Genomic DNA, 59703 nt, shown 5'->3' on the forward strand with positions numbered 1-59703 from the left:
TGCGACATGTATTGGTAGCAAAGGGGTTATGGAACATTGTGCAGGGTATTGATGCACGTCCTATTGTGGCTGGGAATGCTGCAAACACATCAGAAACAGGTACTGTTGATGATGGTGCAGGCACAAGTGCTGTAGCAGCTGTTCGAGAACCACCACTTTCAGCAGAGCAGATTCGTTGGGATGGTAGAGATGCGCAGGCTCATGCCTTGATTGCGCTGTCTGTCAAACGTACCATTATCCCACATATTCGCTCCTGCAGGACTTCTAAGGATGCTTGGGATGTACTTGCCACATTGTATCAGGCAAGAAATGAGGCTCGTGTTGCTTATCTCCGAAAACAGTTGGAGAGTGAGCATATGAACGAAGGTGATTCTATGGATAGCTTTTTGACAAAGATCAAGGATTTCAAAGAGCAGCTCATTTCTGCAGATGAAATCCTGTCTGACAGTTCACTTGTGCAGACTGTTTTGAATGGTCTACCAGATTCTTATCAGGGTTTTGCTTCCACTCTTCGCTTGATGATGAAAGGCAATCCCAATGCCTTATCATTTGAGGAGTTAGTTTCTGTTTTGCTGCAAGAAGACCAGTCAAGGCAAAACAGGAATATTATGCGTGTCGCAGATCAAGCTTTCGTTGCTAGTCAGAGAAGCGGGAAAGGTAAAGCTGGCTTTTCTTCTAGTAAGCAGAAATCTGCAAATGCTGCGCAACCAAAGAAGGAAGACAAAGATGAGAAGAAGGGTGACAAACAGAAGACATTTTGCAAGTACTGTAAGGGAAATGATCATGTCATCAAAGCGTGTCCTAAGCTGGCTGCAAAAGAGGCTAAGAAGAAAGAGGCTGGTATGGCTGTTGCAGATGCCTCTCCTTCTAACAATGAATCTGCTAATGTTGTGCTAGATACAGAATGGGCATTCAATGCGCAGTGCAGTTATGACCCATCTTTGCATGACACATGTATGTCTGCAGTAGATTCAGATGTATGGTACTTTGACAGTGGTGCCACTAAGCATATCACCTCGCAGCGCAGTTTATTCACTTTCCTTGAGTCTGCTCCCACAGGGAATACTGTCACTTGTGCCAATAACTCCTCTTATCCCGTTAAAGGAGTTGGACAGATTGTGCTGAATGTTGCAAATGGCAACACCTTTACACTTTTTGATGCATTGTATGTGCCAGGGATCAAAAAGAATCTGCTGTCAGTCTCCGCATTTGCCAAAACAGGTTTGGTTGTAAAATTTGTGGATGACAGATGTACTGTTCATGATCTCTCTTGTGGTGACATCATTGTAGCATCTGGTTCACTATGTCGAGGGCTGTATAAGCTCAATATGGATGGCAAATGTGTAGAGGATTCAGCATGTGCTATTATGGATACGCAGGCTATTTCAAATGCAAAACTGTGGCATGCACGTTTTGGTCATCTGAATTTTGCAAGTTTGCTGCGCTTGCAGAAATCTGAAATGGTGTCTTCTTTGCCTAAGCTTGAAGCACCTGTCAAGCATGTTTGTGAGGGCTGCATATTGGGTAAAATGCAGCGTGCTTCCTTTCCCAAAGATGGATCAGTGAGAGCTGAACGCAGATTGCAGCTTGTTCACAGTGATGTTTGTGGTCCCATGCAAACTCCATCCTTTGGAAACTACCTTTACTTCGTGACTTTCATTGATGATTTTACCAGGCATGCATGGGTATATCCTTTGAAGGCAAAGTCCGAAGTGTTTTTGTGCTTCAAGCAGTTTTTGGTTATGGCTGAAAATGTGTCAGAAAGTAAGATGGGCACCCTCCGTTCAGATCGAGGGGGGGAGTATATGTCTTCAGAATTTAATGCATTTCTGGCTGAGCGTGGGATAAAACACCAATGTACAGTGCCGTATACACCACAGCAAAATGGTGTGGCTGAGAGAAAAAACAGGTCTCTCATGGAAATGGCAAGATGTATGGTTAAGAGTCAAAGTCTACCACATGGTTTTTGGCTTGAGGCTGTCATGTGTGCCACTTATGTACTAAACAGGTGTCCCACCAAAGCATTACAGGTTGTCACTCCATATGAGGCTTGGCATAGCCGCAAGCCATCTGTTGGCCATTTACGTGTTTTTGGTTGCCTGGCATATGCATTAGTGCCTGTGCAACATCGCAGAAAATTGGATGACAAAGCTGTCAAATGTATTTTTGTTGGATATAGTGCTGAGAGCAAAGGCTATCGTTTGTATCATCCACAGACAAAGCGCATTTTGGTTAGCCGTGATGTTGTATTTGTGGAAGATGCAGTTCAGCCCTTGGTTTCATGTACTAAGGAGACAGATATCAGCTCACGTGATGTCTATGATACATTGTTGCCTCTTTTCAGTGGTGCACAGTCAAGTGCAATACCTCATGAGGCAGTTTTTCAGCCTATGCAGGTTTTAAATGATGGCACAGATCAGCCTATATCTGATGCAGATGTGCATGATGCACTTGAGGATGAGAGACAAGAGATTGAGGGCTCTAGGAATATGCCTAGATGGCTGGTGCAGACTTTGCGTGACAGCAAGTTGGATGCCCCTTTGTCTAGTCGCACTCGTTCTGGCTCTCATGGTGCCTCTTATGCGTCAGATTGTTATGCATTGGCTGTTTCTAGTATGTGCGATGAAAGTGAGCCTGTTTCATTTGATGAAGCACAAAGTTCAGAAAATTGGATGGCTGCTATGCAAGCAGAATACGATGCTATTATGAAGAATGGTACATGGTCTTTATGTGACTTGCCCCCTGGCAAGAAGGCCATTGGCACTAAGTGGGTATACAAATTGAAGCGTAAGCCTGATGGCACAGTGGATCGCCATAAGGCTAGGCTTGTTGCAAAAGGTTATGCTCAAGAGAAGGGCATTGATTTTGATGAGACTTTTGCTCCCACATGTCGTATGACCACTGTTCGTAGCATCTGTGCATTAGCAGCTCATAATGGTTGGCATGTACATCAGTTGGACATAAAGACTGCGTTCTTAAATGGAGATTTGCATGAGGAGGTGTATGTATCGCAGCCTCGTGGTTTTGTTCAAAGAGGGCAGGAAAACAAAGTGTGCAGGTTAAAAAAGGCTTTATATGGTTTAAAGCAAGCTCCACGAGCTTGGTATGAAAAAATACATGCATATTTGACTGCACATGGGTTTCAGAATAGTCCAACAGAAAGCACTTTGTATGTTAAACGTGTGGATGGTGTACATCTAATCATTGCTCTCTATGTCGATGACATGCTGCTCACAGGACCAAATGAGAGTCATATTGCTGATTTTAAGGCTGATTTGAATGCCTCTTTTGAGATGTCAGATTTGGGGCATTTGCATCATTATTTGGGAATACAATTTAAGCAGTGTGATGGAGGTATTGCTTTGTGTCAGACAAAGTATATTGAAACATTGTTGCGGAGATTTGGCCTTGAAGACTGCAAGCCTATTGCTACTCCAATGGAGACAGGTTTGAAGTTGAGTCTTCATGATGCTGGAGATCACTTTGATGTCACACTCTATCAGACAGATGTTGGTTGCCTCATTTATGTATGCATTACGAGGCCAGACATTCAGTTTGCAGTCTCACAGGTGAGCAGATTTATGCATAGCCCAGGCATTAAGCATTGGCAGGCAGTGAAGCGTATCTTTCGCTATTTGAGTGGTACTCGGCATCTTGGGTTGTTTTATCCCAAGGGGGGATCATTGCCGCCAGATTTACATGTTTTTTCAGATTCTGACTGGGCTGGTTGTTATGACACACGCGTGTCCACGAGTGGTTTTTGCTTCATGCTTGGAAGCTCATGCATATCATGGTTGAGCAAGAAGCAGCCTACTGTGGCCACTTCTAGTTGTGAAGCTGAGTACAGGGCAGCTTTCACAGCTACGGTTGAGTGTGTGTGGCTCAGACGCCTTATGGCTGATTTGGGTGTTGGGCAGCCATCTGCCACCACCATCTTCACTGACAGTCAGAGCGCATTGGCAGTTGCGCGGAACCCAGTGTTCCATGCTCGTACGAAGCACATTGAGGTGCACTACCATTATGTCAGGGAGAGACTCTCTGCAGGAGAGATCAGTTTGGCTTATGTGCCAACACAGGATAACCTTGCAGACCTTTTCACAAAGGCTCTGCCTCGTGAGAAGTTCGAAGCTTTTCGCAAAGCTTTGGGCTTACTCCCTTTTGTGGATTCGTCCACATAGCTAGACACTTCCCTATACATGAGTGCTAGCTCTTGTTCACCGCATCACTCCAGGGGGGATTTGTTACCATATTATAGTAGTGATGTGTGTGAACACACTTAGGACCGCCGGGGCACTTTTTCCCTCACTAGGAGGTTTTTTCCCCCGTGCATTGTATATACGCCCATTATCTTCTAGGGCTTGTTATCTTTCATTTTTGGCACTCATAATACACTACTGTGTTGTGCTCAAGCTTCCTCATCTTCTTGAAGTTGTGTGTGCATTCCTGCAACCCTAATTCCAACAAGGAAGTCCTCTTTTTATGCTTTGAATGAAATTATTTTATGCATAATTTCTATAAAAATTTTGCCATAGCTCCGCTACTATGACTGATAAATCTCAATTTTTTTTTCTAAGGGATAAGGCTCATTATTAAAGAAATAATTAGAATGGTCTCTAATTGGATCATCAATCCATAATGGTCTCTAATTGGATCATTAAGAAAATAATTAGAATGGTCTCTAATTGGATCATCAATCCATAATGGTCTCTAATTGGATCATTAAGAAAATAATTAGAATGGTCTCTAATTGGATCATCAATCCATAATGGATTGAATCATCAATATACATAAACTAAAAGCATAGAAAAAAGCCATTAATTTGGCCTCAAGCATAGCTTAATCTTGGATTAAGGAAAAGCCTTATGAAAAGCTTCATTTGGATTGAAAAGGTCATGAGTATGACCATTTCTTAAGTGAGAAAGAGAGAAAAACCATTAGAATTAAATATAAATAGAATTTTATGTAATTCTTTACTATCATTAATTAATTAACTTCAATAGCATTTCAAAAACCATACCAATTAAGCTTCTCAAGCTTGAGAGGGTTGAGAAGAGAGAATCATTGAGAAATTATAGAAAAGATCATAATTCACTATACTTATCTTATAATTTGCTTGATTCTTTGTTCACGGTAGAGGCCCCCAACCAATCAATTGGTTTAGTATGTTGATGGAGCCACCAATGGGGATTGAAGAAAGAGAGAAGTATCAAAAACTAGTGAATTATTAAAGAATTCACAGTTCTTGGCTTAGGTAGAGTAGAGTAACAATGCATAAGACATTGTATTTTTTTCAACAAGGGGAGGCTTCTATTTATAGGAAAATTTGAGCTCCTAACCAAACAAACTGATTCTAGAATTTTCCAAGTCAGTTAGGTCACTTTTTTGACCATTTTTAGGTCAGTTAAGCTAACTTTTTGGAACTAGACTTGAATGAGGAGAGAGGAGAGATGAAATATCTCAATTTTTATGAGTTTAAAACTCATTCAAGCATGTGAAATATGCACCTCCTTTAAAGAACTCTCCTTCCTTACATATGTGTCATAGTTTTTTTTACTAATAAACCTTGTACATTTTCAACTCTTCATCTTATGTGAAATATGCACCTCCTTTAAAGAACTCCCCTTCCTTACATATGTGTTTTTTTACTAATAAACCTTGTACATTTTCAACTCTTCATCTTATGTGAGCATTTACTCATTTTTGGATACCCAAAATATCTCATATTTTTAATATTGCTCATAGTTTTTTACTAATAAACCTTGTACATTTTCAACTCTTCGTCTTATGTGAAATATGCACCTCCTTTAAAGAACTCCTCTTCCTTACATATGTGTCATAGTTTTTTTTTTTACTAATAAACCTTGTACATTTTCAACTCTTCATCTTATGTGAAATATGCACCTCCTTTAAAGAACTCCCCTTCCTTACATATGTGTTTTTTTTCTAATAAACCTTGTACATTTTCAACTCTTCATCTTATGTGAGCATTTACTCATTTTTGGATACCCAAAATATCTCATATTTTTAATATTGCTCATAGTTTTTTACTAATAAACCTTGTACATTTTCAACTCTTCACCTTATGTGAGCATTTACTCATTTTTGGGTATCTTCTTTTTACAAATTGGATTTATCTCCTCCCTACACATGTATTGATGCTATTGGCCCATAGGAACCTTAATTGGACCATAGTCTAAAGATTTCTGAAAATCTAGACCCTTAGACTAAGGTTCTTTATACCTATTTCCAATTAATTCCAATTGCACATTTGAAAATTCTTTTTGAATTTCTGTTTCAGGGGAATTCATCTTAATTATATGAGATATTTTTCTATCCAAAAATATTCAAAATCTGAATATTCTCTCTCTAGAATATTTTCTCTCACTAGGTTAAAACAGTTAGAAACAAGGTCTTTATATTTCTGAAGAGGGATTGATTACAGGGGAAGATACTAGACATCAAAAAGGGGGTTGGGGGAGGAATCTTACACATATACCCACACTTAAGCTTGAGTCTATTCACATGCCTCGTGCCTAGTGTAGTGTGTTTCACACATGAGTGTAGTTGTTGGGTTGTTCATGCGCCTTATTTTGTGAGGTGTGATTCACAAGCTTAGTGTTTTGAGGAGTGTCTTCACATGCATTATGCGTCACATACCTTGTGCATCGTGTTTTGGGGTGTACACTTTAGGTAGTGTTCACACGTGACCATGGGTTATTCCTCCTATTTTTACCCTTTATTTGATCACTATGGTGCGAGTTCACATCATCATTGACATCACTTTGATAGCATTTTTTACTGTGATCGTAGGAGCGCCACTTATGTACTATCATTGTGACTATATGATTGTTATTTTGATTTGTCATCTCGTGTCATGTATCACATATCTTTTGCCGCAATTCACACATGCCTTTGACACTTCAAGGCTTAGATCCCTACATCCTCACTCGCCAACATGGTTTCAGACAATTATGATAATGTATTACACCCATATACACACGATGATGTATCGCACACACATCATCGACATACTTATAATGTATCGCACACACATCATTGACATACTTATAATGATAGTGATGTGCGTGCACGATTATACACATGCATATGATATTGACACCCATGCACGTGATGATGACAGATACACACATGATGAAGATGTATGTGATAGTGATACGTGTGATAGTTAGATCATGTGGACATGATCTCGAGGGTAGGCATGGCATCGAGCACATCGTTGAGCATTACAAGTGATATGTCTGCCTTCCTTCCTAGGGATCATGGTGATGCATTAGTTGATCACACGAGGGTCTTTTAGATTATCATAGTGGGCATTTGACTAAATGATCATAGTAGGCATTCGACTAGTGATACGTCTATTGTTGCATTAGTTGATCATGAGGGTCTTTTTGATGATCATAGGCATTCGACTAGTGATACATATATTGTTGCGCATGAGCTTGATCATATTTCACATGTTCTTGAGTACATGATAGACCATGAGGAGTATAGGCTTGAGTTCTTCTACTTTGGATCATCATACACACATAGGGAATTTTATGCACGAGGATATGGGTGCATGGCTCATACACATATTATGCAGTGGATCATGCCTTTGATTTTTTGAGCGATGCTACATGGGACAATACTACATGGTTTGGATCATGCTCATACACATATTGATGAAGTGGATCATGCCTTCAATTTTTTGAGCGATGCTACATGGAACGATGGCATGGATTCATATTTGATCTTGCATGATCCTATATAATGAAGTAATAACTTTATAGGTTAGGTCTATGACCATGGTCATTGGATAAAGCATATAAGGGGCTCATGGGCCGTCATTTGTACCTAGGCCTATGGAAGGTTTATTCCATCCTCTTGGTGTGAGGTTAAACCATTTAGGCATCATGGTTTTAGCAAACTTGATTGCAAGCTTCCATGGTGATTTGTCCCATATCTCAGCTTAAGTCTCACTCCATTACATTTGGTAACAGAGCTCTTGGCTTAGATCTTGATGTTTTGATTAGGGAATGATTAGTGTTTAATTTATTTTTGAATTAGTGCTTTTACACAGCTTTCAAAATTTCTTTTGATTTTTGTTTTGAGTGGATAAAAAATGGGATTAATGAAAGCAATATTATTGAATCTTAATGACAACAATACAAGTTTATACCAATAGTTTGTTTGTTTAGGTGTCATTAAGATAATTTCTTGATTAAGAAAATCTCTAAGAAAGCAAGATTATTGAATCTTAATGACAACAATACAAGTTTATACCAATAGTTTTGTTTTGATCATTAATCGCATTCTCTAAGAAAGCAAGATTATTGAATCTTAATGACAACAATACAAGTTTATACCAATAGTTTGTTTGTTTAAGTGTCATTAAGATAATTTCTTGATTAAGAAAATGACTAACAACAAAGATAAGTGCTAATCATGTGATTAGTGAGACTAATCTTGATGGATATTGACAACTCAAAGAAGCAAAGCATGAACAATAGATTAAGTGGATTGATTAATCTCTACCAAATTGGTTAACAATTGCAACAACTTGACCAGAGATCCTTAAGATTGATTGAGGCTTATTTAGCCAAGTCTTAGTGCAAAAGAAAGTTCAAGAAGGTTTCCTTTGTGATTTGGAAAATTTCTTGAAAATTTTTGAGGTTTACAGTCTCCGATCAAGCTTACACAATTTAACAATGCTTCTAACACCTACACTTTGAGTAGATTGTTGGTTTAAGCCATTGTGTAAGCACTGTTGAGGATTGATCCATCACTTTAAGCATATTGCTCTAGTTTAAGGCTTCACAGTAGGAAGTAAAGGCAAGATAGAGGAGAGTTTCAAGAGCATTAACATTGCCACCAGCAAGATGGTCAAGAAGGCTACATTTCTCTCTTGTATCTAGTTGAGTACATCCCGGTGTGTGGATTTGTCAAAGGCGTATTCTATTTTTAAAAGGAGAAGGGCAACCTATACAATAACATCCTTTAGGACCTTGGCTTTATATAGCCTGCATTTTTTAGAATGAGTACCATGCTACAAAGAAGCCTCTAACCTTGCGCTTGGCAAACCAAGGGGGAAATCATTGATGCAAAAGACTTCCTCTTCAACAGCAATGCTATTAGTGATGCTAAGATAATGAGGACAAGATGCGTAGTGAGAACACCATCATCGAGAAGGGAAAAAGGCTCAATCTATGATAGAATCTAACAGGATGCTTGTGCATAAAATTGAGGCAGACGCTAGCACCAAAGCTGCTTTTACTTCTCTCTTAAAGCAAGTGATGGGGGCTATGTGACAAAATAAGTTTTGCTGAGCCTGCACAAGCTTTCTTTCGGTTAGCCTCCTTTGGTTTTGGTCAGGTGGGAATGGCTAAGTGGTGGGAACTACATAAGGATAAGCACAACCAGCTTCATGCAACACAATTTATCATGGCCAAACTGCACAAATCAACGATGCTTATCCATTTATGAGAGCTATTAAAAAGGATGAACAAAATGCCTTTGAAATCTGAGCTCTCACTCAAGGCCATCATTAAGCTCAAAGAGCTCTAAGCCTACTAGAACATAGCTAGCGCAAATCATTCACATGAGGTGCTCAGCAAATAGGTGAGAAGCTCAAGGCCATCATCACTCAAGTTGAGTTAGGCAAGAATCAGCCGAGAGAGCCACCATGAGAAGTAGGACGCCATCATCGCTCAAGTTGAGCTAGGCAAGAGTTGCAGGCTGGTAGCGTGAGAAGAAGGAGACTATCATCACTCAAGTTGAGGTTGACAGCCAAGATGAGGGGAAGGAAGGAGGCCAAGAAGTTTAAAAAAATTTGAGAAAAAAAAGGGCACCTCATTGTCCACACTTTGTTCCCTTCTACACTTTTCTAGCCATTCTCTCCTTGCCCACACTCTAAAATTACTTGGCCAGGCCATTAGCTTCACCATTAACCCATCCCATTTTCTTGCATTCACACGTTCTCTACATTAGACTTATAAGAGGTGGCTTTCACGCAAATTGTGCATACGCATATATATTTAGACAGGATTGAGGGTTGATTGCACATATTTTAGTGGTGTTTACATGCGGGTGAGTGGAAAACAAAATTTTAAGTAATTTGGGAGCTTGTTCACATGCTGAGCATTGTTGGGTAGTGTTCATATGTGTTGTGCATTTTGTTTTGGGGCGTACAATTTAAGTAATGTTCACATGCGACCATGGGATATTATTACTACTTTTACCCTTCATTTAATCACCATGGTGCGAGTTCACGTCATCATGGACATCATTCTGATAGCATTTCTGATTGTGATCGTAGGAGAGCCACTCATGCACTATCATCATGCCTCCACGATTGCTATTTTGATTTGCCATCTCGTGTCATGTATTGCATATCTTTTGCCACATTCGCACATGCCTTTGGCACTTTAAGGTTTACATCCTCACTTTCTGAATTCTTGCTATCATGAGGAGATATATTCATGCTAGTATTGGATGTTCAATCTTCAGAGTTTGATGCCTAGCCATTTGATGAGGAGGAGATACGTGGCGGATGGTCCACGTGGTCCACACATGATAATTTTATCGCTTCATTGCTTCAGAGTTTGATGCCTAGCCATTTGATGAGGAGGAGATACGTGGCGGATGGTCCACGTGGTCCACACATGATAATTTTATCGCTTCATTGCTTGGGTACATCGACATGGATGGTTCGGCATTGTTTGCATGGGATAATTTTTCTTGTAGTAGTGACTTGATTGAGTATACCACATTGTTGTCGTGCTTATGTTCTTGAGGCTACCAACTACACCGACACGGTTTCAAATGTTCCTAAGAATGCTAACTACACCGACACGGTTTCAGATGATCATGATGATGTATCTGACACGCATACACATGATGATGTATAACACACACACACATGATGATATTGATGTATCACACACACGTGTACATGATGATACACATGATGGTAGTGATATATTTGCACATGATGACATGGACACCTATGCACATGTTGTTGATATATTTGACAGTGAAGTGTGTGAGTGCTAGATCATGTGGGCATGATCTCGAGGGCAAGGATGGCTGGCATCAACAAGCATTATGAGTGAACCTACCTACATCCAGGCCTACCTACCTTCATTGGGATCATTGCTTAGCATTAGATGATCTCGTGGGTTAGCATTCGATTAATGATGCATCTATTAGCACACACGAGGTTAGTGACACTTCGCATGTAGGGTCACTGGATACACTCGAGCATAGGCAGTTTCTTGTGCTAGATCTATCAAGCTATTCTTCTAGGGCTTTTGCATGTGGAGATGTTCACGATACCACTCCTCCTAGCCTTCATAGTGTACCTGGCAGTGTTCATTTGGGTATAGTTTATGTGCATGAGTACTCAGGTACAGTGTATGACGATAGTGATGATTTCATTGAGGTGAGACCTCGTAGGCGAGGCATGGGTATGCACACAAATCACATGGATTTTGAGAACTTTGCATTTGATTTAGGCATTTCCATAGATCAAGTGATTATGGAGACACCATTGATGGAGGCATACCATACCTATGATGATATATAAGTTTTTGGTCCAAGTCTTGACTTGGATTATGAGGCATTTTGTTGTGATGCTCGCGGATGTTTATGCATTGATGTGAATTCAGTTTATTGGGCATTCGCTTTTGGTCATACCAGAGATCATCTTGAGAGCCTTGTTCTTATTAACGCAGCACACCATCATGACACATTCATCTTTAACCTTGATGGATAACTAGACCATGATCTTGGTTACATTATCTTGTGGATTTTTATTCGATTCAAGGTGGCCACCTTTCGACAATGGGGTAGTGTCACTTTGTATTCGATCTAGGTGGCCGTCATATGCTAGTAACTTGGGGTGATACGACTTACCCTTTTGACGACATTGACATTCAGTTTTGGATGTGATTTTTGGCTTGTGTATATAGCCTTCTGTATGTGTCTTTTGTGCACGACCACCCTTTGATTTTGAGGACGAAATCATTATAGGAGGGGATGGTTTGTAACGAAGCAACAACTTTATAGATTAGGTCTAGGACCATGGTCATGGACTGAAGTATATAGGGGGCTCATGGGCCATTGTTTGTACCCTTTTATGACGTTTTATGACCATTATGATCTTTTGACTATTATGTCATTTCTTGGAGCCTTTAGCTACCATAGGCCTATGGAAGGTTTATTCCATCCTCTTGGTGCGAGGTTAAAACCACTTAGGCATCATGATTAGCAAGCTTTATTGTAAACTTCCATGGTGATTTGTCCCATATCTTATCTTAAGTCTCACTCCATTATATTTCATGACTTTAGTCATGTTCCTATGGCTTCCATGATTGTCTACACAATCCTATTTTCTTTGGAGGCGGGACATTCATCTTTGGGTGCATCATACGTAATTTGAGATGTATGATAGATGATAATGTGGCATATCACTTAGATGCACCCGTGTGACATATCTTGGGGCTTGGCTTACACGATGGTTCTTTTATACTAGGATCATTCAAGTTTCCAAGCCATGAGATATGATTTCATTGGTTGAGCTTTCTCTTCGATCCAGGAACTATTGCTACAATAGTTTCAAGGATCTGCAATGCACACCATGGCTATCCATTTGATCTTGGTGGATACACGGCTAGCTTCGACACCAACATTGGTTCTTTATGTCTTATATTTGATCCAAGTGGATGGAGAGTGATTGCTTTGGAGCTTGCATGGATCAGATTTCCCTTTGATCTAGGCGGTGGCTTGGTTAGCTTCATCATCAATGGGACTCCATCATCCTTTCCATTTGAACCCGTGGGCTTTATGACTTTCACTATTCATATTCGGCATCTACCTGCCCTCTGTCCTCGGCATCTACATGTTCTCTGTCCTCAGGCATTGACATTATGATTGTGGGAGATTTTTGGCTTTTGTATATAGCCTTTTATATATGTTTGATTTTTGCACGACCACCTTTGATTTTGAGGACAAAATCATTATACGAGGGGATGGTTTGTAATGAAGCAACAAGATTAGGTCGCCATGGTTATGGGCTCAAGTATAAAAGGGGCTCATGGGCCATCATTTGAATCTTTGGACACTCTTTTTGGTACCTTTGATACCTTTTGATTATTGACATGCTCGGGGAGCCTTTGGCTACTATAGGCCTATGGAAGGTTTATTCCATCCTCTTGGTGTGAGGTTAAACCACTTAGGCATCATGGTCAACAAGCTTGATTGTAAGTTTCCATAGTGATTGTCCCTTATCTCATCTTAAGTCCCACTCCATTACAGTGTGCCATCGCCACCATTGTGGTGTGCCTTCAACCAACTCTTTCTTGTAATGCAATCTTGCGCTTCAATTAAAGGCCAATTTCACAAGTAGCGGGGACGGACAACCCAAGGCTTGCTGGCGCATTATGATTCACAATCCAACCACGTTTATGGACACCACCTTGAGGAAATTTGACCAGATGAAGACCCTCGACTTGTCATACACCACCTTTCTAGTTTCCCAAAAAGACGGTTCAAGTCTGCAGGTGTGCTGGCTGGGTTAAATCCATCTGGTGTGTCATGTTTAACTAAACATGACCGCTGCATTGTCTGAACGTAGTCATAGATGTCCATGCCCATAATTTTTGTGAACCGGGTGGCCAAACATGACCGCTGCATTGTCTGAACGTAGTCATAGATGTCCATGCCCATAATTTTTGTGAACCGGGTGGCCGCCCAAATACGTAAGTGTGTACGCTTCATAGGCGGGCTTCAAGGCAGGAGGATTAGGGCTGAGGCAGGTCCCCTGTGTAAAGCAAACAGGCGGGAAAAAGAGGGTGGCCCTCGCTGGGTGTCTGGGAGCGGCGAGATCGGACGGAGGAGGTGAGACAGCCGAACGCCTCATTTTTTTCTCTACCCTCCATCGACCCACTTCTCTCCTAATGTTCAAAATAGACTCTACCGACTGCGTAATCCCTTATTCCTTTCGTTGCACCTGATTTTCCATTTTCCTTGTTGGGCTGTTCGATTTTGCAGGACTTCGCGTCTGGTTATCCAGCTTTGCCCGATATCTGCTGCAGACAAATTCGATGTCTCTGCTGTTTAGCTCAATTTCTGTATTGGGTCCTGCCGATAAGCTCGATTTCTGTGCTGGGTCTTCTTTGGGTCCTGCACGTGCCGCCATGGCTGCATAGTCTTCTTTCCTACCGATTTGCAGCTTGCATAACATGTTTCCGACCCATCATAGCCCATTCTCCTGAAGATGAACCTGCTCTCCTTCAGACGGTGGCGGAGCTGGGCTTTTGGTCTCGTTGCTTGGGCTGCAAGTTTGCGAGGTCGTACATGTACGGACCAAAGATGCGTGTTTCACATTCATTGACCTCGATGGCAAGACCCTCGGCCGACTCACAACAGCAAGGTATGTCGCAACACCCTATTTTAGACAGCACATCTCCTGCCAGCTCCGGAAAGATCAAAGCAAAGAAGAAGGCTCGGAAGAGAAAGAGTGTGCTAAGCCGCTATGGTCTTGGATCATCAAAGAGGAGAAGGCTGGCTTCTGCATCAAGCAGGAAAGAAAGGGTTTCCAATATAGGTGTAACACTCCATGATCTGAGCTCATCTGCCGTGGAGCTACAGTCTCTTACGAGTCAAACCCATGTAGCTGGAGCAGAAGCTGGCATAGGAGCCCCTCAAAAAGCCCTGGAACCCACAGCACAAGATGAGAAATGGAAATCCTGCAGGGAAGATGGCCTCAGAAAGTGCAAGGGCCTTAAGCTTCATGTTGATTTGGAAGTTGAGGACAGGACCACGTCAAGTTCCCAAGCTACCCACCTTGACAATGCAGATTTAGTGGGTAGTCCTTCCTCCCTGTTGCGGGTGGCCAACGTTTTGGATTCAGTCCCACAGTTGGCAAATGATAACAAGCAGAACACTCCTGACGGAAGAGTCTTGCGACCTCGGCGACAATCCAGCAAAGAATCCAAAGAGAATGTCCTTCTTTCAGCAGATTCTATGCAAATGGTTGGGAGGAGAATAGAAGTTTTTTGGCCTCTAGATTCTGCATGGTACCATGGATTAGTTAGGTCATATGATGCCACTCGAAAGAAGCACAAAGTTTCGTATGATGATGGTGAGGAGGAGTGGTTGCATCTATTAAGTGAGAAGATTAGATTTGAGGCGTCCCCTGAACCAGGATCAGCACAATCAGGTGGGACTGTCCAGGAAAGTGAGGAAAGAAAGAATGGCTGTGCACATGGGGATGATTTGTTACTGTCAGCTGTACCCTCCACGAATCTTTTTGGAGATGTTCACCACAAGAGATTAAGCAATGGAGCAATCATGTCTGCTGTTTCACCCCAAAAAAAGGTTGCCAGTGGGTCCTTAAAAGACACCCCAGCTTCAGTAGGTCCGAGTGCAGTCAAGGCTTTTTCTGCCAGAGTGAAGCTGGAGACAACTCCTAGGAATGAAGTCGCAGCATTGAAAGCTCATAAGGATGCTAAGTTAACTCTCCGGAAACACGAGGATACGCTCTCTACTAGGGAAGGAATTCTCATCCAAGGTGAGGGTGGAACTGATGGGGATGAAGCTGATAGGGCCAAAACAGCATGTGTGTATGTAAGGAGGCAGAAAAATCGAGATGCTAGAATTGAAGGTACTGTTCAAAGCGTGAGTGCCACAGGACAACCGTGGCAGGAAAGATCAAGGAAAAGGAGAAAGCACAAACAGGCTAGTTCAACCTTTTTTCAGCACAAGAGACAAGCAGCTCAGCTAGATTCACAGGGTCATGGGGTCATTGGAACTGTGGGTCGCGCACTTGAAGATGGTGCCATTATTGCTGCGACACACCCTAAAAAAAGGAATCGACAGTCTCTGAAAAAACTAGGTAGCTGTGCCCTGGTATCTCAGGAAGGAGCTGTATCTTTGTTGGATTCACTAAATGCTGGGACGGATGGGGATGTGGAAATTTCAGCCCACCATGCCAATAGGCAGCGCACCAAAGGAGCAGGAAGAAAACACAAGCTAATAAGCTTGGCTCACACTACTCTTGTGGCAGACGCAGCAAGTGACAAGATAGGAGCAGTAGGCGGATCCTATGAAGAGGATCACAGGCAAAATGTTAGGAAAGATTTATCTATACAAATGACGGCTGAACCAGCCGGACTACCTCAGCAAGGAGATGCAGTGCTTTTGCCCCACAGGAAAATAGATGTCATAAATAATCACACTTGCAAGTTAGCCAGCAAAGCTTTAGGCAGAATGCCTACTGCAGTCAAAGTGGAACTTCAGGCTGCTGGGCTCAGCAAAAAAGTGGATGTAAGAGAATCGGTGGGGGGTGGGGAGTCCACTCCTGCCGGGAAGAAGGTTGCAGATGGTACCAGAGGACAGCATCAGCGAGAACAGTCACAGAAGGTGAGTAAAAGGTTGCAGGGATTTCTATCATCAGACAAACTGCTCAGCCAGCCTTTTGCAACTGAAGGGGTTAGTGGGATTGTGAATGTTTCAGGTGACCAAGTCCCCAATTTAGCTTCAGAAACGAAGCAGCCTGGTGAAGAGATTTTCTCTGAGTACTTGAAGGCTCTGAATTTGGCTGGTAAGATTCATCAGATTATTTGCCCTCACACTCCAAGTGAGGAAGCTTCAGTAAGTTGCAAGATTAACGCGGGTTGCAAAATCAGGAAGTTATCTTCTGATATGAGGTCTCTGAAAAGCTTTAGTTGCACATTGAATAAGTCAAGTTCAGGGATACCTTCAACAGTGGAAGCCATCTCCATCAAATGTCAGGGTGCCCATGATTTGGCTGTACAACAATCTAGTAGTTCTGATCCGAAACTCACCAGCAAAGTATTTCTACAAAACCTTTTGGGAGCTTTTCACTCTACTATTTATCTCCTGAGACCAGATATGGTTCTTGATCTGTTCACTTGGCAGCTTTTTAACATCTTGCAAGCTGTAGGGCTGTGTAATGGTGATTGTTTTGAAGGAAGGTTTTCTTTGAAGGGCTCAACCCAGGACTTAGCAAGTATTGTCCTGCTACTCATGACAATCATCAAAGCATTGCCATTGTTGTGCCAGAGGTGTCATCGACATTGGCAAGGTAGAGTCTTGCATGAACTTTGGATTGTTCTGTCGAGGAGGGAGCAATGGGTTGGGGATCTACCTGCTATTTTGCCTGCTCAAGCTGATGATTTACTCATACAGCATCTAAGGCAGCTGATATCAGAAGGACATTGCGTAGGCCAAATGACATTCAGACAAGTGCTCAATATATTTGTTTGTTATTTTATCAAACCTTACGTTATTGCCATTCTTTGTGAAAGAGGTGCACAGCTCACAGTGGTTGTTCAGCAATTCCAGCTGCTTGCTTGTCCCCAGAAAGGGGGCATCTCATGTGAAAGGAAGTCTGTAAAGTGGGTCAAGTTGAGGTCATGTGCTGGTGCCGAAGCAGATTTTTCTTCTTATCTTGCTCTTTTTCCCATGTCTAAATATTGGCGCACAGGAAATGGCATTTTTCAAAAGCTGATGAAAGAGTGGAGTGCTTTTGTGGCATGTGTTGGTTATGCGGAGCAATCTGCTCCAGTTCCTTCAGTAAAGTTCTCCAATCACCTGGTAACACATACTACTACAAGCCATTACACTGTTACATGATCTTTCACTTTTTCTTAATCCATGTAGCCAGTGTTAAACAATTCTTTGTCAACTGTTTGACAAGTTAGGCACTTTAGCTACATTCATGAACTAGCAAAACTCGGGGAAACAGAAGAAGATTAAAAAGCCCAAAAAAAGGGTAGCTTATTTATGGGAATTGTGAATAGGAATCCTGTACTGTTTGCAAGTAGCTGATTGAGGCTGCCTTACCCTCTGGTTTGTTCAGATGTTGTACCTTTTATCGAGTGTAGACGTTTTGCGTCTGCTCACCAGAATGAGTCACTTTCCTGGCTGACTCAATCATACGTTGACCCCATAAAGCTTACAAAGTTTGTTTAGTAGCTAGTTGAGGCAAGTCTATGCTTTCACTGTCAAGTTGGGCAGAGCACTTTGCTTAAATCCCCCCAAATCTGTCTGCAAGTAATAGGCTCTTTCTAAGCGAAGCTCAAGCAGGATGTGATATTCTCCCCTGTAGCAAACCATAATCATAATTAGTGAAGGATTAGCCAACTAATGAAGTGTGAGCTTGATTTATCACTAAGAAAGAACAAAATGATCTAGCATGCATAATGATTACGATCCTCTCCTCCTTATATACCAATGAGTTGCAGGTTCCCTAGTCTGGAACTCATTTGTTTAGGCCTTTATCTTGCATTCAGATCTCTTCTGGTCCCCACCCGACATACCATGGAGCCTTGTATCCGAGTTTGGTTGTGTTATGTGATAGGTCATGGAGAATGGAAGGTGGCCATGACTGTAGAAAGGAGAGAGAGAGAGAGAGAGTATTGTATGCATACTCCCTCTCGCATAAGCAGGAGCTGCATCTTGGCTTGTCAGGTAGGAAACCTGGCGCCAGAAAATCTGTCAATTGTTTCCAGTGATAGAGCCATGATGTTGAAGTAGAGACAGCTCAAAGGCTAGTGTTGATGGCATGCAGGGAAGGCTACTGTAGGTACCTCTGAGACAGGGCGCGGGCAAAGAGGCTGTGTGAAGAGCAGGTGGGAACAAAGCGCAGTGGGCAAAGAACGAAGAGGCTGTGCAGGCGAACATGTGGGTGCAGAGGACATACTGCTATGCGGGCGGCCAGCTGCCACCGCCCCTTTGTGCCACCACTTCTAGCAGAGCTCATGATAGCCCCACCGTCGGGGCTGAGCTGAGCCGCTTACTTGGTTGGCTGGGCGAACTGTGCGCCAGGCGTGGGGGGGGGTGGGGGGTGGGGGGGGCAAAGACCTTGACTAAGCCACCCAAGTGCCGGGTTTAGCTTGCTTCCTTAGGTCTTACTGGCAACCATGGTTTTTTTTAAAAGCCTGCACCTCTTCACCTCCGCGCCTTCTTCGCCGGTTGGGAGGGCTCAGCTCAGCACAGCTCCGTGAGCAGTTAGATTCGCATGGCACAAGGAAATGAGGAACCTAGGAGTGATACCAATGATGGGTCATGGAGAATGGAAGGTGGCCATGAGAGAGAGAGAGAGAGAGAGAGAGAGAGAGAGAGAATTGTGCAGACAGAGAGGGTGGGAGAGTACAAAGTCAATGATTTTGCATGACTCCATGATAGATGGATTAGATGTGTTGAAGTTCATCAAGTACAATGCCTTTTGTAGGCTTTAGAGTAGCCTTATCTTTTGACACATACACATGACATGTCAACACAAACACACTAGTGACATGTGGCACTCTTATCCTTTCCACTCATAAGAGTGGATTCACACACACATGGACACAAACACATACAAGGGCTAGTTCACACATACGAAGCTCCAAATACCCAACATTACGCACCTAGTGCTAATTCTCGAGATTAGTGGCCTAATCTAGCAAGGTTAGGGAAACCTTTGGATTAGGAGAAAGTGGGCTGATACGAGCGGCTAAGGTTATTAATAAAACCATGTGTATTGGCTATTTATATAATAGGATGGTTATTTACAATAGCAATGTGGCACTATATTAGCAATGTGTGCACTATATAAGTGAAACATGGGTTAATGTTGTCATAACCTCACTTTTGGTTAGAGTTCGACCAAGACTCCGGCCACCCACAACCATCCATAGCCTCTCACACTATGAACAGCATCACACCCTGACACATCCAGTGCTCCTACATCACAACACAGACTCCCAAACTGTCTCTCAAAAGAGAACTCGCATCACAGCATAGCATAGCATACAGTTGACACACCTGTACAAACCCTTTCTACCTTCCAAGGGTACTATCCATCTCTGTCATGGATTCCCTGTCCCCTGTCATATCAGTAACAAGGCTGTACCAAACATGTGTCTACTCCTGTACCTTCTGCCTGCATGTGACCTATCTCCTGGAGAAACCCAAACACATGTCTCGTCGAGAAAACCTACGACCTGTTTCCACATGAAACCCTTAGGCCTGTTTCCCTTTAAAACTTCTGTCCTGTTTCCATACATCTAGTTACCTGTTCCCTCATGAAACATCTGGCAACATAGAGATGCCCATAACTGTAGGTCCCACTGCTCCTTTCTAGCAAGAGAAAACAATCTGCTCCATGAGCACGCAGCCATGCGAGCTTGCATCACTCCCATGCCAAGAAACATAACCAAATGACCTGTACTTGCAGTCAAAAACCCAAGCACATAGCTGAATTTGCGACCAAACAAAAACAGCCCATAAACTGTCCCAAAACAGTCCCGAATCCAAAGCAAATAGAAGCTGAAAGTTCCATCAGATGAACGCCATCGACATGATGTCTATGTTCATGGAAAAACAGCCCTTGCTTTCTGTAGAAACACAGTGTCCTCCAAAAAGCACACGCCTGCAGCCACCTTTCCGAACAGGTCAACATCAGCAGCCACCCGTACCCAATAGTGTGCAACTGCCACCTGTATTAGCTGTCGTACAGCAGCCGCCTGTACCAACTGTACCTATCCGTACACCTGTGCATGCAGTCGTACAGCTGTACCTGCAATCGTACAGCTGTACTTGCAGTCGTACACCTGCCTGCGCCGCCTGAATGTGCAACTGCAGCTGCCTGACCTGCGCCGCCTGTACCAGCAGCAGCTTGATATGCGCTGCCTGTACCTGTAGCAACCATGCACTGTACGTGCAGCAACAGCCGTACACTGTACCTGTAGAGTAGTCGTACAGATCTGCACGAGCTCTTATGTGCGCAGCCCACAACCAGCAGCCAACATGCAGTCGACCCACTTCTCCTCCCTTCCACGCTATGAGAAGTTGCACGCCTCCCAAAAAGCAAGAGAGAGAAGCAAGAGAGAGACCAGAGCCTCCAAAAGTGGAGTAGTCTCTAAAAATTGCCTTGGGGTCTCTCAAGGCTTTGAAACCTTCATAACTTTAATTTTGCCCCACCAAAGGTTATAAAACCTTTTTAATTAATGTCTCTTTGTCCCCTTTCACACATGGGGTTATCCACACATGGGCTTCCATCTTTAACTCCAACCTGATGCCATTCACACTGTCCACCATGTCCCCGTGCACACCTGCATATTGTCCAGAGAAAAACACAGGGTCGTGACAGACGATCTCCCGCCCAGTCTCCCACCCTCTCGCCTTGAGGACCATCACATTGATTTGGTCCCTGGATCAGACCCTCCTAGCAGGTTTCCCTATCGTCTTTCCAAGACTTTAGAGGGCGAGTTGGAAAAGCAGTTATCTGAGCTTCTCCGAGCCGGATTCATTCAGCCTTCTTCCTCCCCATTTGCTGCACCTATCCTATTTGTCCAAAAGAAGGACAAGTCTGCACGCCTTTGTGTAGACTACAGGGCATTAAACAAACTCACTATCAAGAATAAGTTTCCTATGCCCAGGATAGAGTACATTTTGGAGCGTTTAGACGGTGCTAAGTTTTTCACTAAGATCGACCTCAAGAGTGGTTACCATCAGGTCCGCATTTTTGAAGCTGACATTCCAAAAACAGCTTTCAGGACAGAGCGTGGTCACTACGAGTTCGTAGTCATGCCTTTTGGGCTTACAAATGCACCCGCAACGTTCAATAAGATGATGTCTAGGATTTTTGCAGTCCATATTGGGAAGTGTGTTTTCATATTCCTTGATGACATACTAGTCTTCTCAGCCACTGCGGAGCAGCATGAGAAAGATGTGGAGAAAGTCTTGCAACTTTTGCGAGATAACCAGCTCTACATAAATGCCAAAAAGTCTATCTTTGGTGTTAAGGAAGTGCAGTATTTGGGCTACATCATCGGTTCCGATGGGATTAGACTGGACCCCTCAAAGATTCAAGAGATCTTAGATTGGGATATTCCTAAGACAGTCCAAGAAATCCGTTCATTCGTAGGTCTTTGTCAGGCCTATAGCACACATGTCCATCAGTTTTCCAACCTTGCAGCACCTCTTACCGACTTGCTCAAGGGGGTGAAGACTCGCAAGCAGAAAGTCTCAGTTACAGGTAAGGCACTTGATGCATTCCGTGCACTCCAGAAAGCTGCCTCAGAAGCACCTGTATTAAAGTTAGCATCATGGGACGAACCTTTCGAGGTCATCACCGATGCCAGCAATGTAGCCATAGGTGCAGTCCTCTAGCAGGACAATAGACCCGTGGCTTATTACAGCAGAAAGTTGGATGTCGCCGAAAAGAATTATTCGGTATATGACAAAGAGCTTTTGGGTGTGATCACAGCGCTTAAACATTGGAAGCCTTTTCTTTATGGACAGGCTTTCACAGTGAAAACAGACCACCAAGCACTTAAGTGGCTTCAGACTATGCCAAGTGCCCAGTGGAGTGATCGACAGGCCAGGTGGAGTCAAATCTTCCAACAGTTTGGAGGTATGATTGAATACATCCCTGGTAAGCATAACCCAGTAGCAGATGCTCTCAGTCGAAAGTCTAGCATCCAGGCAGTCCAAGAAGCTACCATTCTCGAAATCACGGGGAAGGACTTGGATAGTATGAAAGACCAATATGTCGACTCCCCTGAGTTTGGTACTCAGTATAGTTTGGCCCTCACTTCTGAGCCTGGCCACTATTCAGTACAGAACGGTTGGTTGTTCTACAAGAACCGTCTCTGTGTTACTCGGGAAAAGCGTTCCGCTCTTCTCCACGATGCCCATGACTCCTTAGTTGGAGGACATAGGGGTATCAACAGTACCCTCGAGAAATTAGAACGGTCCTTTTATTGGCCAAAGATGAGGTGTGATGTCTATGCACATGTACAAGCCTGTAAGATTTGTCAAAAAGTCAAGGTTCCCCATACAAAGAAGGCAGGTTTACTTCAACCTTTGCCTATCTCCGACGGACCTTTCATCGACATATCTATGGACTTTGTAGGGCCTCTACCAGCATCCACTGGATCCCGTAACACTCAGTGTTTTACCATTGTGGATCGCTTTAGTAAGTTCTGCATGCTCATCCCATGCAAGCATACGGCCACAGCCGAGGACGTAGCCCGTCTGTTTCTCAAGCATTGGTATCCAATATGTGGTTTGCCTAGCACCATAACATCAGATAGAGATTCCAAGTTTACCTCGCATTTCTGGAGGGCATTATTTGAAAACTTTGGAACTAAGTTGCAGTTGTCTAGTGCATTCCATCCCCAGACAGATGGCCAGATAGAAATTTATAATCAGTTGGCCTTTGATGTCCTCAAGTCATATTGTCATGACCAGCAGTCCAAATGGGAGCACTATCTTCCGTTGGTCCAAGCTATCTTGAACGACATGCATTCATCCAGTGTCGGACGGACTCCATATGAAGCAGCCTTTGGTCGCCGTTTTTCTTCTCTTTTGACGAGAATGGTGTCTCCATCTTTAGAGGCTAATAAAACCACGGAAGCATTTTCCGAGATCATTGAGTCACTCAAAGACCGCTTGACCAAAGCTCAGGAAGCATATAGCAGACAGGCAAATAAATCTAGACGAGATGTCCACTTCAAGGAAGGGGATTGGGTCTATTTGCGTATCATGAAGCAGAGATTGAAACAAGTGGGCAAACGTTGTCCCAAGCTTTCATTCCGTAGTTTTGGCCCTTTTCCAATAGTTAAGAAGATAAGTGATGTCTCAATGAAGTTAAAGTTGCCTGCCAGTTGGACAATGCATGATGTTTTCCATGTTTCTTGGCTAAAACCATATGTTGGTCCAGAAGTGTTTGATGTTTCAGATGAACAGCAGCCAGACGTGGTAGACGAGGCAGAAGTTATTGAGCCTGAGCAGATCCTTCTTCATCGATGGAAGCATGGTTCCGGTCGACGGATTCGTCAGTTCTATACGAAGTTCCGAGATCGAGGCACCCACGAAGCCGTATGGCTCGACGAGGAGTTCTTCCAGGAGTACCCCCAGTTATTGGCGGACTACTTGGAAGCCATGAACCTGCCGCCAAGCTAATCAGGAGGGAATGTCACATGCACTCTGCACTAAGTGCATGGTGACAAGATGGCTCATCATCAGAAGTGCAGCATTTGTACAGTTTTAGAACCCAATAGGATGATAATTGTCGTACGCCGTGACCCCATTGTACATCCTCAGTCCAGGATAAGTCAGGCACGAGCTACGTAGGTCATTCCTCAGCCTTAGTGGGTCAGTCAGTCAGTCAAGTTCCTTAACCCACTTGGAGAGAATCATTCATGCATGTAGAGTCAGTAGAAGCCTTAGGGTTTGCATCAGAAAGCACTCTGCATCTTGCATAATATGCATACATATGCCTGTGCATCATTTAGAACATCCCCAAAGCCTTAGGGAATTTACTGGGATTTATCTGGTATTTTTTCCATATTTATTAGTATTTATTTATCATTATTTGCATTATTGGGCATTTATAAATATTAACTTTATTAAATGACCAACCTCCAGTTAGTATAAATAGGCTTGCCTAGAGCCTCTTTTGCTCATTCAGTCTTCATTGTGCTAAGAGCTCTCCTCTCTCTCTTGCTCTCAGCATAAGACTAATCCATGCCCTAGTGCCCATAAGCTTTCTTCTCCAGCCCTTGAGAACCATAGCTTCAGTCCAGCCCTAGGTGTTTGTCCTCAGCCTCTAATCAGCCCAGATTCAGCATCAGTTCATGCCCATAGTTCAGCCCACAGTACAGTAGAGTTCTACGCCAGATTTCAGCCTGTTTTCTCCTGCGTTTTCTGATTCAGCAGGGCAGCAGTGCTGCGTTTCTGTCCAGCAGCTCCAGATACCTGTGTTTTGCAGTCCAGCAGCCCTACAGGTCTGCGTTTCAGCTCCTCAGCACCCCTACTCTTCATCGTTTCTGTCCACAGCAGTTTCCAGCCCTGAAGATTCAGTCCACAGCAGTTTCCAGCCCTGAATCTGCTGTTTGCATCAGTATCCAGCATTCTCTGCATCATCAACACATTCAGCAGTCATCTGGTGAAGGTAACTCAGCATTCATATGTGTTTTCAGCATTCTAACAGTGTGTAGAACAGTCCACCTTCTTCTTCTTTGAGCCTCAGGTGTGCAGCCCTTCCTCATGCCCTTGGGAGGAGTGCATAGGCTCAAGATCAAGTCATTGAGGTGTTTCTACAGCAGTGTATAGATTAGCCATACTCCGATCCTCCGAGATCTTGCGTTTGGCTTATCTACAGTCCAAAGTCATTCTCTCTAAAGTAATAAAGCAAATACTATCTCGTTATCGGGATAGGGGGCCCTTCAGTGGGTAATTCGGGACCCAATCTGGTGTACAATGTTCATATCTCTCTCTCAACTCTTTAAAGTTTGAAGTAATTGAAATGGATTGCTAAACTCACGAAACTCAGGATACAGAAGACGGTGTGAGCATATTGTGTGACAGGATCAACCCATACAAAGACTTCCGCTGCATATCACAAACTTTGTACAGTTCACACAAATTGAGTGAGGAACAAGTCCCGCCCCCTTTTAGGAATTTATTCAGGAACAATCCACGGGCTCGCAAGTCAAGATCAATACATCAATGAATACAAAAGCAAACAAATATGCCGATGTAGAATTCCAAGTCCAAGATGTCGAGGCATGAGATCCACACCATGGGGATGACCCACAAGAATCTCTCATCGGGCTAGTATCAGATTCAATTTCCAAATCCAACGAATATAACTGCTTTCTACAAGAGGCCTACAAATCGGAAGATAAAATATACATTTTTAGATCACTTAACTAATACAAACAATGGACAATACTTGCAACATTAAGATGGAAATTGACAAAGAACACTTGATACCATCACTGGGGCCGGAAAGGGCAGACTCTCCCCCTCAATAGAGTTTGTATTTCTTGGAGTATTTATATGTACAAGTGTTCACGGGCCCCAAGGCCAGATTTCTCCATAACATGGAGTGAATACAACTGAAAAACAATAAGATTTTTGTCGATGAAGAATCGATTGTCAGAGTAGACCAAATCACAGGCAGTCTTCCACCTTCACTGGGTGAACACTTGTCCCTCACAGGTCTCCTGGGACCGTGCAACAACAGGCACGCTCGTACTAACACTTGGCAGGGCGAAACACCGTGAAGGCAGTGATACCTGGTGCTTCCAAGTCAGCTTTACTCCCAGTTTTTCTTATATCCCAATGACCTTCACTGGCTCCTGTGAGAAGCAACTTCCATAATACAAAGATAGAAGATAGACGCCTCACGGACTCCAAGAAACCATAATGTTCACTTCCCATTATGCCTCATACTACAATGTATAATCCTACCAATGGCCATAGTATGCACCTTAATAAGATCGTTCTTACATAAGAATGAGAGAAACCCTTATGCTCTAATACCAATGAAACTCGTGTGGAAAGCGCGGGAGTGCATGTGCATCGCTTGACCATGAGCATAATTAAACATTTCGGCATTTAATCACAGCCATTAAACAATCCACAAAGCTGAAAATAAAAATTGCTCATATAATACCGCATAGAGGCCGGAATGGGCCGACCCCCCCCCCCCCCCCCCGCCTCCTCGGAGTATTTCATTATCCCAGGAGAAAAATAACATGTACAAGCTTTGAGGGTCTTACTCTTCCCATGGGAGATGCCGGATTATCCATATACAACTATAAACCTGTCCTTCATCCAATATGGGTCCTTCCATAGGTGCACAAACATGTATAACAGCCTAGATGGCTCTTCCATATGCGCATAAACCTGTAAACCAGCCCATATGGCTCAATCATGAGCTCATAAACCTGTAAACCAGCCCATATGGCTCATTCATGAGCTCATAAACCTGTAAACCAGCACGTGGCTCATCCATGAGCACATAAACTAGTATAACAGCTTGTATGTCGCATCCATGAGCGCCAAAACTTGTAAAACAGCTGTATAATGCATAAAACCAGATATTTCAGCAAGCTTTAGGACTGTTTTGGTGAAAAACAGCCATCCGAGGTGTGCAAGATGGTGTAAAGTAGTGAAAATCATCTTCCTCAAGCTAGGCATAGAAGTGAAGAGAAATGGTGAAAAATCAAAGTTTTCAGCCTCCAAAAACTTGCTTGAAGCTCAAACTCGCCCAAGAGGTAACTCTCTCATATTTAAATAAGCAAGAAAATGCTGCAATGCCATGTAGAGCTGAATTAACAAGTGTGAGGACACTTGTCTCACTTTTATCCTCTTATCTTCCACATGCCCTAAATCCAAATCCAAAAAATTCTACAATCTTTAGCTCTAAAAATATTCGAGATGATAGCTAATTTCACAATGGTGCTCTGGCAATCCTCAATCTTTGCCGAATTCCAGAGGTAATGACGCGAACGGAAATTCCATCGGAGATTGCCAAAAATAGCAACTTCTCCTAAAATTTAAGAGCTGATCTCTTTGTGTTTCACCACATGAGAAATACATGTAAGCACCATGTAGAAACCTGTTTCATTGCTCGATCCCTTCCAAATCCTCAAGTGTTTGCTATACATACTTGACACTTGAGCTCCAAAGTCCATTTCTGTGTCCAAGAAACCGTCTCGAGTGTTTGGACCATGCTATGAACACTTGGTCCTTTGTACCAGATAATCTCCCATTCCCAAAGCTTGTACATTCTTGATCTTTTGGACATCTAGAGTCCATCCACACACATGAATTTTGGAGATGCCCAAAATGGTGACACATTTGCGAGGCTCAGATAGGCTCAAGAAGAAGCTTAATGTGGACACAGATGGAGTCGGCGAGATGCCTTAGGTCGGTGGAGGATCTAATGAGTTTTATGTCCGCTAGACCTAGCCCTGACAATAGTCGGCCAGATGGATTGATCGGTAGTTGAAGGATTAGCATGGATATGTGGGAATCTGACCTTCGCCCCTTGGTTTGGACATAGAATGTAACGAAGGGGCAAGTGAAAGTGACAAAAAATGAAGAACTACTTGTATCAAACCCACTTAATCAACAATCACAAATAATGAAAGAAAGTAGGATTCAGAGAAAAGAGAAGACCTCATTGAGAGGGGAACAAGCCCCTCCCCCTTTGCACGAATTTATTGAATCAAACCATGGGCACAAAGTGCTTGAATCTTTACAATAGATGTGTATCCAAATGAGGAGGGAGTGCTCCAATTTATAGGTTTGAGGCTTCAATGCTGTAGAATGGAAAGAGTAAGCGCCAAATGACAAGTGGCTACTTTAATTGACAAGTGTGAAGCTAAATTGACAAGTGTAGGGACACTTGTCTCATTCTAGATGCCACATGTCTTAAATTAAGAGGTGATTCTTCCATAACCTTCTATGCTAAAAATATTCCAACTCAAAGAATTTGACCAAGGTGCTTTAGTAACCCTTGATCCTTGCAAAAATATGGAGGTTATGACTCGAACGAAATTTCCATCATAGTCTGCCAAAAATAGCAACTCTCCTAGATTCTAGGAGTTGCATGCTTTAGGTCCAAGAAGGCTTCGTTGTGAAGATTCACTTGTTCATGGCTTGTTCAAATGATTTGAGCATTTGGTTCCCCCTTCGAAACCACTCATCACTCATTTGGGCGTTTTGGTCAATTTGACCACTGGAGTGCTAAACTAGTCATCCGGTCACCACCCAACTAAAAACTTTGGGTGTTATGGCCAATGGTCACCTGTAAATAGAAATGAGCATTCTAGTTTAATTAGCTACTCAAAAGATATACAAATTACAATTCATGCTCCATGAGTTATTGATAATTACCAACTCACATATGTAACAGTTTTAAGGAAGACAATGATCAATTTGAAGAACAAAGTAGGAGGTTGGTTACATAGAACCTATGGTTGCGAGGTGAGCTAGCCTGCACCCCTCTTAGGGGGTTTGTACTAATCACTTGTGTTTCGTGTTTAGGAGATTCGTGGGGTTGTAACACTTGGTATTAGAGTGGCCTATGCTAGCATATTCATCCCCATATTCTGCGCATGTATTCGCCCATATTTGATCCCTTTTTTGGCCCTTGGTTGTGGGTTGGCCACTCGTATTTTTCTCCCATTTTTCCCCTGAGTCTGCTCCAGTCGGCCAGCTCTTATGGTCCAATCGGCCAGCCCCATCTTACCTATTTATAGGCGGGCTGGCCTCTTTCCTTTCATTCATTGATGCGTGGTTCATGTGTTGACACACTCTCAACTTTTGTATCCTTCACTTATGAGACTAGTTTGTCTCTTGCTTGGGATTGTTGTCATTGCAGTATATTCAGCTTATTAGCTTCATCTCTCTCTCTCTCTCTCTCTCTCTCTCTCTCTCTCTCTCTCTCTCCCCCCCCCCCCCCAGTATGGTACAGGATGGAGCTAGCTAGGTTGCATATCATGATTGTATACTCCATGCATATAGCTTTGCATTCTCCTAGTAGTAGAGTTCCATCCCCTTCACCACTCATTGTACTTATTGCACACCCAGATTCAGCTTTTTTAGTTCAGTACTTTTTCATTTTGTTGGGATGACAGAGGATACCCCATACAGGTACACCGATTTGTCTCATAGGCCGAGTTCGGTCTTTTGGAAGACGTTAATAAAATCTTTCTTTCTTTCTCTCTCTCTCTCTCTCTCTCGCTCTCTCAGTTCAACATACTCTAGTGCTCATCTTGCTTCCACTCTGTGCACTCTTTCATGCTATCATCGCTCTAGGTTCAGCATTCTGCCGCTGCCCCATATTCTACCTCGTCTACAGCCTCTTCACCTCTGCGTTTTTTCAGATTCACAGCCCTCTCTCTGGTTACTGCATTTTTTGGACGGTTGCTGCTGGTGGTTGCTCTATCTTCACCTAGGCTTCATCGCTTTCAGTGTGCAGGTATCTTCTCATTAGCGTTTTTCCTCTATAGAGGTGTGGAAGCTGGTCGGCCTGTATTTTCAGGTTTGTAGCCCCTTGGTTGGCTGTGTTTTCTTCTCTAGTGGACACCATCTCTTGCAAAGGGGGTCTTGTGTGGATTCTGGCTTTGGTGGCAGCTGAGTACCTATGGTGGACACTTCTTTCTTCTGAGGTGTGCGTTTTTCTTTTAAGATTGAGCTCGAGTTTTAGTGATGGCTGCCTCGACGGCTCTTCATATGTTCTTTGAGTTTGCCAAGTTGGATGGATTCAACTATACTTTATGGAAGGCGAAGGTGAAACCGGCCCTGTGTGGAGTGGATCTCTGGGACTGGCTCGTTATAGCGGCCAATGCCACCCCTCCCACCCTTTCTACTGACAGAGATTGATGTTTGGGTGGTGAATGATCGTCCTGTTTTCTCCTTTTTGATGTTGAATTGTCAAGATTCTATTCTCTCATGTGTGTACAACAGATGCTGCACATGAAGTTTGGAAGGCACTTGTAGATCTTTACGAGATTGTCTCCGGGTCGGATTTTGGCTTGGGAAAAGTAGCTTATGGATCTTTCAGTTTCTACCTTTCCATCTTTATTTGCTTTCATCACGAAGATGAAAGATCTTCGGGACGAGCTTTCTGTATGTGGCAAGGATATCTCTACATAAGATATGGCTATTCGGCTTCTCTCCAAGCTTCTAGAGAGGTTTGATGCTTTCTTTCAGTCTCTTGTTTCTTCTTCTCATCTTGTTCTAGTAGTCACGTTCTCCCCTCCATTATGCAGATTGAGTCTCGCTTTGAGGAGCGGACTGGAACCTATGGTGGTTTTGATGGAGTTTGGTTGCTCAAGATAAAGGGAAGAATCGATAGAAGAAAGGGAAAGGGAGTTTTGACAAGAACTTCAAGGATAACGACAAAGGTAAAGACAAAGACCAAGGTAAAGACAAAGACAAAGACAAAGACAAATCTTCTAAAAACAAGGATGTGGAGTGTCACTACTGTGGCAAGAAGGGTCATAAACAGCCCCAATGTTACAAGAAGAAGCGGGATGAAGAAGCTAAGGACTCTATCTCTATAGCGGTGTCCCAAACCAAGAAGGATAATGGTATTCTTTTATTAGCGGGTGCTCTTGGTATACTGGCCCTTGTGACTTCTCAGTCTCAGTAAATGTCATCAATTCGCGGAATTGGGAATCTGTTCTTGATGGTTAGCTTGTTTAAAGCTCTATAGTCCACACACATGCAGAATGAGCCGTCTTTCTTTGGAACAAGAAGCACAAGAGAGCAATAAGGTGAGGAACTGGGCTGAACCAAACCTTTCTCTAAAAGCTCATTTGCCTGCTTCATGATCTCTTCTTGTTGTGTAGCACTCACTCGGTATGCGGGTTTGTTAGGTGGAGAACTACCTGGCACAAGATCTATGCGATGATCTTCAGGCCTTTGGGGAGGTAATTCACCTGGCAGTGCATCAGCAAAAGTCGTTGAATGCATGAAGAAAATTCAGCCTATCATTAGTCATAGCATCCACATTTTGATGACTTGGTACAATGCTATCACGAACAAAAACCAAGTACGCAGAAAGACTCTTTTTCATTGCTTTATTAATTTGGATGTGAGATACAAGTGGGATGGAATCCCCTTCTTTGCCAGCATCAATGAAATGCATGCGGCCTTTATGCATAAAAGAAATCATGTTGGTCTTGTACTCTTTGCGGGGCTCAAGCCTATGATGCCATGGCTTGCCCAACAATACATCACATCCATTTAATGGTGCAACTAAGAAATGTTCATTATCAAGGTAGCCCTGGATATGGATGCGCAACTTCCCTATCAGTGGGGTAACCTGCACCTCTTTTCCAATAGAAGCAGCTTCGGCTTCAATTTGAGGTCCCATGTTCTCAACCTCAATACCCAAGGCAGCTTCCGTTTGTATAGAGATGAAGTTATCGGTTGCACAATCATCAAACATGAATAAGGCGGGCTGATCCTTGATTTGACCCCAAGCCTTGCATACCATCCGCTCTTTTGCATCATGATTTGTGTTTCCCTGCACATCGGGAACTGCATGTACATTAGCCTTGGTCTGCTTGTCCTCGTGCTTAGGTTTGGTGTGCGCTCCATCTCCAGCAGGCTTCGCATCACCTCTTGCAGGCGGTTGTGTGTTCTCTCCAGCAGGCTGTGCTCTACAGCCAGGCGGCTCTTGTCGAAACATGTGCTCTTTGCTGCCACAAGAAAAACATTTTTCCTCCTTGGCATATTGCTCTCTTTGCTTCGAGGTCAAGCCGAATTTGTTCTTCTTTGGGCCCTGATCTTTAGATGAGGTATTTTCAGCTCTACCTCCCTTGTGGGTCTCCCGGAAGTTCTTTTTAGGTGGCTGTCCACTTTTTTGCAGATTTGGGATAGCCTTGTCTTTCCCCTTTGACCGCCTTGATCCTGCTTAATTTTGAGCACCAATTGCTCTGTAGCAAGAGCAGAGGTTGTGAGCTGTTGCAAAGTATGTTTCGGGTGCAATTCAATGCCCGAACGATAAGGTGGTTGCAATCCGGAGCGAAACTTCCTCTTTCTTTCATCCTCAGTGATTTGCATAAAAGGAGTTACCTCCAGCAACACTTTCCAAAACTTGTTGACATACTGGTGCACGCTTTCATTATCTCTTTGCTGAAGTCTATCCCACTTTTGGGTGAGAGTTTGCTCCGCATTTGGTGGCAAAAACTGAGCATAGAATCTGTCCTTAAATTCCTTCCAGGTGCAAATGGGGTCTTTGGTGATCTTTTCAGTGATCCACCAATGAGCAGCGGTCCCCTTCAAAAACATGCTAGCATGGCGTACTTTAGACTTCTCAGTGAAGTCCTCATCGCTAAAGGCAATGTCAAGTTGTGCCACAAATGCTAACACTTTGGAAGCATCATGCTCTCCATGAAAAACATCAAACTTAACAGACTTGTCACTTGCTTTAAATTCCTTGAGCTTTCTGGCATGAGGCTCATGGTCCTCTCTTTTTCTTTTCCCCTTATCCAACGGGGCAGCCCTATCTGCATGGGCTTCATGGGCCATCTCATGGAAGTTTCATGAAGCACGGTGGCATGTGCTCCACGAACTTGAGAATCAGATGCATGTGACTTTCCTGCATAAGGCAATGTCTCTCCATGAGACAACTCAGAAGGCAAAGCTCTTCTAGTGGCAGACCTGTCATCCCTACCATGGGATACATGTCTTGAATGCATGTGACCTTCATGCCCTCCATGAGCACTAGCATACATATACCTGTTAGGCTTTGTGCCTTGTGGAGAAGATGCATGACGAGAGGTGACTGTCACCTCTTCCTTTTGCATAAATGACCTCAACCTTTGAGATGCAGGATCTCCATGCTTCAAGCGAGGTGGATTTCTGAATTTCAGCTCTCCATCTTCCCCCTCTTTGATGTCACCTTTGCGGAGGACGTAGGAAAGTGCCAACTCCCTTGGCTTCTTGCTCACTTCCCGTGCCATGGACTCAAAAGTCACATCTACCATTGCATCGGCTTTCCTTTCTTCAATGGCACTTTGCACATCACTTCGCAATCCTTGCCCTACATCAGCTTCGTCTTCTTGTGAACAACAAAAGATGGGATTGTACATAATTTGTTATTTCAAACATAGATGATTTGAATGCCCTAAATGACCCAATGCTACTCAAAACCATAATGTGGAACCTTCAACTTTATCAATTCTTTCAACTAGGTGCATCTGATCGTGGAGGACAAGACTTTGGATGTGATGAACCTCGCAATCCTCGCCCTACAACAGCTTCGTCTTCTTGTGAACAACAAAAGACGGGATTGTGTCTTGGCAAACATAGATGGTTTGAATACTCTAAATGACCCAATGCTACTCAAGACCATTTAAGTGGAAACCTTCAACAAGACTATTGAGATAATTCAAAAGGAAAACATGCAAAAGCTCATGCAATTCATGGTAGTACAAGCCTAGCTCCATAATCTTCACAAACTGACATGGAACATATTTGTGGAACTAAGTTGACTCTCTTGACACATCTATGGCAAACTTTATTGAGTCATTTGATGACAACATTGAGGATTCTTCCAGCATGACTTTAGAAGAACAACAGGATGATATCGAAAAAGTCCTTGGATTCTTTATCTCAAAATGATGCGTCACCAATGGTGGACTTCTTTGAAGATGCCCAGACTAACAAAGCGGATATAACACTTGTTTCAACCTTATCCACATGAGATGACACAGTTGACACCAAGCAAGAGGACAATATTTTCAACTTTAGAGAGAATTTCACACTTTTTTATTACTTCTTAGATGAGTTCTTCACTACTTTCAAGCTCGAACACTCGAGCATATACTATTCAGGTATCATTGGGAGAATTCTTGCTTGAACCTCGAGATTCTTCTACACCACAACATAATCAACTCAACTTCAAGCCCAACATTTGGAAGCTGACAAAGATGAAGACATTAAAGAATAATGCCACAAAGTTGGGATTTAGCATTTAAAGCATGGCAACAAGACAAAAGAAGAATTTTTTTCAGTATTTCTTTGTGTGAGCTTCACCACAAGCATAAATGGCCTAATGACAAAGAACGCGACTATGACATGGTGAAATGACGAAGAGCTTGAACAACATTTATCAATATTTCTAGAACTCTTTCAACATCAAAAGTCCCTTAATTAGCCGGAATCTTATTTTAAGTGGGAGGGAATGGCATGATTGTGATTAACTCTCTTAATCTCTCAATAATTACTCATTAAGTGTAAGGACACCAGTGAAGGGTCATACCCTGTCACATGGGTCACCTATGAAGAGACATGTCTCATTCAAAAGACATAACTAATCATTCAAGATTCACACCCTTCGTAAGGGATGTGCCTTTTCATTTGTAACTATTAAGACCCTATTTAAGAAGGCCTTGTGTCTCAATGCAATCAGCCTAGCTTTCCACTGTTTGCCTCATGTTTACCCAAGTATTTAAATTGTTAAGATTTTTAATTATGTTTAACAATGTTTCATTAAGCTAAAAGCTTAACAAATCTGTCTTTTTAGTGTAAGAAAGGTTGGTCTGCAATGTGCATATGTAGACCTAGTCCAGTTTATTCATATGCTTTATTATGGCATAGGCAGTGATAGATGTGTGATGTCTCTTGTTTAGGACACTCATTTGGAACCCTCATGAGCCTGGGAGAGCTATACACGTACCATCTTGGAAAAAGCAGGGGGAGGGGTAGGTAGATGGGGGAGGAGTAGGACGGGAAGGTTGCTAATTTTACGTCCAGCTCCAACATAACATAAAAACTACCTTCAAGGGATTATTTCCAATGTAATAAGAAGCATTTGAATACCCATGCAGCACTCTTTTACTTCCAAGTTTGTTTATATTAAAGTACTATTTTGAACAGGGTTTGCAGTTTACAACTGCTCTGGTCTTCAGCAAAAAGTTCACTCCTCAAAGTGGTAGCAGGGTTCTTCATTTGCATCAAAATGGTGGCGATTTTGATGGATCCCTGAAGAAGTTCATTACAGACAGCTTGAGACTCACTGGAGATGCAAGAGATCGGATTTTAAATGGGGGGTTCGCTTTCCTTACTGATTCTTGGGAGTCTCCGGACTTCTTTACAGGTTTATGTTTCACCTCCATGCTTCAGAAGTGTCTTCATCTAGCAGGTGACAAGAGCTTGTTCGCAGCTGAGGTGGCATGTGACGAGGGGACCAACTTGTTTCATGTTGTAAATGATTCATTTCCAGAATGTGCGACTTCAAGTTTGTTGTTTAGCAATGTCCTACAAAAGGTTTCATACCTAGGGGAGAGTATGGGTGGAAGGGAGTTGTGTCAGGGGCGAGAAGTGTCAGGAGATGATTCTCTCATGAAGAGGGCAGACATAATATCTAATGCAAATAATGTTTTCGGAAGTTCACCTTTCATGGCTGATGCAGTCAAGGAGGAAGGCATGGTAAAGAGCTCTGCTCGGCAGCTGGAAAATGGTCTCAGTGATGCTCCATATCGCGTAATGAATGGTGATTCTTGTTTGAAGAGGGAGGAGGCAGTTGTGGAAGGCAGACTCTCTATGCAAACTTCATCTGCATACATTAGCACTGATGCTATCAAGAAGGAGAGTTTGTTAGAAAGCTGTGGACGGCAGTTTGAGAGTCCAAACATATTGGTAGGTTCTCCATTTTATTCAGTGAATGATATGGTGTATAATGCCTCAGGTTCTTCAAGCAACTCGAGCTTTGAGTCTAACACAAGGTGGAGAAGTACAGGGCAGGCAGAAGTTGGATTCAGGACACTCGATATGGGAGATCGGTATGCAGGAAAATACGGGCAGGCTACATATGGAGATGGTTCGCTCCTGTGTGTTGAGAAGAGAGCTGGCCCAAGAGTCCGCCCTCGTCAAAGTGAGCAGGAAAGGGCTGATGTTGAGCAATCTGATCCATGTTGCAGTGCCAATGTTTTGATAACCAAAGGTGACAGAAGCTGGAGGGAGCTTGGAGCCACGGTTGGGCTTCAACCCAAGGGGAGTGAATGGTTGATTGCTGTGCAGCTTGGCGGGATCATGCGCAGTCAGAAAGTACTGGAGAGTACAGTTACTAGTAAGGTCAATCGCCATACTCATGCGATGATGTGGAAAGGTGGGGATGGCTGGACTTTAGAGTTTTGTGATAGGAAACAATGGAACCGGTTCAAGCGAATGCATGAGGAGTGTGGCCACCGGAATGCACGGGCGGCATCCATTAAGCAAATCCCGATTCCTAATGTGAAGCGAATTGAAGAAAGCATTGAGGGCATGCCTCCTGTTAGCTTATGGCACGGGTCTCCTCGTGGCTTGATTCGCCAGACACAAGGGGAAGTTGAAGCTGCCCTGAATAGTGCTCACAGTGTGTATGACACTGACTGTGAAGATGAAGCTTGGCTGGAAGAAGTGAATGGAGAAGCCAACTGCCCTGAGGAGACAATAAGCATAGAGGTATTTGAAAGAATTGTGGACAAGCTTGAAAGAGTGGCCTATCTGAGGCCAGGCAAAATGGTGGCCGCTGATGAGGCTGCTGAACTGTGTCAGAACATAGCATCTAAAGATGCTGTGCTGGCCATACTTGCGTATTGGTCCAAGAAGCGGCTTATCAAAGATAGTGCTCTGATACGATACTTCCAGGTAGAGGCTTTTGTTAATGTTTGTGCGCTTTTTTTTCGGCCTGCCTTGTAAAAGGCTTGCTCTCCTCTCTCTCTCTCTCTCTCTCTCTCTTCCCCCCCCCCTCCCCTCTTTTATCTATTTTCTCTCTTTCTTGACCTTCTCTCTCTATATTCTCTCTCTCTCTCTCTCTCTCTCTCTTACTACATTGGGTGCCATGTTGCAGCGTCCTATGTGGGATATTTTAGGGTGATATGAGAGCTGCACACTGACATTTCAGCTGTTATTACTTTCTTTGATTTTTATTTTTAGTACCCATGATGATTTATTTCATGGACATGATGTAACCTTTTGGTCTCATAGGTAATTTTGGCCTTTTGTAGACTTTAGTACAACTTTCTTTCTTGCTCTAACGAACAAAGGCAGGCCCCTTATAGAGAAGTTCTTCTCTTGTTTTTTCATGTTGCAGTCCGTAATCAATCAAGTCCTGTTGTATGTAACTGTAATGCAGTCACCGTTATGGGAGAAGTATCAGAAGCAGTTTCAGACTTGGCAAACACGGTTCGATGAGCTTCAGCTGCTGCTGCCAAGTGCAAGCAAAGAACAGCTGCTTGAACAGTGTCCGCGGCCTCCAATGTTCGCGTTTTGTCTACCATCTAGAAAGTTAGATGCCAGTAATGTGAGTAAGAGGATGCAGAGACAGCGCTCTCAAAAGCATCTCAACTCTGCTTTCAAATACACACGGACATCTTCATTTGGAACCTCTGGTATGGAATTGCAGCATTTGAAGGTGTCCAAGGTAGCTTGCTGTTTGCATGTATTTCTGTCAAAATAATGTTTTCCTTCCGTCTGCTTGCTGGAACTTCTACATTTGTTTACTTGTGTAGGGTTCTTGCAGAAGAATCACAGAGAGTCACAATGTTAAGGTCTCAGAGGTTGCACGAATCACCCAGATTTTCTGTAGATCGTGATTGGTACCAGGCTTCCCGATCATGTCAGCCCACACTATCAGGATACAGGACAATTGATTCTTGGCAGAGGAAGACATTTGGAGACACAGGTTTTTGTCCACAGACTGTTTCCTTGGGTGGTCACACACAGGTAGAAGAAGCACAAGCCAAAGCAGTGGCAGCAAGACAGGTAGCAGCACTGAGAGCTGCCAAATCACAGATGCAGTTCTTGAGGTTTGATTGTGCACTTCAGCGAGCTGTGGCTGCACTGATTGAGTTTGAAACTATTTACTTCGCAGAGCTTGCTCTGGTTGATCTGGAGTGTAATGCAGCAACGGCTTCATGTGAACGGTTTCCCATTTTGAGAGAGAAGATAGATCTTGTTTTAAGACAGTTTTTGAGTCTGGCAAGCAAGGGTAGTGTAAGCAGGGATGGACACCTTGGTGTGTTACTTGATGATGATGCTGATGCTGATGATGATGAAGATCCTATATGCAAAGTTAACATGCAAACAGATGAGTTTGAGGAGTTACCAACAGCAGCGGATTTGCTTGGTGACGAAGACACATTCTTATCGACCTCCGAAAGGGCCCATCTGGAAGCATGGATGCGGACTACCCTGAGACAGAGAGGTGTTTAAGAGATGCAGCAGGATTGTGTGTGAATTGCAACGTGACAAAGCTCTGGTTGCAAGGAGACTAGTTGTTCTGCCATTGAGGAGGGTGGTGGTGCTGCTGCAGAAATGATCTGAAATGGGTTGCCATGTCCATGGGCACACGGTGTTATTCTCAACAGAGTTGAAATTTGAGATGGCTCCTGTTTGCAGAGCCTCATTCTAGTAGTATCGGCTACTTGTATGTTGTTATACCTCACTGAGAGTGAGGTACCCCACAGGCCTGATGCAAAGGCTTTGAGCTGAAAGATCGAAGGAGCAGAAGCAGTATAAGTGGCTAGATATTCTTGAATACCTGGTAGTTGTGGTTGTAATATGAAGCTCTATTGTTGAATCAGCTCCTATGGAGTTGATCTTATCAATTTATTTCTCAAGAAAATGCTGGAGTCTTTGTTTTCTTGGTGCAACTTGAGTAAGGGCGTGCTGACCCTACCATGACTCTTTAAGATTTTTCCGTTAACTCGTATGCTTACTATCCATGGATTTTTTGTCTGAACCAAATAAATGATGGGGAGGGAGCAAGCTAGTGAATGGAGTTGTTGCTATTGATTATGTGCGTGACTAAAAGTCGGAAGTCTAGCACGCGTTTGTGGCAAAAGGTGAAGCTAATCTAGTGACAAAAAGTTCGTAGCTAATTATAGTCTGCTTGGAGGGTTGGGGTTGGGAGAGTAGAAGGAAGCTGGCTTGAAGTAGCGAGAGATTGAGAGGTGGAAATTGGGACCAGGCTTGAATCTGAAGGAGAAAAGTCTCGTACTTGGAAAAACCACAAAGAGTGTAATGACCAGGCCTGATATGATAGAAGAATGCTGATGGGTATTAACAGTCTTGTAATTGAGCCACTAAAGATAGCCACAAAAGTGGCTCAGGGTCTCATTTAGGTTATCAAAAATATATTGAACTTAACATGTAGCACATAGATGAGCTCCCCTAACAAAGTGAGATTTTAAAACTAAGACTTTACTAAAAATAGTAAAAAGCCGCAAAAGTGGTTGAAATATCACCTAGTTTATAACTATTAAAAAATAGTATTTTTGATTTGTGTTAAAAAAGTTTCTTAAAGAGGATTTTTTTGGAAACTTAGTAACTTAAGAGAGTTGATTAAAAAAAAAAACCTTAAAAAAGCCACAGAAATGGTTTTTTTTAAAAAAACGTGTTAATGAGACTAAGGTTGAAACTGAAATTTCAAAATATGGTAGCATCTCTCCTTTAGCCAATGGACTTCAATTGTGTTCAAACATAACTTGATGTTGTGTTAAAACATAATTTGATATTGTGTTCAAGGTTTGAGGAATTTAACTATGTTATGCTGAGTGACTTTCATACCAAGTATAAGAAAATATTATACTTCTCTACTACAGAGAATCTGGCAGAACGTTCAGCGTTCTAATTATTGGGATTTGTGCCTGTCCCTATTACAGATAGTTGGTTTTTGGATGGTGGATCATGTGTTGTAGGTAATAACTTATCAACTTGTCCCTTTGTTGCAAGGTTAATTTTACTTGCTTCTTGTGCATTTATTGGCCATAGCTAATGTTTATTAACAATCATTATGATTTAATTTAGTGCACAACATTTGTGCTTTCAAATCTTGATTGCTCAAGTTAAAAAAGTCAAAAGTGCTAAACATGTCATCCAATGCAAAACAAAGTTCAAACTTTGTGCAATTGTCAAGTGTTGGTTTTGTGATAAGGACATTGTAACCTTTTCTTCTCCTTTCTATGGAACACAACTCCCTTCAATTGTAATCTTGGTTTGCAATAGTAATTCAAGTTTTTCTCCATCTCGATCTTTCTAGTTCTTTCTCTTTGTGAAAGTCTTATTGTTTGTGTTCATACACAAATTGTATTTTTTTATAACTTTGTGTCTCTTTCTCTACTTGCTTTGTTGGAGTCTAGTAGAAATTTTAGAACCTCCTAATGTTTATGGATAATTGTCATTTGACTTTCTCCAACTTTATTCTTTGAGTTGTTTTGTATATGGTCCCAAGTATATGCACAAGACTTGGGCTTTTTAACGCTTCTCACCTAGTCCAATGAATGGATTTGAAACCCAACTAGCACGTAAGCTCCATATGCTGTCTCAAACTCAAGATTAGTCATAAAAAAAAAAAAGAATCTCTAGAGCTATAAATTAAGGGCAACTTTTGGGCATAAATTAACGTCATTGTCATGAGGTCATAAAAGTTTTTAAAGCTATCCAACATTAAACAACAAGAAGTTAAAGAACATTTTAGGTGCACCTTGTAAGAGGATCATATTTACAGTTTTATCAAAGTAAGGGTTTGTGTAACACAATTGAAGAAGGGTGATAACATGGAGGCTAGAGTAAAAACACACATGAAGCTAGATGATAGTACCATGAAAGAAAGACACTTGGAAGCATTGGATGTAGTGGCATCATGTCTTTTGGCATCCCATGCTTTGGTTGTGATCATAGCTTGAATACAACCATAAATAGGCTTGCAATATACCTTAGGTGTGGTGATCTCTCCTCCAAATGTCATCCTATGGCTCCTTCCAATCACAATACTCTTGATGTAGGGGATTTCTTGGTCTCCTTCTTTGTACGCTTCTTAACAAGTTGGTGCCTCATTTTGGCTTCTCTTAAGTGGTTTTGTGTATAAGCTTATCAAAGGTTGACATTCTTCCAATGTTCTTTTTTAATTCTGATCGGTTTTGAGGGATGATTTCCAACCCCCTTGGTATGATTAAAAATATGAAATGAAAACGCAAATAAAGAAGACTACAAAAGATAATGCAATGTAATGAAAGAATAACCAAAAAGGGCAAATTTAAGTGAAATGAGTAATCACTTAACTTACAAATTTGACTTACAAGATCACCAAAATTATGGACAATGTGATTTTGTGTGTCCAGAGATATAACACTTGGAATTTTGAAGCAATGGCGCTGATTTCTAAGGAAAGGAGGTTAAGATTTCTATAGGATTCGCAGAATTTGTTTTTGATTAGCACCAACATTTCCAAACACGGGTTAACATGTAGCCTTGGTAATCAACCTTGGTAAGGCTATGTTTAAGGTTAGGGATTAAAATTGCTGACTAAAAATTGGTGTTAGATGTGTTGTGAGCACAAGTGTAAGTTAGAGAGTAGCAAGTATGAGTTAAAGAAAGATAATGTAAGTGAAAAACATGAAATATAGATACATGTAAATAAACCTATACATTGATGAAATATAGATACATGTAAATAAACCTATACATTGATGAAAGAATTGTACACAAAAGTGCTTAACCTAAGTAGAAAATTATGTCTCAATCTATTGAAAAATTACAAAAAGAGAGTTACAAAATTTAACACTATGCTTTCTATAGTTTTCTAAGTTCTAAGTTGCCAAGTTTATAAATGTCTTTCCTTCTAGATATTTCTTGTTCTTCTTCTTCTTTGTTCTTGGCCTAAATTTCTTCTTCTTCAAGCTAATGATTGCTTTATCTCTAAGTTTCTTCTTTGAAAATTTGGCTTGATATATCCAAAGTGATGGTATGGAACATGTTTGAATCCTTTATCGACACGCACCTTCCATTTTAGTTGGATACATGTCACTCTTACAACATTCTTGTTAGTATGGCATACATTTCAATGGATTATGTTTTTTTCCTTCACCTCACATGGAAGAGTCGCTTAGTCTTGTTGATGCAAATTATCACTTTTCAATGAATTTCAATATTAAACCCTCTCCCCCTAAATCCAACTTTAAGATTCTTGTTGTTTTGACCTAAACATAAAAAAATCATATCCCTTTGATTATTTAGAGATTCTTTAGTCAATTGATTATCATGTGTTTATTCCTTGAATTTCGAATATAGTCTAGGGTACTAGGGACACTTGGGCTTATTGCAAGGTCATAATTTTGCAAGGGTTATAGTAAGGCTTATAGCAAGGGTAATATGAGAAAAATATAAAGCCTTTTTTTCAAGTTATTTGGGAACCATAGACTTTCAAATTTACTCCTAGAATCATAGTCTTTGAATGAGTTCCCATGTACATTAGGCCTAAAAGTTGGGCCCTTGGATAGATGTAGGGGGTTTAGATACACACTCTTGTAAATTTTCATGGTCATTAGATTGAAATAGAACACAATACTAGTATTTGATCCTAATTTTGAAGGCTACTAGTCCCCTTGTGCATCCAAAGGAGAAAGGAGCACAATACCATAGCCTATTTTGACATAATAGCCATGAATCAAGTATAAAAAACACCAATTGAAATCAATTGACCTTGTTGACTCAACTTGGCACCAATATAAATCGAATGACATCAAGTGGCATTAATTGACACTATTAAGGCTAGTTGATATCAATTAAGGTTTTCGTTTGCTTGACAATGGAGTACTGGTGGTGGTAACACTTCATAATTCTTCCTAAATATTCTTACCCTCTCACATACCTTCTATGGAGTAAACTTGCTACATCTTAATGATGAGCATATTGAGATTATAGGTGAATCCTCCTTGCATGAGTTGAATAGACACATGTTGATCCTCTGCAAGGATATGCAAAAAGTCTATAAAGATTTATTGCCAAACATGAAAATATTAATCTAGAAAATCATATGATACTTCAAGACTATACAAAATGGTTCTAATAGTGCATTCTCCATAGGAAATTGGGCCCAGACCTCTTAAAAAGAAGGCCTTAAAGAATTCATGCCCCTTGTTCAAAATTTTTTTATGGCATTGCTTAGTCATGTCTGGTAGATAGAGCTTCATCGTTGCTTGTCTTGTAGTTTGTAACTAGGGAATGTTCTTCATGGGGATGGCTTGCAAGCTCATATGTTGGACAACCTCACTATAGTGTTTAAAATGCAAACAAAAAAAGATAATCTTGGGAGAAACGAGGAAAAAAGAGACAAGACCCTCACAAAAACTTAAATAAGATTTTTAAGAGGTAAATGATGTACAAGGTCAAGATTTACATTGGGTCTCTTGTGGAGAAAACACTCTTTGCCTAGCCTCGCTCCTCTTCTTCTTCTCTTCTATTCTTCTCAAGCCTTAACCATGTAGCCTCCATGTTTAGTTTTATGCTTTCTAATATATGTCCATGTGATCATGAATGGGTAGGCATGAATGTAGATATCGAGATCTAAGCTTTTGATGATGCGAATGCTTCTTCTTCAACCTGACACAATGCATTTTGTTGGATTAGACATTCAAGTACTTATAGGAATTATCATCAATTTTTGTTGTAGAGACTACTTTAAATCTACTTCATGTTTCGAACCGTTAAGTTTGAGATAAGTCCCAAATTATTTTTCTTTATCATTCACATTCTATTAATTAATGTTTTGGGTACTTTGATGCATGGAAAAATGTGAAAGAAAAGGAGAGTGCTCATGCCCTTCTTGTTAATAATCCATTTTTCTTGCCATTTCTTTGGATTTTCTAGCTTAAAGTATGACTTTAAGTTTGCCCTAGGAAGATAGAGAGTTTTTTCCCCCCAATTAACATTGTAATTTCTTGTGTAATATGGTTTTATTATGTGCCTATTTTCTATGTGAAGAAGCTTCATCTTTATTAGATAATCACTTTTTATTTAAGATTGGACCTATTTGTATACTTTTTAAATGATTAAATTACCCTTACACAGAATTGAGAAAACTGCTACTATAACAACTTGTCCCATTAAAAAAATGCATCTGTAAGATCCCTCCCTAATACCTCAATAGAAACTCAAAAAGATAATCAGATCGTGGAACAGACGCCCCAAGTGGAATTTTTAAAAGTACAAGTTGTATATGGGAGTCGGTAAATAGGTGCGGGCCCCTTCATGGACCGTTAGGAGTTATTTTGGAGTCCTATAAGCTAATGAAAATCTTGTCCTTATGTTTTGTGAATTTTGGGAACAAGAGCCACCCAACTTATACCGTGCCTCCACCAACCTATCCATACATGTATTATCGCCCATAGCCACCACTACCAGTTGGGGCAGTACTACATGCCCCAAAGAGGAGTCGTAAGAGTCCTAGAATTTTCCCTACCACCTTCGGTATACAATAACCACCCGTTCCCTGAGTGTCTCCCACCATGAACCACCCAGGACATCAATGCTTTAGGCTCCTACACGCCATTATAGTGCTATCACTACAAGGGACCTCATCGAGTGGCGGAATGTCCCATCAAGAAGGCTATGACAGTTGCACCAACCAACCCACAACCTTTAGTACCACTCTACATAGGATGTGGCATTGACCACATGTATAAGGATTGTCCAACCCATGAGCACAAACCAAGTATGAACCTTAATTTGCTAGGTGTCGGGGATGGGATGTTATAAACACTTCCTCAATGTTGTGACTAGAATGCAGAATAGGAGGAGAGCCGTCCTACTACTCACAAATTGGACATAGGCTTCAAGTAGACACAACCCACCACCAATGATAATACTACCTCAATAAGAGATAAATTCATTAGCAACAACGCATGAAGAAGAATATAATTTTGAAATATCATAGAAGGGACCCTATCCTAAATGGGAAAATCGGCTCTTGGATGGGAAAGGTCCACCCGACAAATCTCAGAAGGGCAGGTAACTATTTACATATCCCCAAGAGAATAGAGAAGTAGAAGAGGGCCTTTGCTCACATTTTCAATATGGCCTTGATTGTTTAGATAATTGTTATGTGAGAATTGGTTATTGGGAATTATATTTCTTATTTTAAATTGAGGATGCCCGCGTGTGTGTGCTGTGCCTATTGGTATGTGTAATTTGATATTATGGTCTATATCTCATGTCGACATTGGGATTAATTGATGTGTTCAATTAATTATTTAACTAATGTGGATTATATCTATGAGTATAGGTACCAAAATGTGCGAGGGTACCAATTGAGGTGTCACACTATACGGGGATACCAGTTGAGATGTCGTATGGAATGAGATGTGCGAGGGTACCGATTTAGGTGTCGCACTATACGAGGGTACTGACTGAAATGTCGTATGGATGGTGGATTGAGTGGTGGTGTGAAGATGAAGATCATGTGCTAATCATGTATTAGAATTTCATTATCATTTGTAGCCTATCATGTGGCTAGATTATTTTATATGTAAAGGCCCATTAGTATTTATCATTAGGCAAAGGTTTTGATATGCATAAACCTTAGAAACCTTGATAAGGTTATTTATATGTAAGGCAAAAGCCCAAAAGTGAAAAAGCAAGCCCAAAAGTGTATGCATAACTATTAATAGCTCCTTAGGCTCTATATTGTATGCACAACTATTAAAAGTGTATGCACAACTATTAATAGCTCCTTGGGCTATATATTGAATATAATTCTCAAAATACTCATGTCGTGGAAATGGGAGCTACAGCTTGAGGGTGAAGATTACACCCTTGTCTTTTGGGTGGTGATGTATTGTCTATACTCTATCTCATGTTTTTATTTTATTTTATGTTTAATATTGTCAATTTGATTCAATTCCATGGTTAAATCTTTGATGTATTTATGAGTTTTGATTAATTCTTCAAAAAGTAGTGTCATTGGTATTAGAGCGTAGGGGTACTTGGATTTGAAGAATAGGGAGAAGCTCATGAAAATCCAAAGGGTAAAGAAGAAAAAGCTTAGAGACTCTTGGACAAAGCTTGGAAGGTTTATGGTAAATTTTTGAGCCATAGGATGGAGAACAAGATGAAGGGCTATAGATTAATGTCACCTTTCCTTCAAAAACCACTTGTGTGAAGCCTAAAACCACCTTTCTTAAAGAAAAGTGGTTTTTGTCAATTCCTAGCCTCTTTGTGATCTCACTTTATGGATATGGATAGAATCACCAATTGGAGATCTCACTTTATGGATAGAACGACCAATTGGAGGAAGCTTAAGCCCAATTTTCAAATTGCTAAACCCTTGAACAAATCCAAAATGGAAGGATTGCCCATAAATCAATTCTAGAGAAAAAAGAGCTTATTGGCTTTATAGTAGACTAATCTTGGATTAAGAAGCTTAATTAAGAGAAAGAAGCTCAAGTTTTTAAAAGCACATTCCTGTGAATCTTTCCTGTTCTTTCTATCGACTATGGCTGTGGAGAAGCGAATTTTTCATATTAAAAAAAAGAAGAAAAAAAAGAGAGAGTTTGAAATTTTCCCTTTCCTCCTTTCTTGTGGAGAGGCTTGATTTTAAGCTTTTAAAAGCTTTACTATAAAGCTAATAGTTAAAGCTTTTAAAAAGATTTTGTCGATAGAGTTTTAAAAAAGGGGGAAAAAATGTGGAGAGGTGGATTTTTTTTTCCGGGTCGCTTTCTTCTCCCAGCCGAAAGAAAATGTTTTTTAAATATATAGCCCTTTAAAGCCTAAGATTTGAAGCTTTAAAGCTTCATATTTTTGTGAAAAAGAGAGAGATTTTGAAATTTCCCTTTTCCTCCTTTTTGTATTACGCGCTGTTCGAAGAGGTTTGATTTTTTAAGCTTTTAAAAGCTTTACTACTATAAAGCTAATAGTTAAAGCTTTAATCTATAGAGTTAAAAAAAAGAAAAAAAGACTTTCATCTTGTTTTTATATATATATATATATATATATATATATATATATATATAAAAGCTTTAACTCTTTGCCTAGTTTAAATTTTAAAGGTTATCACCTATTACATAAGTTTTTATTTTTTCAAGCTTCTAAAAGCCCTCCTTGGCCAAGCTATAAAGTTTTCAAAAAGTTTTAGATTAAAGCTTGATCAAAGTTTTTTTTTAAAAAGGGCTTTAAATTTATTGAGTTAAAAAAAAGAGAGGAAAGTATGCCTTGTCCTTTGTTATCTTTTCTTTATTTTTGCCTTCTCTTGGTGTTTTCAAGCGTGTTTAATTATGACCAAAATGTTGCTTTCTTCAAGTTTGAGGGAGACATGCTCAATATACTTTATGAAGGTACTTATACAAAGCATCAAGAAAGCACTCGAGTTGGAGAAATCTTTAAGTTGGAGGAGTATACACATAAAGGCACACCTTCACCTTCCACCCACCATTGCCCATGCATGTCACGTGCATATTTCACTATGGGCAGCACATTTTTTTTTTCATATCTTGCATCTCACGGCACACTTATATAAACACATGCACCTACAACTAACCTTGACAACGCTAACCCTTGAGGTTTATCTCTAGATGGGGGTGCAAGCGTGGACCATGATATGACCCATTCCATGGAGAATCCTCGACCTTGTAGGTACCTCCAATGAGCTTCAATGCATGCAACCTCTTCTTCAACTCCAATTCATAATACCAACAAAACGTCACCCTGGATGATGTACCATGAAGAATCCCAATATCTAGGCATCATGCTATGAGCTTTGAGTATAATATCATGTCGTGTGTCAAGAACATCTGGATCGCCATCTACCCATTCAAATCATTCCATGGTGGTCTTGGTACTCATTCCACGAATCACAAGATGCCGGCTGCTTCTACCAAAAACTACCTAAGTTTGAAGGGGTCTTAGCCATTTCCACAATAGAAGAAGGCCTCGATGGAGAAATTCTACATTGCCTATACCTTTCATGCACATGATGTTGATATATGTGACAATAATGTATTACGAGTGTTCATACACCTAGGCCTACCTACCTTCCTAGGGATCATAATCTCGTATTAGATGATCTTGTGGGTTAGCATTCGGTTAGTGACGCATCTATTGCACACGGGGTTAGAGATACTCCACAAGATACCCATGAGGATACGATAGATCATGATAGCTTAGGCCTAAGGTTTTTATGTTAGATGTGTTTTAGAGAGTTCACATGTGGATACAATATATCGTGAGGAGCTTAGGCCTGAGGTTCTTATGTTAGATGTGTTGGGCTATTCCTCTACAGAGTTCACATGCGGGGATATCTACGGTTTGATCACTACTCCTAGTCTTCATAGCATATGTGGTAGTGTTCATTTAGGTATAGTTTATGTGTTTTAGAGTAGTTAGGTATAGTGTATGTGGTAGTGTTCATTTAGGTATAGTTTATGTGTTTGAGAGTAGTCAGGTACAGTGTATGAGGTAGTGATGATTTCATTGAGGTGAGACCTCGTAGGCAAGGCATGAGTATGCACCTAGTTCACATGGATTTTGAGAGCTTTGCATTTGATTTAGGCATTTCCATAGATCTAATGATTACGAGACACCATTGATGGAGGTATACCATACCTGTGATGATACATTAGTTTTTGATCAGGTTTTGACTTGGATTATGAGGCATTTTGTTGTGATGTTCATGGATGCTTATGCATTGATGTGGATTCAGTTTATTGGGCATTCACTTTTGGTCATACCAGAGATCATCTTGAGAGCCTTGTGCTTATTGATGCAGCATGCGATCACGACGCATTCATTTTTGACCTTGTTGGATATCTAGACCATGATCTTGGTGGCGTATCTTGTGGATTTTTATTCGAATCAGGATTTCTTTTTTATGAACACCTTTTGACAGTGGGACAATGTCACTTCGTATTTGATCTAAGTGGTTGCCATATGCTCGTGACTCGGGGTGATACGACTTACTCTTTTGATCCAGGTGGCATGAGATCGATGGCTATCATCAGGTGACTCCTTGATTCCACATTCGATCCTGTAGGAGCTATTGTTGGCCTCATCTTTGGCATTGCACTAAATTCCTTTCCATTTGATCAAGGGGAGTTATATGCCCTCATCTTCGGCATTGCACTACATTCCTTTCCATTTGATCTAGGGGGTTGTATGCCCTTGATGATGACATTGACATTCAATTTTTGGATGTGATTTTTGGATTTTTTATATAGCCTTCTATATGTTTCTTTTGTGCATGACCACCCTTTGATTTTGAGGACGAAATCATTATGGGAGGGGATGGTTTGTAATGAAGCAACAACTTTTAGATTAGGTCTAGGACCATGGTCATGGGCTCAAGTATATAAGGGGCTCATGGGCTATCATTTGTACTTTTTATGATCTTTTGACATTATCTCTTTTAGACATTTGATTGTTCTTGGAGCCTTTGGCTACCAACCATAGGATTATGGAAGGCTATTTTCATCCTCTTGGTGAGAGGTTAACTCACTTAGGCATTATGACTTTTGTATGCGATTATTTCCTTAATCTTGCATTAATCCATGGTGATTTCCCATATCTCATCTTTAGTCTCTCTCCTTCACAAGCTAGCACACCCATACATGGAAGTTACAATCATCGCAGCTCTATGTTAAGACCCAATGATACATGCTTCGGCAAGGCTAAGGTAAGCTCTTGACTTGAACAATAGTATAATAGGTCTCCTATTCCCATTCTACATAGCCCTCTCTTTCTCCTATTCCCATCCTATATAGCCCTCACTTATTCCCATCCTACACTAGTGATAGGTCTCCTATTCCCATTCTACATAGCCCTCTCTTTCTCCTATTCCCATCCTATATAGCCCTCACTTATTCCCATCCTACACTAGTGATAGGTCTCCTATTCCCATCCTACATAGCCCCCTCCTACCAATGCCCTCTAGTAGCCACATTGGATACTAGAGGTGTATTGGGTTGCTTAGGGAAAATGCAAATATGAGAAGTTCTCTTTGTAGATTTTGGGGGCAACGTGGAGATACAAGTTAACCAAAAGACCTCTGGAGTTTCACATATGGTTGCTCAAAAGGTTTCAATGAGTGGAGGCAAGGCGAGAAGGTTTCTCCAGAAGCCTTTCAACAAACCGGACAAGGTTCATAGAAATGCAGATAGGTAACATGTCGAGGAAGGTGAAAATGTTCCTGTGCGAAGAGATGGGAGCGAGAAAGACCTTTGTGCTTGTACTACTTCATATTGCTTGGATGCAAACATGGTTGTTTTGAGTGTGGGAAAATTTCAATAAGGTAGTGCGGTTGATGAAAGTAGCACAATAGATGAAAACTGCAAACAATTTCAAGCAAAGTTGCAAAGCTTCATTGAAGCCGTGGTTTGTGCATGATGGGGTGAATTGAATATTGTGCATTACATGGTAATATAATGCTTTTAAAGGTTTTGCAAAACATATTTCTTCTTCTAATGCACTTTTCTTGAATGATGGTTTTGTTTGGTATCTGTAGCACATCTTGTATGCTCATGGTGCATATTTCATGAATGCCTACGGCTGGCTTGACATGTGGAGCACCCAAAGAATGGAGAAAAGTCCTTACCATACAAGGGGAGTTTATTTCAAGAACACAAGACATGGAGGTGGCAGGACTTGATCAAACTATCTCAAAGAAATGTTTGATTGGTTCTTCGGTTATACCTTTGGAAGAAACGAAGAAACCTTTCAAGGGAGAGGCCTCAAATGTCCAAATTGGCCCAAATTGCCAAAATGAAAAGTAAGGGTCAGAAAACAACAAGGTGGAGGGGCAAGGACAGGACTTGCATGTCATGCGGCATGGAGGGTTACACGTAGGAGAGTTGGTGAAGTATGGGTCTCTATAGACTTGAATGAGGCCTATGGTTGATGTGTAGAGTTGATCTATGGGGATCTTATCTATCAAATGTAATCAGGTATTATAATTGAGAATGTATATGGTTCTTTTTTGGCTAATATAGAACCATGTTATCTTTCATGTTTAAAAACCCGTTTTTTTGGTGTGTGATATTTCTCTAAAAACTAGGGTTTCGTGTAATGATTATGTTGGCCACTATAAATGAGCACCCTCTCTCTTGTTGATTTTGTAGTACAAGCACTTTGAGAGCATACAAGCACTTAACTCCTCATGGGCACAATCACTGCTTCCGAACTTGCACAATACTTATTCTCTATTGAGGTCCCCATCCAACGTGATGAGGATGCCCTCTCAGCCCAGGAGCTAGAAGTCAAGGATTTGCACAACCTTACCATCCAGATCGATAATTTTGCTTTTGCATGTAGTATCAACAGGGCCCAGTTTTCCATGCTGACAAGCAGGAGGCCACGACCCCTCCATACCATAAGTGGACTGCACGAGGGCATTGTGGTTTGCTAAGAACATTGCAAAGCACCGGTAGTCTATGATGCAAATTTTGTTGCGGTTTTTGGAGTCCCCCTTGGTTTTGAGGATCGTGAAGTCATGCGTCATTACCAATTTCATTAGATTGATATACTTCCCTTGCTAGATTTGATTGGTAGCGAGGAAGCTTTGTAATACCTTTAAATATAGTTTTTTTTGATGACTTGAATTAAATCCCAAAGATTTACGATACTTTGTAATACTCGAAGAAGTCGAAAGACGTTGATTCTTGAAATATGACATACTTTGTATTTCACATATTCGTGTGTTTTGATGCTTTGTGATAAGTGTTTTGATGCTTTGTGATAAGTGTCTAGAAGGGTGCAAAAATTCATTGTGCAATTTGGCCAGACAAGCTATTTTCGCTCCCTTTCGGACCAATAAAAAATTTCCTCGATTTTTTCAATAGTCTGTAGTGAACGCTTATTCGAATGATGCCCCATGCAGCTCAACATACATTTAGCATGCATACGATTTGTTTGCACGCATGAGTGACCTCTTAAAATTAGGATTTTTTTAAGGGTTATTGCAATGATGGCATTTTCTTGTATAAATAAAGGCCGACCTCTACTTTTGCTTACTAGCGACAACGTTCCCATCCTTACCCTCAGCTCTCCTCACCATGGCGCGTTACAAAGCAAACAGTGAAGAAGATGACTGAAGAGTGACACGCCCGATTGAAGGATAGCACAAACAAGAATTTGGAGCATTACAACCACAGTCTGAAGAAAAAAATTGACAGAGCAAGCCAGCTCATCCTAGCCAAGCAAACATGTAAAGTTGGTGGATTACAACACAGAAGATAGCAACACAACAGACACCGACACTGAATGGGGGGAGCCTACATGGGCACACATGGAGATTCCCAACCACCCAGCCGCCGCCGTAGGAGAAAAGACCTTGCCACACCACCACGCAACACAGGAGCAAGAGTAAGAGCAACAAGTGGAGCAAGAGGAAGAAGCACTGGCCCCAAAAAGAAACAGAAGGAAGTCAACCTATTACAGGCCTTGCCCGCTACAACCACGTCCCACCGAACGTCTTCTTGGTGGCCCCGCCCGCAAGAGATGCTCAGGGTACAGGGCTTTCCAGGAGATACGACACTACCAGAGGTTTGTAGAGATTCTCATCCGGAGGGCACCTTTCTCATGAACATGCAAAGAAATTTTATGGGAATACAAGATGGAATGTCGGATGCAGTCGATTGCCCTTGAGGTCTTGCAGGAAGCCGCTGAAGCGTATCTTGTTAATCTATTTGAGGACAACAACTTGTGGGCCATCTATGCAAAGTGGGTCACCATAATGGTAAAGGATATGCAATTGGCCCGCCGTATTCGAGAGAAGAGGGGAACGAAAAATGAGGAGTGTTCAATGATGTATCTCAATTTTCGATGTATCTTAATTTTCAATGTATCTCAATTTTTGATATTAATGAATTTTCGATGTGTAATATATCTTCCAATTGTCGATGTGTATGTCTTGAAATTGTCGAATGTGCACTCTATCTTGCTATTTCTATTTGATTTAAGCATGCATGTGCTTTCCATCACGTTTCAATAAAGGGTGAGAAGGGTGCGAAAAAGGCGCACATATTTCTTCATGATGGCTAGAAGGGTGCAAAAATGCCCTATGCGGGGCCCCGTGAGAGTCCTTATTCGCACCCTTCTTGTTCTCCTCTTTTCTAGATTACAAATCAATTACATGTACTCAAATTTTTGTAGGTTTTTTTCTCAAATTTGAAGTTTTTTTAAATCAAAATTAAAACTCAAATCCCTTAAAATCTGACATGGTTTAACTTAACCCAATGAAAATTAAATGGCACATATTTCTTCATGATGGCTAGAAGGATGCGAAGATGCCCTATGCAGGGCCCTCGGACAGCCCTTATTAGCACCCTTCTGGCCCTTCTCTTTTCTAGATTACAAATCAATCACATGTACTTAAAAGCCACTTTCACCATTGTATTTGTATAAAAATTTACATGTGGGATTTGGAAAAATTTACATCATCTAGCAAAGGGAGTGAGCAATGTGCTCTTGAGAATGAGTGAAAAACAAGTCACTTACAAAGATTCTCTCAATGAGTCACTTACAAAGACTACACACATTCTGCGGTCATGTCGTCAAGGGAAAACACGTTTATTTCACTTGAAAACCAACGAAAATTAAATGGCAAATATTTTTTCATGATGGCCAGAAGGGTGCCAAAATGCCCTATGCGGGGCCCTCGGACAGCCCTTTCTTCCACCCTTCTGTCCCTCCTCTTTTTTATATTACAAAAATCAAACACATGTATTTAAAAGCAACTTTCAGTGTTGTATTGATATAAAAATTTACATGTGGGATTTGGGAATACTCTTTACAAGAGAGGTTCATTGCTTCTTAGCTACGGGAAGTCGGTTAGAATAGCAGTGGAAATTTTTGGCGGTGAGGCATGGCCAAGTGACTTGGCAGTTCCTAATTGGGCAAGAACCTTGCCTCTATAGCCTCTCTCAAAAGTGGTCATGACTAACAACTTTTAAAATAGGATTACAAAAGTGACCGACTGGCCAATAGTGGGCCACGCCACAGAGTTGCTTTGAGAAGGTCTTTAATGTAAAAAGGGGGAAGCTGGCATTGGGTGTGAATTCTTTGTTGTGTGAATAATCACAAAGTCATTGGGTGGGAGGCGTCTGATGTACTGACCAAGAGACAGATATGGTCTTGTAGTAGCACGCGTTCCCCCATTTCGCATAGCATAACTGTCCATGTTTAGCACCCTCTCTTGCTTATCATCTTCGTCTGCATTAGCCTCTCACTCCAAGTCTGTTGGACTTGGACTCGTCGATATTTTATGTTGGAGTTGGTGTCCAAGGCACGATTGCACGGGATACACTTTGTTGCACTACTTGGAACTCCTCGTCAGTGACATTTGCCTGCTCTGCATTCTTGGTTGCCTCTAGAGTAATGACCACCATCTCCTCCATCGAGTCTGTGAGTGGGAGGAGGTTCTCCTCCATGTTACCTTTGTTAGAGTCATCCAATGGGAAATACGCCTTCACCTTGAGCATGCTCAAGCACTCATCCATGGGGAGGCCACAAGACTTTTCAATGTCATGCAAAAAATGAAAAGCTCCCCCCCTACCACAACCGGACATAGAGAGTCAATCTTTATCTCAGGAAGGGGGGCAGAGTCATCTTCAACTTCAATTGCTCTGCCACTTCCACTGGCCTCAAAGCGGCACGGATTTTTTCTGTGAGCCCTAGCGCACCGCCTGGAAATTATTATTCGATGATTAGGCTTTCACTTACATGTGTGCGCTGTACTCTGAGGCTCTTCCTTGTCATTGGATGAATCCTCCAAGGCATAGTTGTAAAATTTTGACCTCCTCTTCCTCCTCTCCTTCTAAGAAAGTAAGAAAACAAAGCAGGCCATTCATGATAGGAAGCAATGGCCAATGGCACCTCTGTTGAGCTTGCGTATTGCTTCTTGTCAAGCTCTAGGAAGTGTCCATATTTCATTACCATTGCTTCAAATCTTCTGAGCCGCTTTTGGAAGGGCCTTTTGTTGTGGTTGATGTACTCTAGGAAGTGTGAGGGCACCCACAATCGATCTCGCGCGAGTAAACATTATGTGCAAGTGTGTGGCCTCTGGAAACTCGCTCTCAGAGAGGAAGTCCATGAAGCGTTCATAGGCAGCCATGTGCTCTGAAGCTCGAGTGTGGAGGTGCCTTGTGCTTTTGAGAATGAGTAAAAAATGACACATAAGGCCTTCAAAGTACTGTGTATACAAGATAGCAACCATTTCACAGTGGAACAAAAAAAGAGAAAAAATGTTGATTTTTTTAAAAGACAAAACCATCTTTTCAAGAAACCAGACAACATATTTTAAACACCGAAGTATCTCAAAAAATATTTTTTTATACAAGACTCCGGTGGAGGGATATGATGAAATTGCTCCAGTGGACACTCATAGCTTAGATTCTTTAAACCAAGGTGACATTATCCGTCCCCCAATCCTAGGACACCTTGGTGTTTGCTGTTGAAATATACAAGTGAATAAGGTGTGTGCGGGAACAAGCCCTTGGCAAGAGGCTGTAAAAGAGAATGTGCAAATGTGAGAGAACCTGTGAAAAGGTGAGAAGAATCTACTGGGAGAGAATAAAGGGTAGCATGAGAAGATTTAGGTATGGAGATATTCTCTGGGAGAGGTGGAGAGAATCAAGCAAAAGAGGTGGAGTGAATCAAGGAGAAATCAGTGGGATTTGATGCTTGGATGTAAACTCTATAAATTGAGGCATTGGCCTAATGAGAACTTGCTGGTTTTTGATTATCCATGCCTACATTAAGCTATTTGTCACTAATCACGTCTTAATTATTTATTAATTACTCACTAATCACATCTTAATTATTTGCTTATCACTTTGTTAATGATGTTGATTCTAGTATTTGATCCACCATAGCTCATCACATCGCTGTAATTTTAACATGGCATCAGAGCCAAGCCTAGAATCCATCAAGTTTATGAGCCCATTATCTAGTTAATTAGGTTTAGTAGATAATTAGAAAATAATCAAAATTTTAGTTATTTTCAAGAAGCCTTCTGTACCCCTAGCTGGTGGAGGAGCTCTATCTCCTTGCACACATAAAATTAGGCCCATTGCTTCTAGCCCAACATAGCCAACTCATCTGTGCTCCAGCCAGTTGAATCAGCGCAGCAAACCACCCACGCAAGCTCCCAATTTTTGCAGATTTGCAGGCACAATTTTTCAGAAGGGAATTTGAGATTTCTTTTTGCTCAGTTGCAATGGCTCTAATTCCTTTTAGCCCCAGGTGTTTTCAAGCATGCTCTACAATCTGGTGAAGTCAGAATTTGATTTGATCAAGCCTACAGTGAGATCCAAGCTCTTCATCAAATCAGCAGGTGACTTTGGTAAAACAGAGATTAAGCATTCAATGTTTGGTCAAATCTTGTGTTTCTTGGCTTAATCCTCTACTAGACTAATTGTTATTGATGGCCTCGAAAGCATTTGAGCTCATTTGAAGTCTAAGGCCTCAGATATGGACTCCCTGCATACTCTATTTTCTGCACACAAAACAGAGAATTAATTTGAGCTCATTTGAAGTCTAAGGCCTCAGATATGGACTCCCTGCATACTCTATTTTTTGCACACAAAACAGAGAATTAATTTGCTAATCAATAATTAATCAGTGCTAATCACTGTATTTTGGTGCAATTGAGGGTTCAAATTAACCATTAGGTATCAAATACAGATCCCTGTAACTTCAGATTGCAATTCGGAGTTGGTTTGATAACCATTCCGTACAAATTGGTTACCCTTGATTTCTGGTAAAAGTATGATGATAATTTTTGGTAAAATTATGATGATAAATTTATGGTAATCATCATTTTGCATTTAACCCTTGGTTAATGCCTGCAAATCACACTCAAATTCAAGATTACTCACAGCTAGAGTTGCATTTGGGAATGTGCATAAGAATGAATGCTATATGCATTATATATTGGGCACATTACATTAGTGTAAAAATGGGATTAGACACGGCCCTTGTCTAGAATAAGGCAAGAGGTAAGACATCCCGCATAGATTTGGGTTTGCATTGCATAATGATACAAGATAAACATCAAAAGCCCAAAAGAACTGTCAACAAAATGTTTAAACATGTTGCTCACATGGAGCAAGAAGACCTGACGGACAAGCTCATGGCCCCAGCCATGAAAGAAGAAGAACATCTCTTTCAAAGAAGAGGATCCACACCAAGAATATCTAGAGGAAGCATTGAAGGAAGACATGGACACGAGAAGAGAAGCTGCCACAAGAAGACTGAAAGAAGAGGAAGACATGGACGCGTGAAGAGAAGCTGCCACGAGAAGAAGACTGAAGATAAGAGAAGATGTGAGGCTCCAAAGAGTGAGGAGCCATGTGAAAATCTCTGAGAGAGAGAGAGAGAGAGACCCCACAACCCAATATAACCTGCCCCAACAAAGTAAAACCACCTCTAGATGTATGTGTGAGTACTTTAGTCAAGGTCGCGGGCACTTGTAGTAGCCTTGGACACATAGAGAGAGAGAGTGTCAAGGACTATGAGTTTAGGGACTTGAGGCACTGGTCACGGGCTATCAAGTAAGAGAGAAACTTGATACAGGGTCCAGGTGTGCTAAGTTAACTTGAGGGGAGGTGTGCTAGACACTGGTCGTGGACTATCAAGTAAGAGGGAAACTTGGTATAGGGTCCAGGTGTGCTAGGAGTATTCACTTGAGGGGAGGTGTTGAAATATACAAGTGAATAGGGTGTGTGCGGGAACAAGCCCTTGGCAAGAGGCTATAAAAGAGAATGTGTAAATGTGAGAGAACCTGTGAAAATGTGAGAAGAATCTACTGGGAGAGAATAAAGGGTAGCATGAGAAGATTTAGGAGGTGTGGAGATATTCTGGGAGAGGTGGAGAGAATCAAGCAAAAGAGGTGGAGAGAATCAAGCAAAAGAGGTGGAGTGAATCAAGGAGAAATCAGTGGGATTTGATGCTTGGATGTAAACTCTATAAATTGAGGCATTGGCCTAATGAGAACTTGCTGGTTTTTGATTATCCATGCCTACATTAAGCTATTTGTTAATTACTCACTAATCACATCTTAATTATTTACTAATCACTTTGTTAACGATGTTGATTCTAGTATTTGATCCACCATAGCTCATCACATTGCTGTAATTTTAACATTTGCTTCCATCCTCCTTCCAACCTATCCAAACACCCAACACAGTAAGTGAATCCAGAAAGGAGTGAGCAAATACAGAGGTTTAAATGTCAAACAATCCTTATCTTCCTACCCTGCACATTGAAGCAAGCCTTATTGATTCCCTCCTCAAATCCCAAAATGCGTAGGTGATCACGGACATTCCAAAGACTCCAATTCTTAGTTGCTTAGATAATCTCTACCCCCACATTAGGTAGGCCTATAGAGAGATATATAGGCTCTACAACCTCCTCTTGAGCTTGTAAGGGTATCCATGCACCCTTCTTCCTCATCCACCGCTCGTAGAAACGAGTACACAAAGTGGTACGAGCTCATAAGAATTGAAAGGAGACACTGGAATGCACTACATTGCACTTGAAATTCTCTCCTTTGCTCCCCTGCCACAATGTCCCACCCTTGGCCAAGCAAATTAACAATCTCTTCAACTCCTACCACTTTGCACATGTACATTGTTGGCGTTCGTGTGCAAGTAATGGCCCAAAACATGTGGGCAAACACATGCATAGGGCATTTCCAGCTAAGACCAACCGATCTTGAGGCCTTTGTGAACTTTAAAGAAGAATGTATATCATTGGCCATCTTTGCTTTAAGAGCAACAATAGTCCAAACATCAGGCATTAGCCATTTAGCACTAGAGAGGGAAGGAGCGGGGACTTCTTCAAGCTTACCAAACCCGTTGACCTATGTCAGGACTACATATTTGCGGGTGTAGAAGAAAATCTTTCGACTAGCAAGGCTAGAAGGGGCACTGTTAGAGAATACACCATCCCCAATGTGCGTGTGTACAGCATAGAATGTTCCTGTTAGGCTCCTTATGGGCTACTCCTCATCAATGATGTTGGAAGAGAAAATATCTGGAAATGAGGAAACTGTAAAATAAAGTTGAAAAAAATAGTTCACATACCATGTACATTAACGTACTAAAGTGAAAGCATACAGTTGCAAGGGAAATGAGGACTATGACGATGTGGGCTCAAAGAAATTTTTGATGCCGAGTACACATGTTGCACTAGGGCCACCAATCCATCCTGCCTTGTTTCTTTGAATCCTAGTAGACGCCCCTTCCAATGGTGCAACCACATCGACCGCTGAACTCAATGTGGTTCAGTGGCACTAGGCTGCAAATACACCCAATCTCCCTTTTGAAATTGTTTTTCAACCCAAGCACCATGTTCATCCCCAGTATTGTGCATGAGTAGAGCCCCAACCTCATCCCTTGGCCTTCTCCTCAACAAATATGCACTACCCTCCAGGGTGTGTTATGTAACAAAGGTTTTAGGGGGGGAGAGAGAGAAAGACTGTCGCACAGTACATATTAGAGTTTTGGGGAGAGGGAGGTAGATGTGGGTGTGAGGAGATTCGAATGTGTGCACGTGTGCGTGATAGAGATAGAGAAGGCTGCAAATCTAAGCACAGTAGAGAGAGAGAGAGAGAGAGAGAGA

The 59703-nt window shown here is 41.6% G+C and overlaps 1 protein-coding gene across 13 annotated transcripts; it reads left to right on the forward strand.

Moving 5' to 3' along the window:
- Positions 1-13763: 13763 nt before the first annotated feature.
- On the forward strand, positions 13764-38941 carry LOC147606336 (uncharacterized). Of its 13 annotated transcripts, none has more exons than XM_086792068.1 (5): positions 13764-13896; positions 14050-17619; positions 35212-36963; positions 37409-37738; positions 37827-38941. In XM_086792068.1, the coding sequence occupies exons 2-5, from the start codon at positions 14356-14358 to the stop codon at positions 37908-37910; spliced, it is 5430 nt and encodes a 1809-aa protein (XP_086648194.1). In that variant the 5' UTR covers positions 13764-13896; positions 14050-14355; the 3' UTR covers positions 37911-38941. The 13 variants fall into 13 exon arrangements, with proteins under 13 accessions (XP_086648194.1, XP_086648197.1, XP_086648199.1 ...); XM_086792071.1 differs by having other exon boundaries at positions 37838-38941; XM_086792073.1 differs by having other exon boundaries at positions 37409-37706.
- Positions 38942-59703: the final 20762 nt, after the last annotated feature.

This window comes from Cibotium barometz, chromosome 57 (genome assembly GCF_041138505.1).
Source record: "Cibotium barometz isolate CiBa-2024 chromosome 57, ASM4113850v1, whole genome shotgun sequence".
NCBI lineage: Eukaryota > Viridiplantae > Streptophyta > Polypodiopsida > Cyatheales > Cibotiaceae > Cibotium > Cibotium barometz.

What these genes read in the sequence shown, in the direction of transcription:
- LOC147606336 (XM_086792063.1), top strand. Translation starts at nt 14,356, where the DNA reads ATGTACGGACCAAAGATGCGTGTTTCACATTCATTGACCTCGATGGCA. An exon ending in TAAAGTTCTCCAATCACCTG is followed by an intron (nt 17,620 to 35,211) that starts GTAACACATACT and finishes TATTTTGAACAG; the next exon opens with GGTTTGCAGTTTACAACTGC. An exon ending in ATCTTCATTTGGAACCTCTG is followed by an intron (nt 37,707 to 37,837) that starts GTATGGAATTGC and finishes GGGTTCTTGCAG; the next exon opens with AAGAATCACAGAGAGTCACA.